This window comes from Ceratocystis lukuohia (genome assembly GCF_044167205.1).
Source record: "Ceratocystis lukuohia strain C4212 chromosome Unknown Supercontig7_pilon, whole genome shotgun sequence".
NCBI lineage: Eukaryota > Fungi > Ascomycota > Sordariomycetes > Microascales > Ceratocystidaceae > Ceratocystis > Ceratocystis lukuohia.
The window spans coordinates 89837-160870 of NW_027263526.1; the positions used below are offsets into that span (position 1 = coordinate 89837).

Here is a 71034-nt window from a genome sequence, read left to right on the forward strand (position 1 = left end):
GTGCACTATGCTGTGAGCCCTTGGCAGCACCAGAAAGCAGACTACAGATACACCAGATAGAGATGGGGGCAGACGCTGTAGCAGAGGCTTTAAATGCTGTAAATGCAAGTGGCACAGCAGACGACGTAGCAGATGACGTAGCAGACAACGCAGAATTAGAGTGATGGAAGTGCCTGACTTTCAAAACAGCTACTCAGCCGGTCACAAGTAAGAAGTGTGAGCGGTCTGTATTTGAGAAAGTTGGGCCTATGAAAGAGAAAGCTTCAAAATGTAGCAAGTGAAGTGTCATCAGGTTGGCCATACAATGACTTCAAAAGCATGCCCTCTTAGGTATTCAGAGCTATTAAATAAATAATTTCCACTGCATTGCTTGCCTCCATCTGCTGCTACTGTTGCATCTGCTGTATCTGTAGTCTTCTTGCTGGTGCTGCCAAGGGCTCACAGCAAAGTGCACCTAATGGGGCCCTAGCGGCGCAAATACTCAATGAGGGGGCGAATGTACCTGTAGCCCCAAGTTCGACATCTCTTCACAACACTGCATGCCATGTATCTACATTAGGTATTCACACAATGTTATTCCAAGTGGAGCTAGAATCTATACAACATCTTCTCTTGATGTTTAAGAAGTTAAGTTTGATCATTAGGTGACCACGTCAGCGTATTTCGTACTAGGGTTTACCCAGTGTTGATACTAGAGGCAGATTCTCGCAATATAGGGTTAGTTCAATCAGCCCATGGAATTTCGCAATAAGCACTGGCACATAACGCAAGGGCCCAGGATGGCCTAAAGTTAGCATCTTTGGCATTAAGAGTCTTCACTGCTTGTTTTGTCTAGGCAGCTGGTTCCTAGAAGCAACAATAGATTCTAGCCAAAACATCTGCCTTAGCTGATCTAAACATTGTTTAGTAGAACTACTACATAGATCAAGGAACTATGTGTGTATTCCTATGTAGACAAATGTGAAAACTGATAGCTGCTACTACTACCTCGGCTTTTTTTTTTTAGCAAAGGCAATGGCAATACAAACGTAGTGGTCTGTGTCAACGATCCATCTGCTTGAATACGAATGGCCATTTTGTCACACTACTCTACCAAGTGTCATGTTTCTGCATAATCTCCATCCACATCAGTTGTTTATAATTTTGCCATTGAGCGAGGGTCTCAGTGTAGCGTAGCCACCTCTGTCACTGCCTCCTGTTTTGTTTACAGTACCTATGTTCCTGGTTTTGTGCTCTGCCCATCCCCTGTCTCACTTGTCCTTGGCCCTAGGCACCAGGCATATTCCAGTGGTCAGTTTACCCTCACAGCCCCCCATCAGCTGCTGCAGTTAGTGCACTGCAAAAAACCACAGCTACACAAACAATGAGAAAAATGAATCTACTGGCAGGAGGGATCCAACTGGCAGAGGGCCATTGATATGCATGCAAGGGCCTAAATGTCAAAGGGTAGTGGTCAAGGAGGATCGGCATGGCCGAGGGAAGGCATTTGTGGAGCTTGTGGCAACAACAGGCATCATGCAAAGTGTAAGGCTTCACGAGATACAAGAAGATTCAATTGTATAACAGCTCTGTATTTAAGAAGAACTCGATAAGTTCTAAGAGAAACTAAAAGGAGCTATGCTAACAGTGGTGGTCAAGTGGTTTATATGTATGTTGGGAAAGATGCGCTTTGGTAGGGGGACTAGAGGAAGACACTAGGAGGACACTAGGTAGACGCTAGGGAGACGCTAGGAGAAGGGGCTAGAGAGAAAAAGGGGCTTTTGGTGCATCGTATGGGTTCCTGGGTGAGGGCAAGGCCTGAACCATACATGATCCATAGATCATTACACAAAGAAGCTCGTTGGGAAGCTTAAGATCCAAGAGAGGAACATACTGATGAGCCTCAATTAATTGTGTGTTTTGCTGTGTTGTGGTTTATATTGCAATGCAGTTCCCCATCAGGCGCAGCACTATCATTGAGTGGAGAGCCCATCCCCACCACTACCATCAAAGTACAGGAGTTTTTCGGTTTTACTGTACCATGCTAGTCGTCGGGCTTGAGCTTGTGAGTGATCAAAATCTCGCAATAGCCATGCCATAGAACTAACAGGGCTTTGTTCTTTGTGCCAGAATCAAAAACTATGCCTACCTTGAGGTGATGAAGAAGAAGGGACTGGTCGGACCAGCTCACAGTGGCGTGGTATTTGCCATAATGCAAGGACATGTTAAGTAGTTCGAAGTAGCTTGAATGATTTGGAATCCAATTGTTGGCTAAATTATATCGAGTATCTTGGTTAACATTTGTCAATTCATATAACGTAAGTTACAAGTGAGCGCCTAATCCAAGTGAGTGCCTAATTTTTTTACCACCTACATTGTAGATTCTTTTATAAAAACGCAATAAAGCATCTTATCAATTAAAACTAAGTGTTGTTCTCTTCTCTGGATATCTCTGAAGCAATGTGATATGTTCTTGAGTTATGACCAGCTTTACTACAAATTCCACACCGCCTTTCCCTCGCCGGCCCCGACCTTCCCTGACGACCACTTCTGGATGATTCCGTCATCACCTGCGCATCAACATCTTTCTGATCAATTTCATCCCTTCCCTCGCATACAGTGAACTTTCCTCCATTCTGTAGCCGGGTCCTTTTTGCTCTACGCTGCTTACTAACAGTCACATTTGCCTGTCGAAGAATCTGGTTCTCAGACTTCAATAAGGCATTCTCATGCATTATTGCCATTGTTCCCTTTGAAAATGACTTAAGTGCCTCAAGAATTGATGAGGGGGAGCTACTCTGATGTCGTCTCACTCGTCTTTCGAGGTATTCAGATTGTGAACTGGCCTCAAGCACTGTCTTTGGGGTCTTTGAGACCCAAGGGTCAGGGAGGCTGGCCTCCTCTGTAGCCGGTGTTGGAGTCCGTAGTTGCACATCAAGCTTTGATATGACATTTTCTGCATTCATGGGAACAAGTCCAGCTCCTCGAAAACCTCCCTCAATATTACTTCTTGTCATGGCGGCTTCATGGGCGGCGTGAAAAGCTGAGAAGAATTCAGTCTTGGAAACATGGGTTATCGAGCACCTGGTCAGGTGCTCAATTTCTCGGCCATATGCCTTCTTTAGTGGTCCAAAGCACCCAACATCAAGAGGCTGAAGTAGGTGAGACGAATGAGCCGGCATACAAAGTGTAATGATGTGGTTTTGTTCACAATATTTCTCAAAATCAACTGAGTGGTGACTTTCATGCCCATCGAGGATCAAAAGACGATAGTGACCAGTTGATCGGCCCTTAGTATGTCGGTCAAAGTGCCTTAGCCAGTCAAGACCTGTCTTATTATCAGTCCAGCCATTATGGGTCGTCGTAATAGCCCAATCGTCTGGGAGGTTGCTTTCTCGATACCAGCTAGCAAGGTGATATTGGCCTGCAACCACGATGAACGGCGCGATTGCCCAGCCTTCAGCATTAATGGCCTGGATGACTGTAACCCATTCTCGGTTTCCAGGTTGCACTAATTTTGCCTTTCCATGTCTTTCTGCGCTTGTGACAACCATTCCAGTTGCAATGACACCCATCATAAAGCCAGTCTCATCAAAGTTGTAGATATCAGCTAGGCTGATACCATATTTTGCAATTGTGTTCTCCACAAGTGTGAACCAACTGCGAATAATGGCTGGATCTTCACATTTGGCTCTCTTGTAGTCGTATCTACGATTAAAACGCATATCGAGGTCCGGCTGTCGCTTTACAAAGTTAGAAGCCCAGTGCTTGCCAACAGGTAACGCGTCGCGGTCGGCGAGCAGTCGATTGGCCATTTCTTCAACACCATGCAGCCGTGGCGGGAATCCTCGTGAATCCAGGTCTAAAATGAACTGAACAATAATCTGCTCCTCTAGATCGGATAGTCTCCGTGATTTAGGGATGGTATCGCGTCGTGAAGGGGTGCCATTGCATCGGCGTTGTAGAGTACGATAAGAGACCTTATAGATCTCTGATGCGCGATAGGGACTTAATTTAGGGTCTTTCTTGAGCGCCTGAAGGGCAAGATTGATATTTGCCTCATTAATTGATAATGGCATGATTTGTGGTGGAAGAAATTCACTTGAAAGATAGGAAATGGTAGTTTGGAGAAAAATTAGGCACTCACTTGGATTAGGCGCTCACTTGTAACTTACGTTATCAAATGCAACGATAATAATAAGAATGTCGGAATAATCTACTGAATTCAGATATTATCACTTTAGAAGTCACTCGTGATCCTGTACAACCGCACGTGGAACCGTGCTGGTATACAGATTGATCGTTATGGTGAAGCTTGTTTTCTATTCATTCTCTAAAGTGTTAAGTTCTTCCGTCATGGACAACTAAGCTGAAGTATTCGGGCTCGGGTTTACCCAGGGTTAACCCGACCGAAGGCAAATTCCCCACAATACCCATCCTCCATGCAGTTCATCCAACATTTCATCCAACAAAGCACTAGATTTACAGCACCTTCGATTTAACGTATATGATAAGCAAGCGACGCAGATAAGTGAGCGACGCACTTTTATCAACCCTCTGAATTAAATTCGCAATAGAAACACCACAATCTATCTAATCAATTAAAATTCATCACTATACCATTCTCTGTTGACCTCGATTGCCTCCTGACAGATCCTTACATTATGTCCGGTCTTTCTGCAAATACTACACTGCCGAACCTTTGCTCCTTGTGGCCTTCCGCGACTACCTCTCGAGGGTTCACCTGTTTACCTGCACATCAATATCTGTCTGATCAATTGATTGTGATGTTTCCCCTATAGTTAAAGGCTCTTCTTTTTGCATCCTAGTCCTTTTTCCCCTGTGGCGCCGCCCTACTCTCTTATTCTCTTGTTCAAGTTGTCAAACTCTTTCCTGTAGTAAGACCATCTCGTGCATAATAACAGTTGTTGCCCTCTCAAAATGCTTCACAGCTTCAATTATTGACTCGGGGGAGCTGCTCTTATGATTTCTAATCCTTCCTTGCACATAATTAGAATTCGATTGGGCCTCTAGCACTGTCTTTGGGGTCCTTACAGTCCAGGGGTCGATGGTATCGTGACCCCTACAGGAGGCGTTGGAGTCTGTAGCAGCACATCAAGTTTCGACATGACAGAAAGATGAGAAATCATAAGAGCAGCTCCCTGGAGTCAATAAGTGAAGCTGTGAAGCGTTATGAGTAGGGAAAGGCTGTTATTAAGCATGCGATGGTCTTACTACAGGAAAGAGTTCGACAACTTGAACAAGAGAATACGACAGTAGGGCAGCACGAGAGGGTGAAAAGGGCTAAGATATAGAAAGAAGGGCCTTGAAATATGGGGGGAGCATCACAATCAATTGATCAGACAGATATTGATGTGCAGGTAAACAGGTGAACCCTCGAGAGGTAGTCGCGGAAGGCCACAAGGAGCAAAGGTTCGGCAGTGTAGTATTTGCAGAAAGACCGGACATAATGTAAGGATCTGTCAGGAGGCAATCGAGGTCAACAGAGAATGGTATAGTGATGAATTTTAATTGATTAGATAGATTGTGGTGTTTCTATTGCGAATTTAATTCAGAGGGTTGATAAAAGTGCGTCGCTCACTTATCTGCGTCGCTTGCTTATCATATACGTTAACTAATATACATGATTAGGCCAAGAAGATAGCAAGAATATTACGACGTTGTTGGACGAATGGAATCCATCTGCGCCCAGGGTTAGTTAGGGTTTCAGGAAAGCTCTATATAAAGGGAACTTTACAGGCGTTTTGGTATCTGAATACTTTAGTCCAGGTCTACATTCCACTAGATAGAGTATTCATAGGCTGCAAGTCTTGACATGTAGGTGCTCTACTCACTACAAGTAAATATGAAGTAATTCTTAGACCTGGCAGTCATACATTGTCGCCAAGTAGGTGGTCGGACCACAATCCTCTTGATCTGAGCTTACCCTAGCTACCACCTATTTGCTACATGAAATGGCCCATTCTCTGCACAGGCAAACTGACTAATTATACCAACCTTAATAGACCACTGGCGCCAGTATGTTATTCGATATACGGGTAGAGGAAATAGAGGCTAACTGCACATAGACTAGATTGTCTATAAAGTTGATCTAGCCCCAACAGCAAGATGCTACATGGAAAGCGAAGTACTGCTCACTACCTCTTTCATATCTACAACTACCTATCTCCTGGACTTTGAACATCTTTTGTTTTGCCATTCTGCTCATTCCATCCATACTCACTGTATAAAAATGCAGCTTTTGAATCTCTCCCAACTAGCCTTCGTGGCTGCTATGTTCTCCGCCCAAGCCATCGCAGGCGACAAGAAAGTCCCTCCTCCCAGTGATCTTGGTCTTAAAATTTCTGACGGGAAATACTATGGGTGGAAAGACATCACAAGCGATGTGGACTTTTCCGCTTACGTCTACGTCACTAAGGGATTACAATCTATTCAAGTCGAAAAACTAAAAAATCCGGAAAACATTCTCAAGTCCTATGAAGCTGTGCTGAGCATTTGGAAAGACCAAAGCGAGCTCACTCTAGAAGACCTTGATCATATCTCATACAACAATGTCCCTAGCCCCGATTTAGAAATCGTTGACAAAGCCCTCAGGACGAAAGGCCGTGACCCTTTTAAAGAAAATCCGATTTATGGCGTTACTATCTCAAGAGACTCTGAAGCAGACGAGGAGGCCTGGAATCACTTAATTACAGCATCATTTGCAAAGGAGGCTGAGGAAATTTGCGATGAGTATGAAGGGATGAGCAACCGGTACATCAAGTCATTCGTGATTGGTGTAGACTGCGACTATCACAACAGATTTGTTAGTATCTATTTTGGAACTAAGGGTGATCAGGACACTGAAAACACCCTTCCATGATGATGCCCTAGCTTTCCTCGACCTTGGGAATCATGAATGTACATTTTGCAGATAGTCTACAGTGTACTGGGAAGGATGGCAGTATGGGAAAGAAAAAACTATATAGCATAGATAGACACAGGCATTTATGGGCTGTGACTTGCAAAGAGGTCTGGGCGCAACCAAGTCAAGACATTCTTCTCTCTAGAGCTCTCCATAATAAATTTCCTGCATTGCTTCATTGTATCCCATTTAGTATCTCCTTGAGAGCTCTGAGCAAGGATACTTTGTATCTAGAGTAGCGTAGTATAGTCTTAGAGTCATGTGATCAGATGTCTGGATTGTATATCAGCCTAGCCATGATATGAAGCCCTATCTCCAGTGCTGTTAAAATTGGTCCTTGGCTCCTTTTTATGCAAAATCATTTAGATCTGTAGTATCCCTTACTTCTTGCCTTCATAGCAACTCTCCATTTTCTCTGATAAAATGGATTCTGATCAGTTCACCTAAAGCTCATCTGGAATGCTCTCAGGGGTTCTCTCAAGATCACCTCTACTGTGCTGAAGTTCTGGAGCAATGGGTTCTTGTGGCCATGATGCTCCTGGATCATGTATTCCAACTATTGATCTACACCCATGGTTAGTGTTCATGTATGGGGGGGGGGGGGGGGGGGTGTCTGTGAAATGGATATCTAGGGTTCCTGCGCAGATGGATAAGATCTCTGGGTTACTATATGTCATTGAATGCTAATCAGTGCTACCAGTGCATCTGGCCTGGGTTTACTTCTTGTCCTGGCTGAAGAAATACTGATGCTGAGTTTCAGACCTGGTCTCGAGTTATTTCCAAGCCAGGGTAAGCCTCTCAGTGCTCAATGATGTTTGTGGTTGAGCATTAGGCTACAGCTGCCAGCAGGGCTCCTTGAGAGCCAACAGTGTCACACTAGACATGTGGCCAAGGTTCTTTTCCAGTTCAATGTAAGATACCCTGGCCAGCTCAGTAAAGTTTCAGTCTCTGCATTTTGCATTGTCCTAGTACAGCTCAGCACTTTAATATGTTGTGCCCAGAGGTATGGTACTATGGGTCCACCTCCTGTGCATTCGACAGCTGAGCAGATCAAAACGGTCTGTTCTCTGGCCACTCTGACTAACACAGAATCATTAGTGTAGAGTTTTAGCCCATCACTCATCATGTTATAGTAAATGACCTGCTGCCCAGACATGCAAAAAGACATGGGCCTCCCTAGGTCTGCCAATGCTGATGACCCCTGTAAAAGGAGAATCCCACAGTATAGTGATGGTATCTCTCTGAGGCTAAAGATCATCTCTTTTATCTGGAGAATGTGGCCCTTCTGTCCCTAGGCATGAATTGTCATATAAGAAGGCCTCAGACTCGAGAGCTTCATGCTCATAAAGACACTGTATATGCCCTTCCTTAGGAATAGGCAGCATGGCCATGCCAAATTTTCACTTCTGTAGTTTCCTTCCTCCTTCCTGTTAGTGGGACAGATTAATATGGAATAAGGATAGAAGCAGACACTTGAATGTATGTGATAAGTGAGTAGTACAAGGAAGTCAATTCCCTAACTGCTATTACCCTTGAATTGACAAGTCCTCATCACCAGGTATGTCACAATCAGGCAAAGGGAAAAGCATCGCCCTCACCCTTCAGGTCCTGTCAGATTTGTTTTCTGAATTTCGCTGCAAGGATATACAAAGCACTGTCTAGTGTCCCTGACAACTAATGTCTTGTCAACGCTTCTAGAAGCAATACTATCTCTAGCCCATGAATACTACATGACCCAGAAGAGCAGATTGTTGCTCAGTTGATTTGGCAATCTAAATTCACTGGCATTTGCACTTGGATTTGCAGTATGAAGAAAAAAAATAGCCAACTGCTTGTTTGATTACTGTGATGCCTAACCTACAAGTAGATGCTGAGCTTATCGCTTTATCAAGCAGAATCTAAAGCTGAAGATGGATTTTGTAAATGAAATTTTAGAGAGCTGAGGCGAAAGACTCAATGATCATGACTAGCTGGCTGAGGCTTGAATTATAGACAGTGCAGCCATGAGATAAAGAAGTACCTGAGCTGATGTATGTTAGCAAAGTATAATATAACAAGCAACTTTCATATGCATTCTAAGCACAATCATTGCTCTTCGAAGGTAATTCGATATAGGCTCGTAACCGGTTAAAATTGGTCCTTGTTGGATGAACTACCTGGAGGATAAGTATTGTGGGGAATCTGCCTTCAGTCGGATTAACCCTGGGTAAACCCGAGCCTGAGTACTCCAGCTCAGTTGTGCACGATGGAAGAACTTAACATTTTAGAAAAAGAATAGAGAGACAAGCTTCACCAATTCGATCAATCTGTAGACCAGCACGGTTCCACGTGAGGTTGTACGGGATCACGAGTGACTTCATAAGTGATAAAAACTGAATTCAGTAGATTGTTCCGACAGTCCTTGGATTTAATAGATTGAGTTAGGTAAAAAGTTCGTTTACCCCTCTCTTCATTTATCCTCGCCTTTCCGCAGATAAGAACAGAACCTCGTCTTATCTATTTACCCGAACCTTCTCCGGCGCACTCATGGAAGTTTTCTCAACATATTCTGTGATAGCATTGACCGCTAGCTAGTGGAAAGTAGAGTTAATAGAATTATCGGAATTGTACTGTAAACTTGTCACGGTACGCTAGCATCTTCTGCATGACCACCGTATTCACGCTACGCTAGCGTTTCCTGCATGACCACTGTCCTGCTCAATACTGGAGGCTTGCTCACCGCTACCAGCCTCACACCCCACTGTAGCTCTTGTTCACTATAACTCTCGCAGATATATAAACTAGCTAGAATCTCCCTCTGTTGCCTGAATGTTGCTCCCCAAGCAACGTCCTCGTCTCCTGTTCCTGGTATCTTTTACCGTCCTGAATATACTGTTCTTTCTGTCCTCGTCCTTGTCTACCTGTCTTGCCTGTCCTGTCTTTGAGCTGTTAAGTCAGTCTCATAGAGCCTTCCTGCTTGTCCGTGACAAAACTACTGAACAATAATTTCTGGACGAAACTGCCTTCCAAATGTAGGACGGAGAAATGTGGCCCAGACGGCGGCGCCAGAGGCTCAGTTTTGTTGGAGCGGTGCTTGATCTCTCTATCGGCTGAGGTCTGTTTTAGGCAGAGGTAGTGAAAGCTGATAGTTCTGGCTAAACTTCAGCAAAGCCTAGAATGTAGTAGACTCCCCCAAGTAGACGCACAATGGAGAGTTCATCTTCAGAGTGTGAACGCTTCAGTGCTGGAACCCGCTGGTCGAAGTGCACAACTCCATTCTGCCACGGTTGTGATGTGGAGATTAAGTTCTTGCTGAGCCCTTGAACGAGTCGGACATCTTCCAGTGTGAGCAGGACTTTTGTTCCTGCGGACGTTCTAGTGTTTATCGTTATGCTGCCTACACCTTGTGTATACAGCATGCCTCCTGATCCTTCGATGGGCATCCGTTCAATTGGTTTGAAATTGGCGAGAAGGCTCCTGTTTCCCGTCATGTGGAAGGAAGCACAAGAGTTGACGAACCAAAGGTCGGGATGAACGGGATCCCCTTCGATTGAGGATAGGGCGGGGGTGAAGAGAGCAGTTCCAGCTGATCGTCCGATTGTCACAGCCTTTGAAGGTTCGGTTGCTTTCTTTTTATCGGGGTGCTCTCGGCATTCTTCGTCGTCATGAACACCCTTGGGATGATGAGGGTTGTTTCCTTTCTTCTTCTTTTTCTTTTTGTCGTCTTGCTTGGCGGTGGCCATTGCAACGGGAGTGGTATTACGGGTTTCGACAGCATAGGTTGGGCTTCCCAGGTTTCCATTGATGTGCCGTACCATCTCAGGAGGAGTCATCCATTCCGGGTTTCTCTTTCCGATTTTGTTATCCAGTAGCGCAAGGGTGAACTTTGTATCGACGGGTGCTTTCAGGAAAGAGAAGAGCCCAAAAAGATTGGTGAGCCTTCTTGCGAACTCGATGGGTGGAATGGAGTCAGCGGATGACCAAAGTATGTCGAAGCTTTCTGCAGCGTTGAGAAGTTCATCATAACCAGATGTCCCAAAGTATTTATCAAGTTTTTCCAAAATTTGACAGGCGTTGAGCTTGGGGTAGGCTTCGATGTACATGGTCTCGAATTCCTCATGTAGGTAGGCTTGAAAAAATCGCTTGGCTCGAAGTGCCTTCGCAGGACCGTCTGTGAGCAAAAGGTATTGCTCCTCGGTGACAGTCCCAAGAGGAGTGCGCAGGTAGTCTGCGAATCCGTAATCTTCGGCAAACCCCATGGCTGTCTCTTTCCAGCGTGGGTATGTAGCCGTGCTTTCAGGCTCGAGAATGGGCAAAAGACCACAGTGGGCAGAGGGATGTTCAACAGAGTATACATGATGATGAGAGGAGAAGACTGTTGCTGAACTCGGGTTTCTTTCGGTGTATGATAGATCGAAAATGTGTGTTTCGTATGTTGTTGTGGCACCGTGTGAGAGTATTCGAAACGAGACATATTGAGATATATGTAGGAAACACTCTTGTCATGCAGTATTGACAATAGATAGTGTATTTGCATGAGAAAATAACTGAGGGATGGTTTATCTCCATCACTTGGAAATGGCCCTTTATGTCTGATACCTACTCTAACGTTTAGCTGAGCTTGACCAGGCTGTCAGAAATTCTGGTAATCTTGACTTAGGTTACTGGCGGAAGTTCCTGAAGAAATAGAAAAAAAGAGAAAGGCGATTCAAGAAATCTCAAGACGTGGAACCCTGAATACAGCACGCTCTTACTCGAATATCATGAACTGGCTGACAATGCAAGGGGCTAATCACTGTGTGGATGTTTTGATGGCGAGAACAAATATTTTCTGATGAGGAAGAAGAGAGCTAAACTAAACTATGGTCTATCTTGCTGTCACTCTTTATATGGTCAAAACTGCAATTGAGGCATGACCACATGTCCTCTGCTTGAGTGCATAGTTGATTCTCTTGGTGCAATAGACAACAGGCTCAGCTGGGCTTTCCAACCCCTAACAGAAGAACACTCGGCTTTGATGCTGAAATGCTCATGCTAACCAATAGATCGGAATCCCGTGGCTGTGATGTGGCCAAAGCCAGTGCTTAGCCAACTCTTGCGTGCGCTACTGCTGATAGTAAAAGATGATAAGGATGATACAATGGTGACAGCCAAAGTACCCTTTGCTGGTGCTCCATAGCCTGGACACCATCAATTGTTGCTGAGATTGTACCTGTATAACCTTGAATGAAAAAAAAAGTCCTGGCCAATTGGCTAGTAATGCTGATTCTGTAACAGCCCATTATTTGAGAACATGTCTGATGTTGTCTGGTGGCATCAGCTCTCAAGAGTCTGCAGGCGCACTCCAAGTTGTATACTGGATCTTGACAGGCTTGTCGTCTGACCCTAACGCCAGTCGCTGATCATCATTTGAGCACACCACTGATGTCGTCGGCCAACGATGGCCCCCAAGCTTCTGCAGCAACATACTCGAAGTTATGTCCTATCTTGTCTTCCGAACCTTGCAACAGTAGGTGCTCATCATTTGACAACACCACTGATGGTACACAACCACGACTACCCCCAATAGTCTGCAGACATGCACCAGAGGTTAAATTTCAGACCCCGACGGTCTGATTTTCTGACCCTGGTGTCAGTTGCTTTCCATCATTTGAGAACGCCACTGTTACACCGCTTTAAGATGGCTCTCAAGAGTCCGTAGAAAAGCGTCCCAATTTGCTTTAACCCTTGGCTTTAACTCAATTCAGCCTGGTTCTCCAAGACTGAAATCTTTGTTGATGTTTGAAGGAGCTTGGGATGGCTATATTGTTCACTTTTTGGTGAATGGCGGTGTAAAGCGACGGCTGACGTTTAAGTGGTAGAGTGTGGTTTGCTGCTAGGCTCCAGGACCCATACTAGGGCCTCATAAGACTTGTTGAACACCCTATCCTGAGGGCTTTGTTAATATCTTCCGAAGAGTAATAGCTTGCCATGTAGGCAGAGCTTTTTCCCGTGATTCGCCTGTAATATGGCTTAATGTACAGTGGAGAAATCCTCCTTCTCCGCTATCGTTCTTGCAGTCAAAAGGTAGTGTTTCCTAGGGATGGAACATTAGTGGCTGCTAGCTTCCAGCCCCAAAATTTCATTAAAGGCCGGTAAATGTGCTAAATTTTCATGCGTCTGATGTAGCTTCGTTTTGTTTTTGGTTGCGATTGTTGATTACCGTCGCTTAAAAAGGGCAAAATGGAATAGAATAAACGATGTAAGAATGCGTAATGATGTCACAGGTTTTCTGTAAAGCATGGACAGGTGTCGATCATGTGACTGAAATCGCGAAAACGAAAATAACGGTGCTCTCCGAATCGATTGTTGAGTTCTTCGGGCGACACACATTTGACTCTCCCCGTTCCATCAGAAGCAGACGTCGCCCTTGTTGCTGTCCAATCCATGGATTCAGGCAAGTCTAATTGTGCATGGGCGATTTTTACTTGGTCCTCCCAATCATGACCCCCGGTTAGTCGTAGATGACACGTAGGGCCTCCCAGTAGTTCGTCTTCTTGTAGAACTTGTCCATGTGTTTGGACATGCATGCCCGGGCCAATCCAGCGAGACGAAGCGTAGCCGAAGAGTCCCTTGTCGCCAGCATGGGCCTAGCTATCAGTATAGTACTTTTCGCGAAGGCCGGCCAACAAGATTGGGAACTCTGTCAAATCTTTCCGATCGAAGTTTTCGGTGTTTGCCAGGATGGGGCATGGGATCTTGGAGGCATTACTGGGGGGGGAGGGGGGGGAGGGGATAAGAGTTTTCGATTTTCGTTTTTCGCCTGTAACACGGCAATGACTGTCTGGAGCTCATGATTGTTCATTTTCGTTCATCCGTTTGTTCGTCCGTTCTTTCATCGGTTCGCTCGCTCGCTCGTTCGTTCGTTCGTTTGTTCGTTGGTTTGTTTGTTGTTTTCAAGAAATGTAGTTTGATGTCACAGTCCCACTGTAGTCGTTCTTATAGTAAGCCTGGAAATTGTCGGAGATACTGCGCTGAGGGGAAATAAACGCGATCTAGCCAACGAAGTTTACGATGTAGGCAGGTGTAAATAGCACGAAGATGAGTCTTCTCTTGTGTAACCAGTATCAAGGCTCAGACCCCCAACGGCTGGCGAAGGCGAGACCCGAGCTATACACGATCTATACATCGTTACACTCACGTAGCCCTGAACAGTCTTTCTTCTTCTCCTCTTTGCTGTAAAATCCCTGATTATCTCCGAACATTGCTTGTAAGACGTGTCTACAATGAACCCATGACAACAGGCATGGAGAGAGGGATCCAGGAGGGGAAGGCGGCGTGGTATCCCCCCTCCCCCTTCAAGGGATAGTGTAGAGCAGGCTAGGGGGAAACTCTTGGTATGTCTCAGCGTTATTCCGAGTTCCCATTTCCCAAAGGATTTTGTCCGTGGGGGCATTGCGGGGAAAGGCAATCATCAGGGCATCATGCCATGTTTGTCCACCAAACTCTACAATAAGCTGGTCGAATTCGGCCAGGAAACCTGGTACACACAGCTTTCCTAACTTGAGATTGGACAGGCGACTTACAACCCGAATTTTGACACTGCCATCGATGAAGCGGTCTTCAAGGAATAGAAAGAGTTTTCTTAGCTCATCAGCTGGGGACGTGGCGTTAAAGCGCTCATACATGGGTTGATGCAGCACGAAGCCCTGGTAATGAGGCGACTAAAGGATAGCCAAGGAACCTTTGATTCTCTTCATGGACTGTGCCATACTAGCAGCATTTAGTGTGAATCTCGATGAGAAATGGAGAGAATAGTGTAGAGCAGGTCCTTGTCATCGAACTAATCGGCGCCAGGGAGCATTGGATGATGTGGGGAGTTGTTTGCCGTGAGAGCACAAAGGTTATCCATCTCCGCCGCGCGGTCTGCAAGTTGCGGCATGTGCTATTCTCGCACCAAGCCGCTTTCTGATGTCGTTTCGGGGTAGTAGAAAAAGAAGGATAAGCTGTAAAGCGAAACTTTGTTCAGTGTGTCTACCGCTCGATATTGGTGGTTCGATGATTTTTTTTTTCAGCACCAAGAAGTATGATGGAAAAAATGACAAGCAAGAAAAGAATAGAAAGGAGAGAAAAAAAAAAGGAGAGAGAGGGGGTAAAATGTTGTTATATGGTCATGGTAGATGCATCTTGAAGGCAAGATTTAGAAACAATCAAAGATTCTACATTGAAAAGAAAAGGAAGAAAGCTCATCGGAAACTATGAGTGGGTTTATGGAATGGAAAAGTTGATGGGGCTGTGTTGTGGGGCTCACGCACAGCCCTAACACTTAAATCCTTTGTCATCTCTGAACCTATGACATCAAGGCCAGGTAAGAAACGATATCTTAGAAGATGTGAAACACCCATAACCTGTGGTAGGTGACTCTTGGTGGATGCAGCTAGCCTATTGTCTCAGTAGGCGATTAACTTTGGGGAGCGGGGTAGTCCATTTGTGCGAATGGAGGACGGAATACGAGAAAGGCGTGATGGACACATCACACGTAAGGAGGGCTCGCAGTTAATAATAGTACCAAGCCAAAAGTTTCGAGATAAGGAACAAACAAATATTACTAGGGTGAAAAGTATAGTACAGGTCTAAGTGTTCATCCATTGTTTTTTCCTTCCGGCCGGCCCTTATCACCTGTGATTTTAACAACTAGACATGGTATACAATCCTTAGGGTTATCTATTCAGACAGGGGTCACATGCCCCATGGAAGATATGCTTGCTGACTAAAAAGTACCGAAGCGCTAAGCTAGCATGGGTATGTTGGGGGAAGAGAAGTTGTGCAGGCTGAGACAACAGGAGTCGATCCAAGCTATGGTAAGACCAATGGCAGTTGAGCTTCAAGGCGTCGTGCTCTTTATGTGGGGACAATGCATGTACTTTTCTTGATCATCTGAGAGTAAAACTGTTTCCGATGTCAGAAAGTAACAAAGCTGGCATACAAGCAACAGCCGGAGTCCACAGTCTCACATTCTGTAAAGAAGGCCAGGTACAATAATGCGCCTTCTGATATGCCTTGCCACTGCTTGCGTCATGCCATATTCGCTGAACTGAATCTAATGGGTACAGATGCTACTGCAATGTGCTTCAAAGAATGGGTCCATGGGTCCATGGGTCCAATGATGGGGGGTAAGTAAATGGGGCTGTCACCCGGCGCCAGATGACAGCCTAGGCAGAATCTGGCAAAAGGCAGGGGTGGATTGGGCCACGTTTACCATTTCATTTTGATGCACCAGGCAGTCTTCCAAGAAAAGAATTAGCCACCACCAATTTGTCTTGCTTGATCCTAGTAAACACTGCAAACAAGGAATTAGCCCTTCCAGTGCTGTAGGCTACAAGCTTCATACAGGGCGGAGCGAGCCGTCAGGATCCACCGCGCCAAGGAATCGCAATACTAGGAATGGTGAGACGGAGTGGCTAAGAAATGGGTCTCGGAGTTCTAGTATGGTTCTCAGCAAGATGGCGGTGTAGGAGCTTGGGCTTGTAGCAGTCTCAGTCTCATAACTTTCTTCAAGTATAAGCAGACAAGCGGTGAGGGGTTGAGAGCTGTTACAGCTTTCCTTTGTCCGTATATCATTTTGCTGTGTGCTTGGCGGCTTCCGAGGTAGCTTGCGCGAAAGCCCGTTGGCCTTTCCAGCCCCAATTTCGATAAAAGTGATGTGGATGTAAATGCTAGAGGTAATGTGGGTGAGATCTTGGGAATGTTCTTGTTGGGGTCACGGACAACGGGTTACACAAGCCTATCATCTAGGCTAGCTTGTGAAATGACACAATGGCCTTACAGAGCTACATGTAGGATAGCGTAGACTATAAACATCAACATGGATGTGTGCATTGTTATTGTTGGGAAAATAAGTTCGAGGTGGCTCCCTAGCCAGAGTCCATCTATCTCGATACTGTCTTTGGTCTTGATCTCGCTCTGTCTCACCGCCCTCCATCCCGTGCCACGTTGTTGCGCCCCCTCTTTTGCTGCATTGCTCATAGTTTGATTGCTATACGTGCTATATGTTTCTAGACTATTGTTTCCTCGTTGCACAGATAAGGAATACGGCTGCTTGATGTGTGACGAAAAGTTGGTCTCGGGAATGGTATTCATCTCGGTAAATGATCAGAGACTTGTTGGCTTTCTGGGAAAGGGCTCTGCTATTCGGCGGCCATCATTAATGGTAGCAGTGGATGTAGCGGCCGGCAGGATAGTCTCTGGCACCAAAACTAAAGGGGAGTATATTCTTGCGTACCTGAAGCTTGAATCAAAGCTTACCTGTCTCTAGTCGTCGTCATCAACTTCTGGGCTACCTGACTGGCCCATAATCTCAAGTCTCACACACAGATACGTCCCTAAACTTCCTATGTCCCATACCCATTTCTAGACCTACAACAGTATGTGACAGTATACTCCCTAAAATAGACAAAACGAAGCTCTACCAAGGATAGCTAGTACAATACATGCGTTCTCGTCTAGATTGATTGAGTCTACCTCTTTATTTATGAAGATAGCTATATAGTTGTCAAAGCCGACGCGCCGCTGTCGTCTCCGATCTGGTCCTGATTATTCTTCTTCTCATCCCTGTAATTATCCTCCTCATCCTCACTCCCATCATCATTGCTTCTTTTGCTGTAATAAACCTGAATCTAGTCCTTTTTGTCGCCCTCATCGCCGCTCTCGTCGCCGCTATCATTGTCGCTTTCGCCGTCACTCTCATCTCCGTCACGTCTCTTGACCTTGCCTTGGTCCTCATTATCGCTCTCATCATCGCTATCATTGTCGCTTTCGTCGTCACTCTCATCTCCGTCGCGTCTCTTGACCTTGCCTTGGCCCTCATTATCGCTCTCATCATCGCTCTCATCATCGCTCTCATCATCGCTCTCATCATCGCTCTCATCATCGCTCTCATCATCGCTCTCATCATCGCTCTGGTCGTCGCTTTCATCGTCGTCACGTCTCTTGACCTTGTTTTGACCTTCATCTTCGCTCTCGTCGTCACCGTTCCTCTTGGCCTTGTAACGGCCCTGGATCCGGTTCTTGTGGTAAGCCCTAGGCTGCCTCTCGGATACACATTTGCTGCAATCAGCACCCTCAACGATGCCATTGCCACAGACGGTGCTGCAGTCATCAAGGTTACGAATGTACTTCACATCAGAAGACCTGGCGATGCTGGAAGGAGTCAAGCGGGATTCCCCGCCCAAAGGAGCGGCCGTAGTAGCCTTGGAAGCGGCAACAGCTGCAATAATGGCGTGGATGAGCTGCATTGTGGCGGATTTAATAAAGAGAAAGTCTTTGTTACTTGGTGGGTCGTGTTGTATGTAGTTGTATGTATAGGTGTTGGTGGATGCCGTAAGGATAAAAACAATGGAACAAGGAAGTGAATGTAGATGTAGATACGGAAGAGTAAACGGATTATGTAAATGAAGAAGAGCAAGGATAAGATGAAGATGAAACAAGATAAAGAAGGGGAAGAGAAGATGCAAGTGCAGAGAAGCAAAGAAAAGATGCAGAAGTGAGTGGTGGTGAGCAGAACGGGAGATAGATAGCTTCGACAGAGCAGACATAGCCACCATTATATACAAGAAGAACAGCAGTTAAAGAAACGATTTTAGGTTACCCTTGATTCAAGTAGCAAGACAATGGGACCCTTCTATGATACATTGCAAGACTTTTTCGGCAGTCAAGAGTAATAAGGCACAGAGTTCTTCATAGTCAGGATGGAATGTGCCACATGAGGCTAGATCTTGTCGTTTCACCTCGATATACCCCTAACTTCCGAGTGGTTTGCTATTTTGGTTCATTGGTCTAGTAGCATCTGTGCTATCAATTGTCCAACCGCAACCGATGAAGAGAGCAGTCAACTCCTATTGGTTGTCTATAGGAAGTCAAGTGCTATCATAGCAGGAGAGTTTGCTCAACCATAAGACGAGCAGTAGAAGAAGGACCTGGTTATCAAGGAGGTGAGCAGGCCTACCATGTATGCAGAGAAAGCCGTGAAATACACTATTCTATATCAAGAGGTAGACAGGACAGGGGACAGCTAAAAGAATACCTTCCACAGAAACGTTCGGCCGAACAGAGCACTTGATCTCAATGCTTCTAGAGAGCGCTAAAATATTCCCCGGCAATTCTGAGCCCCGCCCGTAATAGTCTAGTAATCCGGGGCGTTCGCTCTCCGGTTGAAGCTACTTTGAGTTGAGCGTTGGTTACTTTGCAGTATCGTGGGTGTCATCCTACGACCTCACAGTCGCTGCATTGCTATTGGAGATTTGGAAGTTCTAATAATGTAATGGAAGACAAAGGGCTGGCGGTGTTGTGAGAGGTGTTGGCGGAGGAAAGCAGGACTTGGGACCAGGTGGAAGTCTGCAGTTAGCATATGTATTATTACAAAGCAGACAGAGTTATGCGGGTTGGGTATGTAGAGATGCGCAGTCTCAGCCACACTGTGGCACTGCCACATGACCGACCCACTTCACACATTTATACCTAGTCCTAGAATTCTCTGTAGATAGATTAAAGTGAATATATTCTCTATGCAAAATCGTCACAACAGTGTACCGCACGATTACTGTTGCGTGGCGCGGTATACATGTTAAGTGGCGTCCCATACGTGCCCCACTTATCCGAACCTATTGTGGCTGGTCACGTGACATGATTGACACCACAATACAAAAGGAATAGTTCCAGGACGTAGCATAGACTTAAACCCTTTAATAAACCAACTGATTCAACATTTAAGATCTATTCTACAATTACCAATGTTAAGCTAGTCCCCTCCGCGTACTAGCACCTTCGGCTGATTCGGCCGAAGTTCTTCTATTTTGCTCTCGGAGTTTAGCTTTTTTGTTCAAGGTTTCTTCCATATCTTAGGCCTATTAGTGGCATTTACTACCTCTAGCATCCAGCGATATACTGTGAGCTGACTAAATAAGACCGTATTAGCTATGAACCAAGTTGAATCAAGTAAAAGCATCTTTGCAGCACTCATCTACTGCGTACCCTGCCCCTGTCCACCCTGTCCACATTTCTACAGTGAGCATACGGATCCCTATGATTTGATTTGCTACTATGCAGCAGACACATATTTCGTGCTCTATGCGCATATATGTATTCTATCTGCATTCCACAGATACTTGCCGGCACAGGACTGGGTCGATGTACATTGTGGACATGATTATGTGCCTATAAACCTATGCAACCCCAGGCATACAATCTCCTCTATCGCTGTTATGGGAGACTGGCTTGCTTGCTATTTCGTTCGGTGTTCGTGTGCCGTATCGCCCATACAAACGCCTTTAGCTCTAATCATATGGAAGCAGCTGGTGGTATGAATATTGTTATTTCCGAGCTGTAGAGTGCATTTCTATATCTTGGCATTATTACTTACCACATGGGAGAAATGTATAACGTACAGGATAAGCATGCGGACCAAACAAGTATGCACACCAAAAATCAAACAACTTTACTTTCTTCCATTTGATCAATCAATTCTCAACCATTAAATATGCCCCAACCAAATAACGAGGGTGATATAATTCTTGCTCTTCAAGCCCCTCAAAATGACCAAAAATTAAGTCTCTGACAGGCTGCAAAGACTATAAGTTACGTCGCCGGCACCATGGTATTGAATCTCGGCATGACTGGATCCCCAAATCGCGAAAACTCTCTGACCTAGAAGAGGAGACTATTGTACAGTTCATTATCGACCTGGATTCGCGAGGACTTCCTGCGCGCCTTCGTGGTGTTGAAGAAATGGCTAATTAACTGCTCGCCGACACCTGTTGCTAAGTGCTGGGCTTCCAACTTCGTCAAGCGACAACCAGACCTCAAGACGCGATTTAATCGTAGATACGACTATCAAAGAGCCAAATGCGAAGATCCTACTATTATTCACGATTGGTTCAGGCTCGTGGAGGACACAATCGCCAAGTATGGCATTACCCTTGTGGATATTTACAACTTTGATGAGACTGGGTTTATGATGGGCCTCATTGCGAGTGGAATGGTTGTCACAGGCACAGAAAGACGTGGAACGGCAAAGTCAGTGCAGCCTGGAAACCAGGAATGCGTTACTGCCATTCAGGCGATCAATGCCGAAGGCTGGGCGATCGCGCCGTTTATCGTAGTTGCGGGCCGATATCACCTTGCCAGCTGGTACCAAGAAAGCACCCTTCCATGGGATTTGGCTATCGCGACAACCCAAAATGGCTGGACTGATAGTTAGACAGGCCTTGAGTGGCCTAAGCACTTTGATCGGCATACAAAGGCACGATCTAGTGGTCGCTATCGCCTTCTGATCTTCGACGGTCATGAAAGCCACCACTCAGTTGACTTTGAGGAACACCGCAAGGACAACAACATTATCGCACTTTGTCTGCCATCTCATTCATCTCATATACTCCAGCCTCTCGACATTAGCTGCTTTGGACCTCTCAAGAAGGCATATGGTCAAGAAATTGAGCATCTGATCAGGTGTTAGATAACCCACGGTTCCAAGACTGACTTCTTTGCTGCATTTTATGCTGCCCATCAAGCCACTATGACAGAAGGGAATATCAGGGGAGAATTTATAGGAGCTGTAATTGTTCCTTGAGATCTTGAAAGTGTAATTTCTAAACTTGATTTGTGGCTATGGACCCCAACACTGCTCAAGGAGGAGGACAGCCTTCCTGACCCATGGGTTCCCAAGACACCAAAGACAGTACTTGAGGCCACTTCTCAACCTGACTACTGTGAAGGACAAATCAGGCAGGACCAAAGTAGCTCTCCAGCATCTATTCTTGAGGTGCTCAAGTCATTTTCCAAGGGAACAACGGCAATAATGCATCAAATGACATTATTGAAGTCTGAGAACCAGACGCTTTGACAGTCAAACGAGGCCCTTGGCAAGCACCGCACAGCAAAAAGAAGGCGGCTACAGAATACAGGAACAATGACTATAGATGATGGTAGGCAGGCGATTGATCAAAAGGACATTGGCACACAGATAGAGGGGGAGTTATCGAGAAGTGGTGGTCGAGGAGGGTCGGGGCTAGTGAATGAAAAGCACTGTAGGACATGTGACAGAACTGGTCACAATGCAAGAACATGCCAGATAGTTTCTACAATGTCTGTAGAAGAACATAGCACTCAGTTCCAATTGTTTAGATGCTTTGTTGTGTTTTTATGCCATGTTCTGTCTTGAGTGTTTATTTCTTTGGTGCGCATGCTTATCGTGCATGTTACGTCATTATGCTTCGCTAAATTCAGTAGGTGTTGGATGAAATGTTGGATGAACTGCATGGAGGATGGGTATTGTGGGGAATTTGCCTTCGGTCGGGTTAACCCTGGGTAAACCCGAGCCTGAATACTTCAGCTTAGTTGTCCATGATGGAAGAACTTAACACCGTAGAGAATGAATAGAAAAGAAGCTTCACCATAACGATCAATCTGTATACTAGCACAGTTCCACATGCGGTTGTACAGGCTCACGAGTGACTTCTAAAGTGATAAAATCTGAATTCAGTAGATTGTTCCGACAGTAGGATTGGGCATGGCGCTAAAAAAATACTGTGCTACAATCCGTCATTGCATCATGGTGCTTAGTGAAAATACTACGCTACGTACGTAGTTGGCCACCAAAAGCTGCACATTGAGCCAATAATCGCCAACAACATCCTCACCTTTGCATATGTAATAAACCGGGCGAGTGGTTGTCCTTCCCCTCACTTGATGGTATGCTTCCCATTCCCCTGTTTCTCTTGTTTTTCCTGTTTCTCCTCCTTTGTCGTTTTTTCTACCAAGCTATTTACCACGAGATTCATTCATAGTACAGCCATTCCGTACATCCAGATCGTTTTCTTCACCCAGCTCTTTTTGTTACATCTATCCTCTATCCTGATTACAGGCTCCCATTTTTCCAGCTTTGCAGTATGAACCAGACAGTCATGGATTCATCTACGAGACAAGCTACTGGGCCGCCAAAAAGAATCCTCTCTATCGGTATGCCCCTTTATTCGTGTAAAACTCGCGTGCTTTCATGTCGCTGATTTGTATAGATGGCGGTGGTGTCCGTGGGCTTTCGAGCTTACTGATTTTGGAAAAGATCATGGAACGCATCAAGCATTTAGAGAATCTACCTGAAGTTCCAAAACCCTGTGACAGGTTTGATCTCATTGGTGGTACAGGCACCGGAGGGTATGGCTTTTACCAGGTCCAAGTTCTACCTTTATCTTATGGGTAATTTGCTAACAAGACTATCGCAGCATCATCGCTATTATGCTTGGGCGGCTAAAAATGAATGTTGACGAATCGATTAAAGCATATAAGAAACTTTCCGAGACTGGCTTCTGCGAGAAGCGCACAATATTCAAGCGGTCGAACTATGCCTTCTCAGACAAGAAGCTGGAAGCTGCTATCAGAGTAGCAATTCGGAATAACTGCTGTGAGGCATCATGTGTCGAACAGCGCAGAGAAAGAACAACCTCTACACCCAGTAATTGTACGCATGGCGACTTGTGCTTCTACGAAGAAAACTGTGTTAAGACGTAAGTTTGAGCCTTATCTAGCCAGAAGATCTCACATCCAACATCTCACATTTATTTCATAGCGCTGTGCTGGCCGTAACTAAGAACAATGTTGAAACATTGCCGACTATCTTCACAACATATCCTCCACTTACTACAAGCCTTAGCACATGTACGGTTTGGGAGATTGCAAGGGCGACATCCGCAGCTGTAGCCTTTTTCAAGCCTTTCAAACTTGGCCGAGATGGCATTGAATTCATCGATGCAGCTTTTGGCAACAATAATCCGTGTGAGACCCTCATCAAGGAGGCCAAAAAGCTTTTTCCACGCCACGAGACGATAGCCGTGAGCCTCGGCACAGGCCTTGGCGATGTCGTTGAAATTAAGAATTTGCGAAGCTCTATAACCTCGGCATTTGAAAAGATGGCGTCAAGCTCCAAGGGCGCTCACCAACGCCTGAAAGATAGATATGGGGGCACAAAGAATTATCACCGACTCGACGTTATAAGTGGTCTCATGGATGTCACTCTACTTGATTCCAGTGCATTGAGCAAGATCGCAGCACTTACGCAAAACTATCTCAAGGAGAATGATGACCTTGTTGCTAAATGTGTCAAGGCTTTGGCTGCAAATGGTATTACTCGACCTTTGTTACAAATTCGTGTAGTTATTGAGCTAATACTCTTGTGGCAGGAAATGATCATACAGAAGGTCAACACTACGATATGGACGAAAACGACAAGCGATGCCTTTCTGATCTCTACGTCGCTGATCCCTGCACAGATAAGAAAGCTATTGAAAGCACAAAGGGCGGTTTACTGAAAGACTCCTATAAATGGATCATTAGCCACAACAGCTTCGAACAGTTCCGAAAAGGAAGCGAATCAAAAATCCTCTGGATCAAAGGAGATCCCGGCAAGGGCAAAACAATGCTGCTTTGTGGCATCATCGATGAGTTGACGCTGGAAAGTTCATCGACTCTGTCCTACTTCTTTTGCCAAGCTACAAGCAATCAGCACAATACAGCTACCTCTGTAGTGCGAGGCCTCATCTATCATCTAGCACGCTGCAATCCACGGCTCATTAAACATGTGCGAGACAAGTATGATTGCAAGAGGGGGCTTTTCAAAACTGAAACGCCTTGGCACGATCTTTGCGACATACTAACCGCGATGGTGAACGACCCGAGTCTCAAGAAGGTCATTTTGGTTGTTGATGGCCTAGATGAGTGCAGTGTAGATCGACCAAAGCTGCTCGAATTCATCACCGAGCCCTCGCAGGCCAAATGGATTGTGTCGAGCCGCAATTGGCTAGATATTCAAGACGCCCTAGAAAATGCGAAGCATAAGGTCAAAATACACCTTGAAATAAACCAAGATTCAGTCTCTGCGGCAGTCGATTCGTTTATCGAGTTCAAGGTGGATCAACTTATGCGCACAAAAAAATGCGATGAGGCGAAGAAGGCGGCCATACTCGAATACTTGAAGACGAATTCAAACGGTACTTTCCTCTGGGTAGCCCTGGTTTGCCACGAGCTTTCCAACTCACAAGTCAGAAACCGGCACATGCTGGATACGATGAAGTCCCTCCCACCTGGGCTTGATCCACTGTACCAGCGAATGATGATGAACATCTCCGAGTCCAAGGATGCACAGCTCTGTAAAGATATTGTTGCTTATGTCTTGATTGTGTACCGACCTCTCACTTTGGACGAGCTGCGTGTCCTTGTCGAAGGACTTGAACACGAGCGAACAATAGAAGTGGAAGAACTCATCGCCTCGTGCGGGTCTTTCTTGACAATTCATAACAATGTTGTGTCCTTTGTGCACCAGTCAGCGAAGGACTATTTTCATGATAAGGCATTGCAAGAGATCCTACCTTTCGGAATTCCACACCAGCACCACAAGGTCCTCTTACGATCACTTGATATCCTGCACGAAAAGCTTCAGCGTGACATTTACGGATTGAAGACACCCGGGTGCCTGATTGATGAGGTTTCAGTCCCTGAGAGTAATCCACTAGCTCCTATTCACTACTTCTGCATCTTCTGGGTTGATCATCTTTGCGAGTCTGCAGCAGATGATGGAGTCAATGTGAATAATGGGATCTTAGCCTTCTTTAACGAAAAATACCTTCAGTGGTTAGAGGCAATCAGCCTTCTACACAGCATTTCTAGTGCTGCAAGAATAATGGAAAAGCTGACGACCTTTTTGGTAAGTATCTTTGCCATATCGAGAGGGGCTGTGATGAAACATTGATTAACAACCTGTAGCAGGAGAAAGCATCACAAGATCTACGAGAAATTGTCAAAGACGCTCAAAGATTCCTCTTCACTCATGGGGGAGTTATTGAAATTGCACCACTGCAGGTTTATGTCTCAGCTCTCATATTCAGCCCCACAAATAGCTTGACAAGGCAAATATACAGTCATGAAGAGCCAGACTGGATTGAGCCGAAGCCACGGGTGGAAGAAAACTGGGATGTCTGCCTACGGACTCTTGAGGGCCATGATGATTGTGTGAATTCAGTGGTCTTCTCAAATGATGGACAGCGACTGGCATCAGGGTCTTCTGACTCCACAGTCAAGATCTGGGATGCGACTTCTGGTGCGTGTCTGGGCACTCTTGAGGGCCATGGTGATGCTGTGAGTTCAGTGGTCTTCTCAAATGATGGACAGCGACTGGCATCAGGGTCTTGGGACTTCAAAGTCAAGATCTGGGATGCGACTTCTGGTGCGTGTCTGCAGACCCTTGAGGGCCATAGTGGTTCTGTGTATTCAGTGGCCTTCTCAAATGATGGACAGCGACTGGCATCAGGGTCAGAAGACTCCACAGTCAAGATCTGGGATGCGACTTCTGGTGCGTGTCTGCAGACCCTTGAGGGCCATAGTGGTTCTGTGTATTCAGTGGCCTTCTCAAATGATGGACAGCGACTGGTATCAAGGTCTTCTGACTCCACAGTCAATATCTGGGATGCGACTTCTGGTGCGTGTCTGCAGACCCTTGAGGGCCATAGTTATTCTGTGAATTCAGTGGTCTTCTCAAATGATGGACAACGACTGGCATCAGGGTCTTCGGACTTCACAATCAAGATCTGGGATGCGACTTCTGGTGCGTGTCTGCAGACCCTTGAGGGCCATAGTGATTCTGTGTATTCAGTGGTCTTCACAAGTGATGGACAGCGACTGGTATCAAGGTCTTCTGACTCCACAGTCAATATCTGGGATGCGACTTCTGGTGCGTGTCTGCAGACCCTTAAGGGCCGTCATGGCATAGTGGACCAATCAGTGTTCTTGAATACTGAACAATCATTTTTGCCCCTTGTTGTCGACAAGCCATCCTCGTTTCCCTCTCGATCTCACAGCTATAGTATTAGCCAGGATGATGTCTGGATTATGCAAGATCAGCAACGGGTGCTTTGGCTGCCACCATCATATCGTCCTAAGAGATCGGCATTCTTATCTAACACTTTTGTGCTAGTCTCCGCCTCTCATCACGTCACAGTCATTGGATTCAAGCCCATCTCTCATCATTAGAATTTTAGCATCAAAGCGACCCGCTCCCACTTTTTCCATAACATGGCAGATTCCATCCTTCATTAGATTTTATTTATCGGTCGGTTTTTTTCATAAATCTAGTTCTTCGTTTTAATCATCAGTTCACAAAAGTCAGAACTAATAGGACAAATTGGTCGGACATACTGAATATCCCAAAAATGACAAGAAGAAGGGATGTGTGATTTGTGGTTGTTTCTCGTCTAACGTTCGCGATAAGCATGCGCACCAAAAATCAACCAACTTTACTTTCTTCCATTTGATCAATCAATTCTCAACTATTAAATATGCCTCAACCAAATAACGAGCGTGATATACTTCTTGCTCTTCAAGCCCTTGAAAATGACCGAAGATTAAGTCTCCGACAGGCTGCAAAGACATACAAAGTGGGCTATTATAAGTTACGTCGCCGGCACAATGGTAATCAATCTCGGCATCACTGGACCCCCAAATCACGAAAGCCATCTGATCTAGAAGAGCAAACTATTGTACAGTTTATCATCGACCTGGATTCGCGAGGACTTCCTCCGCGACTTCGTGGTGTTGAAGAAATGGCCAATCAACTGCTCGCCGACACCTGTTGCTAAGTGCTGGGCTTCCAACTTCGTCAAGCGACAACCAGACCTCAAGACGCGATTTAATCGCAGATACCACTGTGTCGGAACAATCTACTGAATTCAGATTTTATCACTTTAGAAGTCACTCGTGATCCTGTACAACCGCACGTGGAACCGTGCTGGTATACAGATTGATCGTTATGGTGAAGCTTGTTTTTCTATTCATTCTCTCAGGTGTCAAGTTCTTCCATCATGGTGTAGGTTTTAGGGTTCAGGGTCACATGACAATCGGACCCTGACCCCGCTCTGAGATAGACTTACGAAGCGCCAGCTTCGGAAGTCTGTCACAGAGTTTGCTTCCTTCTTCATCAAGCTTTTAGAATCAGAGAATCGACGTACATTTTAGGATAGCTATTCTTCCGAGACTCACGTATTTATATGCATCAACGTGAGTGATTATAGCGCCTGTTTACTGTGGTCAATAGTCGCAGGGTTACAACTGCCGTATCATAGACGCAGGCGTAACACCCACAATGGACAACTAAGCTGAAGTATTCGGGCTCGGGTTTACCCAGGGTTAACCCGACCGAAGGCAAATTCCCCACAATACCCATCCTCCATGTAGTTTATGCAACATTCATCCAACACACTATCAAAGAGCCAAATGCGAAGATCCTACTATTATTCGCAATTGGTTCAGGCTCGTGGAGGACACAATCGCCAAGTATGGCATTACCCTTGTGGATATTTACAACTTTGATGAGACTCGGTTTATGATGGGCCTAATTGCGAGTGGAATGGTTGCCACAGGCACAGAAAGACGTGGAAAGGCAAAGTCAGTGCAGCCTGGAAACCGGGAATGCGTTACTGCCATTCAGGCGATCAATGCCGAAGGCTGGTCGATCGCGCCGTTTATCGTAGTTGCGGGCCGATATCACCTTGCCAGCTGGTACCTAGAAAGCAACCTTCCAGTGGATTTGGCTATCGCGACAACCCACAATGGCTGGACTAATGATGAGACAGGCCTTGAGTGGCCTAAGCACTTTGATCGGCATACAAAGGCACGATCTAGTGGTCGCTATCGCCTTCTGATCTTCGACGGTCATGAAAGCCACTACTCAGTTGACTTTGAGAAACACTGCAAGGACAACAACATTATCGCACTTTGTCTGCCATCTCATTCATCTCATATACTCCAGCCTCTTGATATTGGCTGCTTTGGACCTCTCAAGAAGGCATATGGTCAAGAAATCGAGCATCTGATCAGGTGTTCGATAACCCACGTTTCCAAGACTGACTTCTTTGCAGCATTTTATGCTGGCCATCAAGCCACTATGACAGAAAGAAATATCAAGGGGGGATTTAGAGGAGCTGGACTTCTTCCTTTAGATTCTGAAAGTGTCATTTCTAAGCTTGATGTGTGGCTATAGACCCCAACATCACTCGAGGATGAGGCCAGTCTTCCCGACCCATGGGTTCCCAAGACACCAAAGACAGTACTTGAGGCCACTTCTCAATCCGAATACCTTTAAAGACGAATCAGGAAGCATCAAAGTAGCTCTCCAGCATCTATTCTTGAGGCGCTGAAGTCATTTTCCAAGGCAACAAAGGCAATAATGCATCAAATGACATTATTGAAGTCTGAGAACCAGACGCTTCGACAGTCAAACGAGACCCTTGGCAAGCAACACACAGCAAAAAGAAGGCGGCTACAGAATACAGAAACAATGACTATAGAAGATGGTAGGCAGGCGATTGATCAAAAGGACATTAGCACACAGATACAGGGGGAATTATCGAGAAGTGGTGGTCAAGCAGGGTCGGGGCTAGTGAATGAAAGGCACTGTAGGACATGTGGTAGAACTGGTCATAATGCAAGAACATGTCAAATAGTTCCTACAATGTCTGCAGAAGAACATAGCACTCAGCCTTAATTGTAGATGCTTTGTTGTGTTTTTATGCCACTTTCTGTCTTGAGTGTTGATTTTTTTGGTGTGCATACTTGTTTGGTGCGCATGCTTATCGTGTACGTTAAAGCTCACGTCTTCTCAGGGTTAGACATTCTAGGGTTATTATTGCGACAACGCCATACACAATAAAGCTGCGGCTTCTGAGGAGCAGAAAGTTTGCACTAGTCAGTGGCTAGGGCGGCTACAAAGAGTGAGGACTGTGCTTTTCAAGTTAAAGCGTGGCAGCTATCCATGCAAGTATACAACCACGACCATTCGGTCCATTTTGTCTTGGCAGACAGAGCACAGTCCAAGGCAAGATTTCTAGGTTTACTAGAAAGTCCTGCCAATGTTTTAGGCCTCCATGCTTTGGCAATGATTACGAGGCCGCCATTGCTGTTGCATGCTGCTTTCTAGTAGGTTAGGGGAAGACATTGGATCTCTAGCTTTGCGCCCCATAGAGCCCTCAAGTACCTGTAATCGATACTATCATATCTGCCAGGTAAGTGCATCGTTGGTGCTCTGACTACAAGACCAGCTGTTCAACGCCCTTGAGATCTCCACCCAACTGCGTCCTGGTATGCCGTTATCAACGACAGCATGGCGGCTTTATGCGATCTCTATCTTGGTGGACTAACTAGTGCTTCTTGCTGCGGCGAACCACAGTCTATTACCGCTTAATGGGTTGGTTGAAGCTCCTTTGACCCCCCATCTTTTTGTTCGTCCCATCATTTGCTTCTAATTCCTGTCCACAAAACATGCTTGAGCCACACAAGAAGGCCCTTATGTCTGATAACGTTTGGGCAAACTTGCCAGTAACCCAAGTCAGGGTTACCAGGATTGCTGACCCTGATCCACTTCGCCCAGACGTTAGGGCTAGTATCAGACATCAAGGGTCTTCTTCCAAGGCCCATGTGCTTAATCTAGAGCATGGTAGTGATGGATATATAAACCGGCTAGGTTCCGCGAGGCTTAGTTGAGCTATAGCTAGGCTAGTTAGTCTCAACTAATATACTCTGATCATAGAGTCCCTACGTAATCATGCCACTGGCTGTTTATTCTAAAAGGACTTTGACTCTCTAGTCATAAGAAAAGAAACTCCCAATTATGGATGGTTCCCGTGTACTAGCAATCCCCTAATGCTGATCATTAACCATGGGCTCTTGATCCTGAAGATAAATGCCTCATTAAGCGGACTGCCCTTTTCTGACACAACACTCCAGGATGGGTTTATTACAATTCTTGCATGAAACTAAGAAGATTGAGCAAACCCATTGTTGTAAGCTTGTGATGCCAGGCACCGCCTTTGGTAGTAATGAAGGCAGACACTCGATTCCACACTTTGGGTCATACATCTTGACTAATACATGTGAGGTCAAGTGTTGCAATAACAATTACGTCAAGAAGCTGGCCCAGGGTTCAGGTTACAACTTAGTCCTTGTCTAAGCCAGCCGACGAATGCCACATCCATGTACTTGTATACTAACTAGCATTATCACCCACCCCCAGGTTAGCTCCTTCTTGCCCTCAATGCATGGTGTTTGGCTATGGTCTCTAAGCCTGCACCAAGACGCATCTGCAGTAGGCCTATTGCACCGACGGAGGCCTGGAAACTAGTCGATTCGCCATTGAAATATGCGAAGGCCACAGTCTTGGGTCTACAAAAGAGGTACCGGCCACCCCCGGCCGCAAGAAGCAGGATGCAGTCATCAACATCAGCATGTACTTTGCGCGGGCGGCGTTAGTGAACAACAGAATTCTTAAGCCCACTTGTCATGGGTTAGCTACACAATAGCTATCACAAATATGGTCGCTTTGGAATAAAGTAATAGGTCAATTAATTCCTTTTACTATTAATTTCCACAGTGGGAGCCATAGACGCATAGCTTAAGATGCTTGCATTAACGAAAGCAATAATAGGGACATCGAGGGATGGTGGAGTGGCCGCGGCTCAAAAGCGACTCGGAGGGTCACGCGGACAGCGACTCGGACGACGAGTGCGAAAACGAAGACGAGTAGGGGTTTGTAGTGAGAATCTTTTTGCTGAAAAGTACGAATCTTATGCCTGATCGCCCTATACCCCAGAATTAGCGACTAGACCACAGGCGCCAAGGAGAATAAGGATGCCCTAGAACACTAGACGAGTCGAAGACTTCTGATCCATGCGCGAAAGGATGCAGCTAGTTCGCCCGAGGAACTTCTATCCCTGCCCCAATTGCCCTGCTGTTTGAAAAAAGCAGCATGCAACGACACCTTTTTGGAAAGATTCAGCCTTCTTCTTTCCCTGGGGAGTAAATGAAATACCTATATCAAGCTAGGCTTCGTCCTTACCCCCCGTGCTCCACGGAATAGCGGCTGTGCGCTTGTGCGATGCGGAGGAAGAAAGCGAAAGCCCCCCCCCCCTTGTGGTTTTCAAGTGTCTAGAACAGCAGATATTATTTGCCTCATTATAACACCATTCGTCTATGCAGAAGCTGAGGATGCTTGTGAGATGGTGGTGGTTTGATATCAGGCAATGAATGAGCCTATGGTTTCCCCATTATTGAAAAGTGCCTCATTTTGATGCTCAGATTTGCATTGTTAAATAATGGAACTGGAATTTTTCTAACGCCACGATGTATGGTTTGGTATGGAGTTAGTTGTCATTGCAAAGCACACCCTAAAAGTAAGGGTGGAAATGGTGTTGTAGGCTGCTACTGACATCTAGATACCTTTGTACTACATCATTCATGGCATATGAGCATAGAAAGAGCATGACCTACCACCAAGGGCAAAGCCTATACTACAACCAGCTCGTCTTGAACCTTTCATGCCTTGATTCATGATAACTCAAGTGAGACCTAAATTGGGTTATTATGTAGACTGGCTGGTGATTTGATGCAAAAGTCATCTATAAGCCCGGGCTGTAGGAGCGTGGGGCCACATGAAGTCAGCACACTCTGTGGACCACCCTGGGTTGGTGAGAAGCGCAGTAGCATAGCTCATAGCCCTCGTTGATTTGTAAGAAAAGAATAGTAAGAATTGCCTAGCTCAGTGTTGAATAGTTCATGAAATGCATTTGAGAAATCATTAAAAAGCCAACGTGAGCCGCTCATGTTGAAGTCATAAGTACGGTATCTTCTCTCTACACCAATCTTCCAACCGAATACTTCCCCCTACAATATTTGGACATCTTTCTTTACATCCCCCACAGCATCCCGGCAATGAGATTTCTTTCAGTTTGCTTGCCTTTGGCTCTATCCCTTCTCAAGCTCGCCCAGGCTACGATTCTAGAGGACCATGGCTACCTAGTCATGAGCGCTTCTAATGTTGACTTCGTCCTTTCCCACAATGGAGATAGAAACTACCAGTTGATTAATATCCTCAGCTTCCATCCCTGGATCAACATAGCCACTATCATTACTGCCAACAATGACATGGAGCCCGAACGTGAGAACAAGCTTGGCCTGGATGAGATATATACTGCTCTCTCGGCAAAACATGGCAAAGTTCCCAGCGGTGTCAACTGGGTAATTTCTGAGACTAATAGAGACCTGAAAACGGACACGCTCATTAGCGAGATTCGCAAGAATCGCGGCCTTGATGCTAAAGCCGACGTCACGGTCGTTGCTGGCGATGAAGAGTGGACGACGATTCTGGGCACTAAATACTACAAGGATGCAGCAATGGTTAACCCCAAAAAGCTTGAAAAGGTGGCCATCAAAACAATCCAACGCACTATGTTTAGTACGACTTTCGACGTTGATTGCTTCTACTTTAACTTCCCCGAGAGAAAAGCCACGGAGACAGGGGACCAGGATGGCGGGGCGGTGGATGTGGAGAAGGAGCGGATGAAGGCGTGGGCGGACAAGTGGGAGCGTGAGTGGGAAGGCGGGTGGAATAGCGGGAAAAAGGAGACGCCTATGATGAAGGGCATGTTTATTGAGAATGAGAAGGAGCGAGATGAATCTATGGAGGCTATTTACACTGAGATTAGGAAGTTGATCCTGGACATTGAGGAGAACAAAGACGCTCCGGTTTCCATGATCTAGCTGAAGACCCCATGCTCTCAGAAGCAGTGGTAATGCGGCTGTATGCCAGGGAGAGGAAAGACAAGGGCTATTACACCACCCTCTCCCGCACCCATCATACTTTTATAGATAATATCATTCGATATATTGTAACCTTGTTTAAAAGCCCTAGCTCATCATGATGATGAGATTTACTACTAAACCCACCTTTGACGGATTTCTGACTGCTCGGAAAAGCTTCCTCCTGCCCACTGCGGTATGCTTGCCAGCAAAGACCCAAGGCTCTAGCATCAGTAACCTACAAGCATAAATTCAGCCACTGGAGCCTTCTTGAGTTTGCGGCTGAATGGCACCCCACTCGAGTTGGCAGCCATGGCACTAAAGAGCCATTAGAGAGTCTCAGTTGTCATGGTTCTTAGCCCGCGGCAACAGCGTCCTATCCCTCGATCTAAGCTCTTCCCAAGCCACCCCAGGATGATTGTAGATATGTTGTACAGGCAGGCTCGGGAATAGCGAGGAATTCCACATGGAGGTGGAAAGGGGAGAAACTATTCAAGATACCTGAATGAGTAAGGGTTGGGATAGTATGATGGGACTGACTGCCTTGTGGGGCTCGTGTAGCCTCCACCACAGGCCCAGCCTTAACAACGATCGGCCGCGGTCCATATAATCTTCCACGTTGGCCTTCCACAGTTGCTGGAAGTCCTCAGCAACAAGCTCAGTGTAGTGATGCGTACGTAGTCTCAGCCACACTGTGGCGCTGCTACGTGGCTGACCCACATTACATATTTATATCTAGTCCAAGGATACTCTGTAGATATATTAAGCTGAATATATTCAAGACGCGTCACAGCTGGATGGGCGTGGGCGAATGAGCTCATGCCTGTGGGTTCAGTAACTTGCGGTCGGAGATAAACATCTAGTCTGTTTGTGATACCACAAGCAAGGGATAGAAGTCTGAACAAATGTTGTAAAGATTCTAACTCTAATTAGACCAGCATTAAGCAAGCACGTGGCACATCGCCGAGAACTTGCTCGGTTCAGACGTGTATTTCATCATACGAAGAAATTAAGCCAAGGACCATTAAGCTGTATTCGAATAAATAGGGCTTAAGTAGGCTAAATGGCGGGATCGGTCCGCCGCAAAGGGATACACTTAGTGCGACCAATGGTGCTGTGAATGTAGGCCCTTCGTTCTAGAGAGCCTGCCTATCCTATCCACAACACCATGATAAATTAGTGCGGCATATTCAGACAGGGTGAGCAGGGACACCATCCATGGATATTTTGGTAGAGAACCCAGGGCGATCACAACCTTTCATACTGGAAATTCCAGGGTGTCACAGACCTGGCTCCATTGCTATTTATCCGAGGATCCCCCGGACAGGGACCCCTCACTGCGCTTTTTGCGTGGCGCTCCAGACACATGCTCTGTGGCGTTAAGACTGCTGTGGCTGAAGACTTACGAAGGGTGGGGCAGGTTGCATGGTCGCCAAATATGGAATGTCCCGAGGGAGAAGAGACTAGGCTGTTTCATGAACGATGAGGAATAGTTATTTACATTCCCAGTTATGTCAAGACTTGCTCCAGGCTCTTCATGGGATAGACTCCGTGGATTTGATCGTAGACTTCCCAAAGACGTTCAGTGTCTAGACCGAGGAATAGCATGTCGTTAACATGGATGGGAATGATGCATCATGGCGAAATGAAGGCGCAAAGGTCTGGGTTTCAGAGAGAACCCCAAGTGACAGAAGGTTTTCGAGGGATTCGAATCATCTTTGCGGTGCGTGTCGAAGGCGATCAAGTGCCCTTCGGAGCTTTGCTACAGGCTCATATCCATCATTTGTTTGCTTTCGATATCTGTCAAGGAGACAAACATATATGTCCTCACTACAGTTGGGCTTTCCGTGAAGAAAGGCAGTTGTGACATCAGCCAGTCGAATATGCCATTTATTGATGCTAGCTAAAGCGAGAATCGTTCGGAGTGTGTCAGCTGGCTTTCATGGATCATGTCCACATCACTTGAGATGGTGTCAGTATTTTTTGACGTGACAGTTGGTCTGTAAGGACCCCCAGGTGAGGTCGGAGCTGAAGAGATCCGGGCAGGAGGCCCTAGCGAAACTAGTGGTGACTCTGATGGTCCAGGCACAGAGCCGTGAGGTGGGAGCGGTGGACTGGAGACGGTGCGCTCTTGACCCGGCTTCGATGCATGTGGGGCACTACAGTTGGATACGCTTGGCATGCTTTCATGAAATCTGACTAATTGTGAAGAAATGACCTTGTTCCCCTCAGGTAGCAAATCTAGTAGATTTAAACCCCCTAGTACCCTTCTGACGACGCTGGAGTGATTGGCCCGATCAAGTCCGCGTGGATCTGGTCTCCGAGATGCTTCATACGTGTTTCAGATGCTGATGTGCGAGGCCTTTTAGCCAGAATTACTGTCCAGCATGAAGCGAACTTGTCCCCTGACTGCAAGTCAGCGGCCGATATGTTTAATCCCTTCGTTCGTGGGTTTGTGTTGTGGAATTGCTTGTATTGATCATTTTCTCTCTCCTTCGTCAACCCCTAAGTGATTCGACTCTGAGATGTACATACTTGGGATTACATTTGGGTGTCCTTTCCTGCATGTCTGCTTAGTCATTTTCTGACAGTTTACCTACTAGATGTAAGATGGCGAAACGTGGCCTAGACAACGGTACCAGAGCCCTTGGACAAGTCTGAAATCTTCAAGTGTGGGTAAGACTTTTGTTCCTGTGGACATTCGTGTGTTGATTGTGACGCTGCCTACACCCTGTGTGTAGAGCATCCCTCCGGATCCTTCAATATCGACTGGTTTGTAGTTTGCAAGCAGGCTCCTGTTTCCGGTCATGTGAAAAGAAGCACATGAGTCGACAAGCCAAAGGCCAGGGTGAACGGAGTCCTCTTCGATTGAGGATGGAGTGGAGGTGAAAAGAGCATTTCGAGCTGATCGTCCAATGGTCACGACTTTTGTAGATTCAGCGGCCTTCTTTTGTCTGGGTGCTCCCTGCATTCTTCGTCATCATGAACGCCCCTGGGATGGCGAGGGCAATTTCCTACCTTCTTCTTTTTCTTCTTGCTGTCTTTCTTGACAGTGACTGGTACGACGCCGGGGGTAGTAGAGGGTTCAACAGCACGGACTGGTTTTCCCAGGTTTCCATTGATGTGTCGTACCAACTCATGAGGGGTCATCCACTCATCCGGTTGCTTCTCGTAGAAAAGATTTCGGACTTGGTAAAGCCATTCCGGATTTTTCCTTCCAATTTTATGCCCTAGCAGTGCAAGAGTAAACTTTTTGTCGACAGGGGCTTTCAGATAAGAAAAGAGTCCAAGAATATTGATGAGCTTCCGTGCGAACTCGGTGGGTGGGAGGGAGTCAGCAGATGACCAGAGTGCGTCAAATTCCTCTGCAGCATTAAGGAGTTCGTCGTAACCATATGTGTAAAAATGATTGTCAAGCTTTTCTAAAATTTGACGAGCGTTGAGCTTGACATAGGCTCCGATGTACATGGTCTCGAATTCCTTATGCAGATAGGCCTGGAAAAATTGCTTCGCCCGCAGTGCTTTCGCCAGGCCATTTGGGAGCTTGAGGTATTCCTCCTCACTGGTAGTGTCAAGGGGAGTGTGAAGATAGCCGGCGAAGCCATAGTCTTCGGCAATCTTCATACCTGTCTCTCTCCAGCGTGGGTATGTAGCCATGCTTTGAGGCTCAAGAATGGGCAGAAGCCCCACTGTAGGGAGAGGGATGTTCAATGGTGTAGACATGATGATGATAAGCGGTATTTGATACCGGACTTGGAATTTCTTTCTGTGTGCGGTGTGTAATAGGCCGAGAAGTGTATCTGGATTCAACTTCTGGTGCGGACGCTGAAAACAAGAGGGTTGAGATATATATACATAAGAATCACCTTTTGGCATGGAATATTGACCGAAGGACAAGTTGTATTCATGATACAATGGCCGAGGGGTGGTTTCTCGTGGCGACCGAGGGTTAGTTTGTATTCATGAAACAGTGACCAGGGGATGGTTGGTATTTATGAGACAGCAACCGGGTGGTAGTTTATATTCATGAGATAGTGACTGAGGGATGGTTTGTCTTTGTGTGACAGTGACTGGAGGGTAGTGTGAGGCGCAGTTATGGCGGGGTCATAACTTAATCGTATAAATTGGTAGGACACACTGAATGTCCGTAGAAGGAGAAGAAGAAGAGATCTGTGACTTGTGGTTGTCCCTTGTCCATCTAATTCTCGATTGAAGTGCGGATCTCAACCCATTTCTATATGAGTATTCCTATTCGCACCACAACAATTTCCTACTAGCGTAAATTTAATGCCCCACATATCACCAAGTAATTGAACCAATCACATAACTACCCAATTTGACAATAATCTAGCCAATAAAATAGTCATATATCTTTTTAAAGTGGGGCCAAACTTGAGTAAAGCAGCTAAAAATCATCATCACAGTCTGTAGAATAGATCTTAACTGTTGAATCAGTTGAGGATAAGAACTAACTACTACTATAGTTGGTGCAGAGTTATAGGCTACTATATACTGATGAAGAAGGGACTGCTTCTTCTAAAGGTGTAGACCTCAAAGACCATTTCAGGGGGATTGTGTTTACGCAAGGTCCTTATGAATTGTGGGTCCTCTTTTACGGGTTAAAGATACTAGCGTGTAATAGTGCACACACAACACAATCAAGTGAAACCTAGACCCCACCTTCCAAAGTATACAAACCATAAAGCTGTAGCCCACCCTACTGCATTGTCTACACTTTGTGTACTTGCTGATGATATGAAGCGGTTAATCGAGAACTTGTCAACACATTCGGCAATTCAACCACGAGATATTCCTTCTTCGCTTCGAAGGCAACTTCCTGATGCTGTTTTTATAACCAAAGACATCACCAATTTCCAAGAAAAGCTACAAAGAGACACTCCGAACGGCTATTTATGTTAGGGCCTGCAACCCATAGAGGCTTTGCCTAGGGCCTTTCCCTTAGACGCAATCCCCCTGAGACAGCCTATCGGTTCAGGGCCTGTCTTAGATGCAATCACTGGAAACGGCCTATTCATTAGGACATGTCTCAGACGCAATCACCGGAGACGGCATATTCATTAAGGCCTCTCTCAGACCGTCCCCCCCGGAATGGTCCCGGGGGGTCTAGACCTTCAGCAAGAAGCAGTCCCTCTTTCCATCAGTATAAAGTAGCGTAGAACCCTCCATCATCTGTAGTATCAGTTAGTTCTTTCTTCTTCAACGATTGTTTCTGTTCTTATGCCAATACATCCATTAGTTTGATTCGCTCCCTGACAATTTACCTATACAAAATGTCATTCAGTCTCTTCGTGAAGAAAATATCTTTCGTATGATTAGATTTAAGAATGGCGATGGGACTAGCCCAGTTACTAGCTTGTTTTTTGCTTCCCTCGGCAGCTGAAAATATGGAAACTGTCGGAACAATCTACTGAATTCAGATTTTTATCACTTGGGAAGTCACTCGTGATCCTGTACAACCGCACGTGGAACCGTGCTGGTATACAGATTGATCGTTATGGTGAAGCTTGTTTCTCTATTCTTTCTCTAAAGTGTTAACTTCTTCCATCACGCACACTTAAGCTGGAGTATTCAGGCTAGAGTTTACCCAGGGTTAATCCGACAAAAGGCAGATTCCCCACAATACCCATCCTCCATGTAGTTCATCCAACATTCATCCAACAATGCCGTTATTTACTGGCACTATAGTGAGCAATACCAAGCAAACTAAACCAAAATTCTATGGCTTCATAAGCAATGAGAATGAAGAGACATACAACTGGCTTATTTCCTGTACTGAAGAAGCACGTCAAAAAACCCATATACAGCGACCAAATGTGGTGATCACAGACAATGAGCATGCACTGAAATTGGCACTTTGCAGACGTATGCCATATATCACACAACAGCTCTGCATTCTTCATGTCAGTTCAAATATCGTCTTCCATATAAAGATTAAGTGGAAAAAGTCATCACAACAGCCTAGCGATAGTGATGCTATTTCTATGGATTCAAAAGATCAAATAGAGGCACCAATTCGTCAAATACCATCTATCCCTTCATCTCTTCCTAAAGAAATGCCATGTACACAGCAAGGTCTAAATGACTCATGGAAGTTTATGACTTTTCCATCGTCAGCAGAGCAGTTTTTTGAAGCCTAGGACCGTCTGCAGTGTTACGGTACAAGTCGCAATGCTGTTGAACGTATAGAATCTTTATTAACCGATGGGATGTAAAAGGAGTCTAACTAGAAGGTTGTGATGGTGTGCGGGGTGAACTATCTCTACTTGCTCCACTATGTTCCTGCCCGGCTTCACCGCCTTCTATATTTGGTACTAAACCGCAATATGCAGGCTGAATTCGGAGATCAATCACAGATTGCCTATATAAACGTGAATATTGGCTAGTATGTCAACAATGGGCAGGTTATTTTATCAAGAATATCAGAAACCACGGCCAACGCGCTGCATCTCCGACAGAGTCAGCACATTGTGAGCTGAAAAGCTATTTGGTCAGAGGTACTAGTGACTTGAAGAAGGTTTTTGATATTATTCAAGAGCTTTTGAAAAATAAGCGAGAAGCTTTTGATGCAGAAGTTGTTAAGCAAAAGGAGCGTGTTTGACAAAGTCACACGGCAAATTGGTTGGGCAATATCCCTCGTCAAGTATCACATGCCTGTGTTGATATTCTTGCTAAGCAACACCGCTATATTGCAGGTGTACAGGATTCAGGTCTGCTTACTTGTAAGCCTCTTATAGACTCTTGTTCTGGCCTTTGTAGGAAGCCATATGGGTTACCTTGTGCCCTTGGAATTCTGGCAAAAAAAGACAGAAAGAAGCTATTGTGAAGGTCGAAATTGATTAGTATTAGTGGCTAGACGACAAAATCACTGAGGACAACGATATATTCTTGATTCAGGAGCCAGCAGTTGTTCAACGTGGGCGTGGGCGCCCTGGAAACACTGCAATCTTCAGCGAAGATGAAATAAGTGTCTTTCGGCAAATGACACTGGCGATATCACCAAAGAAGACACCACAAGAGATATCACAGGCGGCAGAGGGAGGGAAGGAGGCTACATACAACACTCGGTGCAAGAGGCCCAGAGTAGACTTTTGTTAATTCAGGGATGTGATTGGTTCAATTACTTGGTGATATGTGGGGCATTAAACTTTTGTGTGCGAGTAGGAAATTGTTATGGTGCGAATAGGAACACTCTTCTATATTACTCACTACGTTTGTACTTGTTCTAGAGTCCCAATACATCTGGAAGCTTATAGGGAGCTTCATTAAACGAGAGTGAATCTAGCTGTACAACTCACACCATCATCAACTTAAGAAGACTAATCCTGCAAGGTCTACTATGGGTAAGCGCCTTAGCACATGAATATGTCCAGCTGGCGCAAACGACCATCATGCTGTTTCTGGTAGAGTACCTTGTAAGTCAAGAGTTGGTGGGGCGGGCCGACAGCTCCTCACTATCTCTAACTCAGTAGAGATTAGCCCTAAGATTCTTAGACCAAAACAATCCCCAAGGATCGAGTTAAAAGATTCTAACAACACCGCAGTAATATTGGTAGGGGAAAGCACCGCAAATAAGTGTGCGGATGAGTGCCCTGGCCAGCCACATCTCTATTGACTATGCCAACATCACGAACACAACGTCACTTGCTACTAGAGTGCAGCTAGAGGGTCTTCAAAGACAAAATCTGGCTGGGTTAACCAATACGCCGCCCCACCCTCGTGACACTAGCATTTAATTCTTAGGCTACACTTGGTATATCTTTCTTCTACTGAATCTAGCCCTTATGATAGACCACGTTTGATCTTGTCATAACCAGATCAGAGGATTGAGGCCGGGGTCTCATCATCACCGGAATCACATGCAAAGAAGCAGAATTCCTCATGCAGTCTCCGTGGCTTCTCTGTGTCACTTTCGTCAGTAATCTAAGTCAGGGTTACCAGGATTGCGGACGCTGATCTAGTTCACCCAACCGTTAGGGTTAGAAACAGGCAATCAGACATAAAAGGTCTTCATCCAAGGCCCATGTGCTTGATCTAAACATGGTAAGGTTGGATATTTAAATCGGCTGAGATCCGTTCTTCAGGCAAGAAATAGATAGACAGGGAACAACTTCAATAATCACTTATTCCTTCTTCTCCTCTTTACAGAACATTCAGTACCTCCTCCTAATATCTACTGTTAATAGTAGATGCAGCAGGCACATGATTCACTGCTATATGCTTCGAAGCCGTTTCGATATACTCCTCTTATCCTTAATCCTCATTGCACGATGAACATTATTAATGTCTAACAGTGCTGCACCATAAATTGGGGAAGATATATCTGGTGAAAGTGTCAATATGAATGCCGAGAACTACGTACTCATTGCGTTAGTTGTAGGGTTCAGTCAAGACACTAAAGATCTGACTACATAGATCATAGTCGGTATGGCCATGGCCCTTTGGAAAGAGAGGGGAGGCTGGACCCCCAGGCGTAGGGTCTCTAGGGGCTTGGATAGCTTGTACCGTAGTGATCCTGAGCGACAACTGTCTAGTCTATTTCAAGCCCAGTGCTTTGGAAAGTTGACCATTGCTAGCAGAGCTAGGATTATAGCCCCGGAAGAAGAACATGAGAGAGCGCTGGGTTAAAATACAGCTAATGAAATGGCTACATATTGGGCAATAGACCAAAGACTGGCAAAGAAATAAGACAGCAGACGGTGTGTTGAAAACTTGGGGAATGGTGTAACATGCAGTAGATTGAGAATTTCGAGTGGCAGAGTGGACAAAGTGTCTCATATGAGCTTGTCTCTAGGGAGTAGAGATTGGTACAAATGTGTGTGTGTGTGTGTGTGTGTGTGTGTGTGTGTGTGTGTGTATAGATCAAACGCCAGTTAATGCCTTATGGTTGTGGCTTTTGCTGTTCTTTGCCCTTTCTTATGAATCCCCAAAGCAAGCTCCAAATCGAGGTTGCCTAGCTAATCTTAATCACACTGTCAATTGAATCATAGACTGACTCGCAGTGCTCTATTAATGGCGAAGAGTGTTGCAAGTGGCATTCAGATCAAGTGTAGCTCGGCAGCCCAAGTGTAAGGCAATGTTATAGGAGTTTGGCATGGGAACTTGAGAAATGGTATCGAATACGTTAAAGCTGGATATGGTCATTTCAGCAACTTGAGTAGGGCGTTTTTCAACCTTACGGTCGATCAACACGTCAAGGGATGTTTACTTGTGCTTTGCATATATTCTCACCACTCTATAGAGCCATGGTAACATAAAGGGGAATATGGCTAGTTAACCAACACATTGCCAATAAATGCCAAGGGTTGGTGCATAATTGACTAGAAATTGAACTACAGAAGCATTAATGAGCCAGAAAAAGTACATCAATCTTTTCACCACAACATCCCCAAGCTATCTGCTGTACTGAGAATTATACCATGTACTCGGTTCATACCGCAGAGCTTGCTAAGTGCACTCCATGGCTAGTACCATGGCAAACTTTCTCGAGTCAGTATCATCTCCTGGTCATAGGGGAGTTGGTTATAGAAGATCTCATTCTCTGTCTGAATTTATAAGCATTCCCTCTTGGATGGGCGGCGTGGGAGAAATATCTATCCGAATGCTTGTCGACGCCGATGCGCCACCTGTTAGTAGACGGTGGGCTTGCAACTTTGTCAAGCGCCAACCAAAGCTCGAGATGTGTTTCAATGATAAATACCGTGACCAGAAAGCCACATGCAATGACCTTGCTATGGCTCACGAGTGTCCTAAGCTTGTAGAGAACACACTAGAAATTATAGAGTGTTACTATAGCCGATATCTATGGCTTTGGTCAAAGTGGCTTCACGATGGATGGTACTATTTCAAGGGTAATGGCTGTAACCGGCGTAGAAAGGCATGAAAACGCGAAATGGGTCTAGCCTGACAGCTGAGATTGAGCTGCAGTCATCGTAATGGTCAATGCTGAAGGGGGGGGCGATTGCGCCGTTCATTGCAGTTACAGGTCACAATGACCTTGGCTAGTTCCCACCGAGAAAGCAGGCCCCTAGGGGGATTGGGCTATTTTCATTACTCAAAATGCCCTGACTGACAACGATATTGGCCTTGAGTGATTGCAGCATTTTGACTGACGGTACAGTAGCCAAGTGACTGAGTTAATTTGCTGGGATAGAAAAGGCTTCTCAGAGTCACTTCAAGTGTTTGATTCTCTATGCTACACTGTCTTCCTCTGAAGTACCACGCCCTCCCTCCCGCCTCATTATAGGATTTGACAGTGAATCTTCGACGCCCGCTGGCTTCTCTCTTTCTCCTATGCCTGCTAAACGATAGAGCTAGTATCTAGAGCAGCGCGAAGTAGCCTTGTTTCCCCTCCGCCCCCCAATAGAAGAGTCGCGTTTGTAATACATCACTTCTCAATGTTTGGTAGGTCTCGTTTCGATCTCTATCTCCCACCTTGCAGGTACTTTGTTCTTCGAGGCCTCAACAAAGAAGGGCAATTTTCACCACCTACCCCTACCTACTCGCTCTTCAATCAAGAATTAGATAGACAAGGAACAACCACAAGTCACAGATCCCTCCTTCTTCTCATTCTAAGGACATTCAGTACGTCCTATCAATGTGTACTATTATAAGCTGTGATATATCGCGCCATCGACTACATAGCCATGCAACTTGGCCAATAAGTTGATGCTTCCCGGACTGATTCTACTCCGATGGATAAGGTCAATTTCATTAGAGCCTATGTCAAGGCTCGTGAAGTGGGAATGACTAAGAAGAGCATACTATCTGGCTGGAGAGTTACTGGGAATTGGCCAATTCCTTGATCCAAAGCTCTACGGCATCCAGAAATACAAGAGGATAAGCCGAATGACAGTTCGAAGACAACTCCAGAACCGGCGACATATTTCGGGTCACATGATACACCAAAATCTAGCCGCCACAATCGTGACCTTGGGCTTAAAGACGCGGAGACGGCATAACGTGATAGCTAAAGGGTTTGAAGCGCAGCATTAGACGTTGACGGCGTATGCTATGAGGATTACCAACTGGCCTGTCTGAAAAGAGGGAAGAAGAGGAAGGCATTACCTAATCCCAATAAGCGTTTCATGGCCCCAAGCGAAGCTCTAGTGGCTGGAGAAAGCCTTTCCAACAAAGAAAGCCAAAAGAAGCTTGTTGTGGTGAATGACAGGTCGTCAAAGTAGTCAGGGCTGCTTCAGTTGTTGAAGTTAGAGAGGAAAGCATACCACCTCAGCGAACCACTAGGTCTGCGACACGAGCCAAAAGACCTAACGCTCAATAGATATATCAATGGCAAACTCAGATGAGGTTAAAATTTGCACACAACCTTTATTTTGGCTTGATTCTATGTAAGTGAAATAGCTGAGTTTTGGTGGTGTAATACTTTTTTTATGCCTGACGAAAGGGTGGGGTTGTCGAAAGGGTGGTGGTGCATGGTACATTACACGCCGTCTGTGTACCCATGTCAAAGCCCCTGTTTCTAAACCCGCTTTGACGAGCTACACGGCTTGCGGGTTAATTTATTGTTCAGTAAGTGTTGCGTGGCGCGGTATATATGTTAAGTGGCGTCCCATACGTGCCCCACTTATCCAAACCTATTGTGGCTGATCACGTGACATGATTGACACTGTTAAAATTGGTCCTTATTTTTTATGTATTAAGTTAGAAAAAATTTCTTTTTCCTGTCTCTAATTATGTAGCACCTTTTTTCCACAGATAAGACCCAGTCTTATCTATTTACCCGAACCTTCTCCGGGGCACTCGTGGACGTTTTCTCAACAGACACCACAATACAAAAGGAATAGTTCCAGGACGTAGCATAGACTTGAACCCTTTAATAAACCAACTGATTCAACATTTAAGATCTATTCCACAGTAAGTTTACAGTACATTCCCAATAATTCCACTAACTCCGCTAAATCCATTTTCCACTTAGCTAGTGGTCAGTGCTATCATAGAACATACAGTATCTGTATGGGTTAAGACATGGATGGCTAGAACCTAGGGGTCATATGTCAACAGTATCCTCTGCGCCACTCATGTCCGTTGCTACTGCCTCGCGACGTTATTTAACAGTACAAATGAAAAGAACGCCCTGAATATCCTGAAAATGAGAGGAAGAAAGAACAAGTGATCATTGTGTTGGTTGCTGTCTATCTAGTTCTTGATCGACGAGCAGATCCCAACTGATTTATATATCATATCCATCGCTGCAGTGTCAGACTAAACACATGGACTTGGAAAGGACCCTTAGTGTCTGATACTAACATTAATGATTGGCTAAGCTTGGTCAGGATCAGCAATCCTGGTCATCCCGACTCTGGTTCCCGACACAATTAAGCTTCAACACCCTTGCTAATGGTGGTGGGTTGTTCTTTTCCCAAAGCTGTGCTGTGCATGAATGAACGTGCCTAGTATAAGAACTCGGTACTTTTACTACACCTTATTAACGTAGTGATCGCAAAGAAGGAGGAAACCACTTACTCATTGAGCCAGTGCCCGAGAAAAGACTATTCCATTCCATACTAAAACAAGCTAGAGCCAGAAATAGCGGGCGAAAGGCAGGCGAGAAGGGCAGAGGACCCCAACGCTTATATGGCAAACATATTTTCTTGCTGATAGACTCTTTACTGTCCCCCAAGCTATTCCATAAGCTTGTGTTACATGCATTCTTCATCTTTTCACACCAGTACCACAATGGGATCATCAATGACTACTAATGTATTGGAGAGTAAATGTAGACAACAACATCCATATATGAGAAAGTTTGCTAGAATGACTACTAATGTATTGGAGAGTAAATTTAGACAACAACATCCATATATGAGAAAGTTTGCTAGTTAGTTCCCTAACGAATATCTAGGAATATATCATAAATGATCTATTCCCTCGTGAGTGGTGGGCATTCATCATCGTCAGCCCGGACTGTTTCGCCATTTTTGATGCAGTAGCAAACAACACCTTTCCACCAGCAGTCCTGTCCATTGACCATAACTCTCGCGCTAAGCTTAGGGTCTTCCTTGGCAGGAGCCACAAAGCCTCCAGTAGCAGCCGCGATGGCATTGCCAGCGAAGGCAAGAAGGATAGTAATAGCCCAAGGCTGCATACTGGCTGAGTGCTGGGTGCCAAATGTTAGAAGCTGTGGCAGTCAACAAGGATAGAGTAAGTGATACACTTACAGAGGGGATGTTGGAATGATAATGCAAAGGAAGGAATAGAAGTGTTGGCGATTGGCTAAAGCTTGAAACAAAGTCTGAGAGGCAGGACTTTGAGAACGAGTGCAGGTAGGTTTCAAGAATCGTGTGTAAGATGCTAGTCAATGTGAGCTTGAAGGAGATAGAAAGCGAACTTCCATCAGCTGAGAGGACAATCAGCCCTTTTGTACATCTCTGGATGGCCTTCGAAGACACATAAAACATGATTAATGACAAGTCTACTACAATGAACGATAGTAGTGTATATCAAGCTAGAATGCCTAGAATAAAACTAAAGCACGCAAAGGCCAATACATCACCGCTTATATCCACTGCTATCAATAATGTAGTCAGTGCCATGGTGCAAGTGAAGACATGAAGGCAGTGCGCATATAACGGCTTTGTTGGAGAATAGAGGGGAGAGGGGGAAACCTCTTCGCAGCAAGATGTGGCTGGCTACTGTTGCGGTGGCCGGGCTTCTCCTTCTCTCACCGACCTCCATGCCCTGATCCTTGGGAGTTTTAGCATAAAGAGGCGTAATGATCAGGCTTCAAGGTGCATGTATTGATACCGAAAAGGTCGTAGGCCTGGCCAACGAGGATTGTAGCCTACCAATATGCCTTCATCCTACGAGACATCTTGGATATCTTGGAGCAGCGCCTCCATGTCAATGCAAATTTGTCTAGCTTGGAGTGGAGAGTAGCACTGAAGATTATAGAATAACTAATGTTCTATTCCACATCAAGGTTTCCTATCATTTGATACAACAATCTTGCTTCGAGTGTTTAGGCTTCAATAGACTGTAGTTTCAACGTCGGCAGTTATTGCTATATAGAACTTTAATATTACACTTACACTACTACATCAACATGATTGACGACCAGATCAGCTCCATTAATCATAATTCTTGTCCCAAGAATAGTCCCTGAGTCTGTCTCATTACCAAATTTACAGTTGAAAAATATAAATATTGCCAAGATAGCACTGGCCAGTTGGGCCCTGCAAATTATTGAAGCACAACGGAGGCTTTTCTCGGGGCGGGCTAACATTTACTTCACTGCCCTGATTCTTCCTTGTCCCCCACTTTAACTTCAGCAGCTCCTTGACCCTAGTTGAACCTAGTTAATCTTAATTATCGTTAGTAGATTTTAGGAGGATGTACTGAATGTCCTGTGAAGAAGAGGAAGAAGGAAATAAGTGATTATTGAAGTTGGTCTGTATCTATCTAAGTCTAGTCCGAGGGACGGATCTCGGCCGGTTTATATATCCATCAGTCCAGTCCTAACTTGGTAGCTCTGTTTGCTAGAATGCAAAACAAACTGTCATGCTGTATACTGTATTCTGGAGCCCGAGTCCTGATACTTGTTTTGCAAGCAAGGGGCCTACACTCACAACCATATCACATACTTGGCAAACTTGACTCTACAGTCTTGGCCGTACCATGCAGTGCACAGACAGACCTAGAGATAAACAACGATGTCGCATGCGACGGAGTTATGGGACAATCCTTGAGAATCTAAAAAGTTTGTTCATCTTTTTTTGAATTGCCGGGCTGTCTTGGCAAAGTTACTCCCTGTCTCCTTACCTTAAGCCAGCACGGTCCTAACATGGGGTTTCCTTCTTCCTTGTATGTTCTGTTTCCTTCTTTTCCTTCTGGTCCTTTTTCCATTATTTCGGGACCTGTCCATTCTTAAGATATTCAGCATGTTTCTACCGGGGCTGCTGTTACCTTTGCTACCTGATCTGGTACTCCAGCTCCCCGTCTCATCCTTTTTTGTCATCGACAATGCTGTGGACTTTCTGCTTTCCTCCTCTACCCTCGATCTCGGCAGGTCCTGGTTAATCATTATCAATATTGTAGAAAAGGGAAGACACTATCAGCTAGAGATCTTGAACTAACTGCATGATACGAGTTAATAGCTGACGAGCCTAGGGCTTCTAGCTTCTGGATGTGGGTATTCACCTTCCGTGTCACTTGACAGTGAGCGCATCTAGCTCGACGTCCTTCTTTTCTTTTTGGCACAGTCTCTCACTAAAGCCAAGTTATTTCCTGTCTATTTTGTAGTGCTTTTGCAGGTTCTAGGCTGGTTGTATCTGGGTAATAGGTGTGGCTCAAGAAGGGGTGGTCAAACTTCAGCTGAGCTACATAGCCCCAAACGTTAGGGTTAGTATCAGACATTAAGGGTCCCATTCCAAGGCCCATGTGCTTCATCTGATGGATATATCAACTGGCTGAGATCCGCTCTTCAGACAAGACTTAGATAGATACAGAACAACTTCAATAATCACTTATTTCCTTCTTCCTCTTATTCACAGGACATTTAGTACGTCCTCCCAATATTTACTGTTACTACATGACAGGTAAACTCAACCATTGACAGGGCCTTCTAAGAGTAAGAAACAAATAAGTGGATGTACAGAAGATCCCTTGATGGACTGGATAGAAGTATGAAAAGTAAGACCGTATCGATGAGTGGTGACTCTCTTTTCTAAATGAACGATAGAGAGGAGGCAATTGAAGAGTTTCTTTGAGATGCTATCTGGCTTGCTGAGCTCATCAGACTCGGGAAGGTGGCTGCTAGGTCAAGCTACCAACTGTAGACTAGTGATAAAGGTTCTTTAACAGTAAATATTAGGAGGGCGTACTGAATGTCCTGTGAAGAAGAAGAAGAAGGAGAATGAGTGATTGTTCATGTTTTCTATTCTGTCTGTCTAAGTCTAGACCGAGGAGCGGATCTCAGCCGGCTTATATATCCATCACTATCTGATACTCACCCTAACGTTTGGGCGAACTGGATCAGGGTCAGAAATCTTGGTAGCCCTGACTTAGGTTATTGACACTCTTGGATACACTTGTTTTATGTTTCCTGATATACGCACATTGGTTTGCTCTGATGTAGATCTGCGTTCGAACATATTTCACTACAAGGTTCAGCGATCCAGGTCCACCCCCCGTGCACTCAAGAACTAAGCGGATTGGGGCGAGCCATCCACCCATAGCTCAATTCATCGTTTTTTATCCAGACTTGCAAATAGCCATGGGTCTTCCAGTACTGGCCTCAAGCCCGTCAATTCCGTGATGGTCCTCGTGAACAGAGCATCCCATAGTGATGGGCTTTTTCTGAGACCAAAGATCGCCTTCTTTATCCGCAGAATGTGATCCTTCTGACCACCAGCATACATACATTTTCATGTAAATGGGCCTTGGGAGCGTCACGTTCGTCAAGGCGTTGGATACATCCCACTAGGTCACACTCATGTTCTTTCTGAGGGCGAGGACTAGCATCATGTGTAATGATACTGAGGACAGTGTGGTGGCATACACCACTGCTGATGGATCTTTCGGTTGTTGATCCCCTCGAATCGTAAATCTTGCCTTGCATGACTTGAAATATGTTCCCGATTCATTTGTCTTGTAGGAGAAGACAAATTTGTTGTCAAGGACTTTGTCGCCTGCAGCCTCTGCCGAGTCAATCTAATCCCAGAGTTCGCCTTGGCATGCGTTTGCAGGTGCGCTTCACGCGCTTCCCTCCATTCATCTGCCATTCAGCAGGTTAGATATTCCTTGTAGTGGGCTGGCGTCGATGGCATTTCTGTCATGACAATCGGATGGGTTTGTCGGCCTCGCCATCTCCCCTTGAGGTTCTCCTCTTCCAGTGTCTTGGGTTTATGGAACGTCCTTCTCTTTGCCATTTTCTTTGCTTTCTACGGGTACTCCTTGACTGCTGCCATAAGCACCCCATGAGCTGCATTCATGTGGATTGGCTGAGGCCCCAGGTACTGCTCTTTGAAGCCTTCCTGTGAGGAGTCTATCATTGGACCAAAGGCTAGAGACCCTGCTTTCACCGCTTTCGCGAGATCATCGTTCGTCGTAGCCTGTCGCAGTAGGGTGTTTGATACTGGCAAAACTTCGTGTCCTGGTGGATGCTCTGCGTACTTGCATGGTTCTGGGGAAAAGTCCGAAAGCTTGCAGAAGAGAGTCCTTTCATCAATGTCAGCGTTCCTCCTCTCCTGGACCGCCCCTGTGTCTGGGTTCCAGACTCGGTAGACCCCTGTGGTCTCTCCATACCCAACTAAGCATCCTACTTCTGCTCTTAGGTTGTCTCACCCCATCCTGCCTACTCTTAGGGTGCATGGTTTCAGCGAGTAGCCTACCGACCCGAGGACTCGCAGATGCCCAATCGAGGGCTTCCTCTTGCAGACTGGCTGGCAGGGCGTGACACCACCTATCGTATCATTTGGTAAGCGGCTATGAATATAGATCGCCGACATCATTTTTTCCATCCATAGGAGAGCAGGGATTCTAGAGTAGATTGATATCGCTCTGTATCTTGTTTTGATTACCGCCGTAACTCGCTCTGCTCTACTGTTCTGGTCTTGAGCATGTGGCGCCGAAATGTGCAACGTGAGGCCATGATTCTTAAAGCTTTCTTCCAGGCCCAAGTTTCTGGTCTCTCCATCGGCCTCCAAGACAGACACCTTGTGTCAATTTGCTACTGTCCCTAACTGGGCTTGCTGAGCCTGCCTGTAACTGGACCATTGGCTCTGCCCCTAACTGGGCCGTTAGCTCTTCTTTCTTATCTAAAGGGCTGTAGGATGGGTATCACATTGTACAGGAACGTTATAGCATAGGCAACATCATGTAGTTCCGGTGCACAGAAGTCACTCCCACGTAATGGGAGACGCACTGTTCCTGCACTTGTGGCAAATACTACATCTCTTCATGTGATGATCTGCGCTTGAATTTCCATTATCATCCCAACAAATGTGTCCTAGAGTTAAAATGTGACAGTCAGCTCCTGAATCTAATGGTACCTACTGATTCCTAGAGGATTTCAACGTGTCTCCCAGCTTCTCCATGTTGATTATGATGGACGCTAGTGCGGTGATATTCATCGCCTTTCCAAATAGCGATACCCCTTCTTCTGCTTCTGTGCCACTTTTGTCCCTGAAGCCTCCTGTGGCTGCCACTTTCCCCGGGTTACACTGCAAGTGGAAGTCCCAGGACAACCATGTACTTCTTGACATATGCCAGGTTTCTTTTCATACATAGGACTTATACTGGCTGTCCATAACCTAGAGCTGACATTTGTTTGGTGCGATGTCTTGCCTTACAAAAGGCGCAGTGGTTTCCTGGGGTTGCTCGGTACATCAGCGATATCAAGATGATCCTGAGCCATCTGCAGTCCATGATTGGAGACATCTGCTTTCCTCCATCTGCTCAGGTTCTCAGCAAGGTAGCCTGCATACCCATATTTGGCATTGATTTGTCTCTGGAGATGAGATGTGTGTTGGATGAAATGTTGGATGAACTACATGGAGGATGGGTATTGTGGGGAATTTGCCTTCGGTCGGGTTAACCCTGGGTAAACCCGAGCCTGAATACTTCAGCTTAGTTGTCCATGATGGAAGAACTTAACACCTTAGAGCAAGCTTCACCATAACGATCAATCTGTATACCAGCACGGTTCCACGTGCGGTTGTACAGGGTCACGAGTGAATTCTAAAGTGATAAAATCTGAATTCAGTAGATTGTTCCGACAATGTGTGTATTAATTCAGAATTGCACTTGTCTCCTGTATTCACGCTGAGCTTGAAATAGGTTTCACGCGACCTTTTACTAGTTGATCTCGGTCATCTATGATTCATGGGCCCCTTGCCTCGTGTGGGTGTTACGTTACGCCTGCGTCTATGATACGGCAGTTGTAACCCTGCAGCTATTGACCACAGTAAACAAGCGCTATAATCACTCACGTTGATGCATATAGATACGTGAGTCTCGTACGTATAGCTATCCTAAAAATGTATGTCGATTCTTGTCATTCTTAATTGCTTGATAAAGAAGGAAGCAAACTCTGTGACAGACTTCCGAAACTGGCGCTTCGTAAGTCTATCTCAGAGCGGGGTCAGGGTCAGATTGTCATGTGACCCTAGACCCTAAAACCTGCACTCGCCGATGCCTGGCGAGGATAGTTGTCACTCGTAACTGGACGTCTTTATTTGAGCGGGTCTAGGCTATGTTTACTCCAGTCTAGAGCGTTGTCATGTTGGCATTTAGTGAAAAGGTCGGCGCTGGTTCTTTTTCTGGTGTGGGCAGCTCTTCTGGCTCCCCAATCAATGCCTTGAGAGCTATGATGAATGTCAGCCAGTCTTTGACTGAGTTTAGCTAGGGGGGAACCTTCCTCAAACTTGTCATTGTGATGACATGTTTAGTGACCATTTTCAGTGACGTGAATCCAGCTAGTTAACCAGCACATTGCCAATAAATGCCAAGGCCTGGCACACAATTCTCTAGGAGTCGAACTATACAACAATCCATGAGCCAGAAAAGGTATGTCAACGTTTACACCACTACATCCCCAAGGTATCTGCTGTACTAAGAATTCGACCATGTACTCGGTTCATACCGCGGAGCTTGCCGAGTGCACTCCATGGCTAGTATCATGGCAAACTTTCCTGAGTCGGTATCATCTCCTGATCATAGGGGAGTTGGTTATAGAAGATCTCATTCTCTGCCTAAAGTTATGAGCATCCCCCCTTGGATGGGCGGCGTGGGAGAAATAGCTAACCGAATGCTCGCCGACGGCGATGCGCCACCTGTTGGTAGACGCTGGGCTAACAGCTTTGTCAAGCGCCAACCAAAGCGCGAGATGTGTTTCAATGATAAATACCATGACCAGAAAGCCACATGCAATGACCTCGCTATGGCTCACGAGTGTTCTAAGCTTGTAGAGAACACACCAGAAATTATATAGCGTTACTATAGCCGATATCTATGGCTTTGGTCAAAGTGGCTTTACGATGGATGGTATTATTTCAAGGGTAATGACTGTAACCGGCGTAGAAAGGCATGAAAACGCGAAATGGGTCTAGCTTGGCAACTGGGATTGAGCTGCAGTCATCGTAATGGTCAATGCTGAAGGGGGGGGGGGGGGGCGATTGCGCCGTTAATTGCAGTTACATGTCGCAATGACCTTGGCTAGTTGGCACCAAGAAAGCAGGCCCCTAGGGGATTGGGCTATTTTCGTTACTCAAAATGCCCTGACTGACAATGATACTGGCCTTGAGTGATTAAAGCATTTTGACCGACCACCAGAGCACGATGATATGGTCGCAACCGCCTTCTTATCCTTGATGGCCAAGAAAACAATCTCTCGACTGACTTTGAGGTATGCTGCTAGGACAACAACATTATCACGCCATGTATGCTACTTGGACTTTGACTGGCCTGGGCCGCTTGAAAGGGAACGTAGCATAGAAATTAAACGGCTGATCTGGTCTCGCGAAACCTGCATCTCTAGGACTGACTTCTTGTTGTTGTTTGCGCCACTCATCAAGCTGCTAAATGCTAAATGGGGAAGCAACATCAATGGGAGCTTTAGAGAGGCTAAGCCTTGTTCTCAAGATAGATGAATGCCATATTAAAACTTATCGTCTCGCTATGGACCTCGGCGCCTTTCACGGAAGAGGCGAGCGTTGTAGGCCCTTACATCTCAAAGAGCCTATAGACTCTCAGTTCAAACATCTCAAACTACGAGCTAGGGGGTGTTAAAGCAAGTATTCAATCACTATTTTAAAAAGCCTAAAGTTATGTTCCAAGGCATTCAAGACAAAATGGCACAGGATTGCATCATTAGAACTTAACAACTAGACTCTTTCTCAGTCGAATGGGGCCCTTGGCAATTGGCGGACAGCGAGAATGAGACGGCTACTCCATAAAGCCAGTATGGGTGCATGGAGGAACTGATTTGGTTGACTGGAAGGACACTGATGACATGCAGGTGATGGCCGATCGCTGTAGAGTTGAGTCGTGGCCAAGAAGTAAGAGTCAGCTCGATCAGAAAGAAAGATATTGTGCAACATGCGGGACTTTCGGCCATGGTTCAAGAACGTGTGGCATCATTTCAGAGATATTTAGTAAAGAATGGAGTAAACAAGGCCGATTCATCAGACACCGTATTGTTGGGCTGTTGCTCATGCTCTGTGATGAGGGTTTTGGTAATCTTTTCTAAGGGGCCTGCTTTTGCAATGTGCCTGTTTTTCTGACCAAACTCATCCATCATATTCATCACATAAAGCACTGGAAAAGCGGGCTGATGGTACAGTAGCCAAGTGACTGAGTTAATTTGCCGGGATAGAAAAGGCTTCTCAGCGTCACTTCAAGTGTTTGATTCTCTATGCTACACTGTCTTCCTCTGAAGGACCAAGCCCTCCCCTCCGCCATATTATAGCATTTCACAGTGAGTATTCGATGCCTGCTGGCTTCTCTCTTTCTCCTATGCCTTCTAAACGATAGAGCCAGTATCTAGAGCAGCGCGAAGTCGCCTTGTTTCCCCTCCGCCCCTCGATTGAAAACCCACATTTGTAATACATCACTTCTCAATGTTTAGTAGGTCTCATTTCGGTCCCTATCTCCCATCTTGCAGGTACTTTGTTCTTCGAGGCCTCAACAAAGAAAGGCAATTTTAGCCACCTGCCCCTACCTACCCGCTCTTCAATCAAGAATTAGATAGACAAGGAACAACCACAAGTCACAGATCCCTCCTTCTTCTCATTCCAAGGACATTCAGTACGTCCTATCAATATGTACTATTATAAGCAGTGATTTATTCGCGTCATTGACTAACATGGCGTGGCTTCCTACAGCATAGCCATGAGGATTCATGGAAACTGCCTGGTGAGTAAGTGTGTGAACCACCACCCATACAAGCAATCAGTTGCTCGTATGGGTATTATGCCAATGTATTAACACTTTTCGCATTTCTAAATTAGCCATAAAGAAAACACTGAAAAAGTCAGACTATTAACCAAATAGCCATAGCCATGCAACTTGGCCAATAGGTTGAAATGTAAGAGTCTGAGCACAGCAAAGCAATCGACTAGGTCGACCCTGGTGTGAGCCCCTGCTCGCTTAAGTAGTCTTTCGCGCTCTACTAAGCGCAGAGAGGCTCCTTTCTTCTTACGTTTATTGCCGTGCTGTCGAATACGAGGAATACTCATGACACAACGAAACGGAAAGGACGCGAAACGCAATGCTAGCGAGACATGAAGCGGTTAACTATATACTGTCTATGCCTAGTTTGACTACCTCCCGTCATCCGTCATTCTCCTTCTTCTTCTTGTCCTCGGTGCTTTCTCCTAGTTCACTACAGAATGCTCACAGGAATCCTTTCGATTTTTTGCAGCCCATTAGTGGTTACTTTAATACCGTGTATTTCTTAAACCAGTTAGAAGATTATTGCTTGAGTTCAATGCTTGTTATTGCATGTTCCATATTGTGCTATAATGCGCCACTTGCATCCTTCCTCCCTTTTGCTCCTTGCTTTGTTTTCTCCTGAGCCTTGCCCAATCTCTTCCTTAACGCGGAGTCTCTGATTGTCTCTAAATCCGCTAGTATACAACACTGCACGTCTTACCTAGAAGCCTAGTTTTGGGTAGCAAAAGCCGTATAGAATCTCCAAGTGAGCACATTAACGCGAGGAGGACCGTTTCCCGAACTATGACTGTGGTAGAAAGAAACAATTGTCTTACCTCGGTATAGCCATATCTGCGACACTAGTAGCGCGCGCTTGCAGCGTATTTATTGCTTGGGTACTTGATACATTACACGCGGTCTGTGTACCCATGTCAAGCCGCCGTTTCAAATGCCGCCTCGCTTTGCCGAGCTAAGCGGTTGGTGGGATAATTTATTGTTCGGTATTTTACAGTATGATTTCGATAATTGTCCTAACGCCACTTTCCACCAGCTAGTGGTCAGTGCTATCACTGAATATACAGCATATGTATGTCACGTAATCTAAGGTTAAGACATGGATGGCTTGGACCTAGTTAATAGTATCCTCTGCGCCACCTATGTCTATTGCTACCGCCACGCGACATCATTTGAAGAATATATCTTAAATGTTGAATCAGTTAATTTATTAAAGGGAATACTTCTACACTACGTCCTTGGACTTCACCCCTTTTATATTGCTCATGAGGATACATGAGGATTCATGATAAGGTGCTAACCCTATAATGGATCTTCAGCCACAAGAGGTATGAATAAGTGGGGCATGCATGGGACGCCACTTAGCCTGTTTAGAGCGCCACACAACATCATTTGGCAGTACAAATGAGAAGAACACACGGAATGTCCTGAGAATGAGAGTAAGAAGAAATAAGTGGTTATTGTGTTGCTTGTGGTCTGTCTAGTTCGTGATGGAAGAGCAGATCTCAACTGATTTATATATCTATCACTGCAGTATCAGACTAAACACATGGCCTTGGAAAGGACCCTTAGTCTGATACTAATTCTAATAATTGGCCGAACTTGGTTGTTCAGCAATCCTGGTAATCCCGACTCCGGTTACCAACATAATTAAGCTTTAAAACCCTTGCTATTCGTGGAGGGTTGTTCTTTTCCTAAAGTTGTGCATGAATGAACGTGCGTGCCTAGTTTGAGAACTCGGTAATTTTACCGCACCTTATTAACGTAGTGATTGTAAAGAAGGAGTCAACCACTTGCTCATTGAGCTAGTGCTCCAGAAAGACTATCCCATTCCATACTAAAAGAAGCTAAAGTGAGAAATAGCAGGCGAAAGGCAAGGCAGGTGAGAAGGGCAGAGAACCCCAACGCTTATATGGCAATCATATTGTCTTGCTGATAGACTCTTCACTGTCTTACATACTTCATATCTTCACGCCAGTACCACAATAAGATCATCAATGACTACTAATGTATTAGAGAGTAAATGTGGAAAACAACATCCACATGTGAGAAAGCATGCTAGTTCCCTAACGAATATCTAGGAATATATCATAAAAAAGACTGTTCCTTCGTGACTTATGGGCAATCGTCATCGGAAGACACAACTGTTTTGCCATCTTCTTTACAATAGCAAACATTTTCTTTCCACCAGCAGTCCTTTCCATTGACCAAAACTCTCGCACTAAGCTTAGAGTCTTCCTTGGCAGGAGCCACAAAGCCTCCAGTAGCAGCCGCGATGGCATTGCCAGCGAAGGCAAGAAGGATAGTAATAGCCCAAGGTTGCATATTGGCTGAGTGCTGGGTGCCAAATGTTAGAAGCTGTGGCAGTCAAAAAGGATAGAGTAAGTGATACACTTACAGAGGGAATGTTGGTATGATAATGCAAAGAGAGGAATAGAAGTGCTGGCGATCGGCTAAAACTTGGAACGAAGTCTGAGAGGCAGGGCTTTGAGAAAGAGTGCAGGTAGGTTTCAAGAATCGTGTGTAAGATGCTAGTCAATGTGAGCTTGAAGGAGATATAGAGCGAACTTCCATCAGTTGGGAGGACAATCAGCCCTTTTATACATCTCTAGATGGCCTCCGAAGAAACATAAAATATGATTAATGGCAAATTCTACCACAATGAGCCATGGGAGTGTAGATCAAGCTAGCATGGCTTGAATAACACTAAAGCAAGCTAAGGCCAATATATCACCACTTATATCCACCGCTATAAATAATGTAGTCAATGCCATGGTGCAAGTGAAGACATAAAGGTAGCGCACATATAACGGCTTTGTTGGAGAATAGAGGGGAGACAGGGAAATCTGTTCGCAGCAAGATGTGGCTGGCTACTGTTGGGGTGGCCGGGCTTCTCCTTCTCTCACCGACCTCCATCCCCTGCTTCTGCGCCTTGAGAGTTTTAGCATAAAGAGGCGTAATGATCAGGCTTCAAGGTGCGTGTATTGATACCGAAAAGGTCGTAGGCCTGGCCGACGAGCATTGTAGCCTACCAATATGCCTTCATCCTACAAGACATGTTGGAAATCTTGGAGGAGCGCCTCCATGTCAATGCAAAACTGTTTAGCTTCGAGTGGAGAGTAGTACTGAAGATTATAGAATAACTAATGTTCTATTCCACATCAAGGTTTCCTATCATTTGATACAGCAATCTTGCTTGGAGTGTTTAGGCTTCAATAGACTGTTAGTTTCAACGTCAGCAGTCATAACTACATAGAACTTGAATATTACACTCACACTATCTGGATGTGTTACTACATCAACATGATTAACAACCAGATCTGCTCCAAAGAATAGTCCCTGGGTCTGTCTCATTACCAAATTTACAGTTGAAAAATATAAATGTTGCCAAGATAGCACTGGCCAGTTGGGCCCTACAAATTATTGAAGCGCAACGGAGGCTTCTCTTGGGGCGGGTCAACATTTACTTCCTTGCCCTGATCCTATCCTTCCTTATCCCCACCATAACTTTAGCAGCTCCTTGAACCTAGTTGAACCTAGTTGAACCTTCCGTTAGCACATGGTGCACTTCAACTAGAATCTAATAAGTATCAAGGGACGAGGTATCACTCCAGACGCAATTTGGTGGCTCTGTTTGCTAGAATGCAACACACACTGTATACTGGAGCCCGAGTCCTGTTGTCTTGCAAGCAAGGGGCCTACACTCACAACTGGTAAACTTGACTCTACAGTCTTGGCCGTACCATGGAGTGCACAGACAGACCTAGAGATAAACAACGATACCGCATGCGACGGAGTTATGGGACAATCCTTGAGAATCTCAAAAGTTTGTTCTTCTTTTTTTTGAATTGTCGGGCTGTCTTGGCAAAGTTACTCTCCGTCTCCTTACCTTGACCCAGCACGGTCCTAAATGGGCCTTCCTTCTTCCTTTTGTGTTCCTTTTGCTTCTGGTCCTTCTTCCATGCCTATTTTCAGGATATTCGGCATGTTTCTAAGGGGGCTTGCTGTTACCTTTGCCACCTGATCTTGTACTCCGGCTCCCCGTCTCATTCTTTTTTTTCATCGAGAATCCTGTGGACTTCCTGCTTTCTTCCTCTGTCCTCGATCTCGGCAGGTCCTGGTTAATCATCCTAGGTACTGTAGAAAATGGAAGACACCATCAGCTAGAGATCTCAAACTAACTGCATGATAAGAGTTAATAGCTGGCGAGCCTGGGGCTTCCGGCTTCTGGATGCGGGTATTCACCTTCCGTTTCACTTGGCAGTGAGCGCATCTAGCTACGTAGACGCACTATGTGGACATTGAAATTTAAATTTCTCCAAAGCTTCTGCAGCAAGAATGAAGTGGAGATCTCTATTTAGTATCCATTGTCTATTATCTACTGAGCAATCACTGACTTCAACTTTCAGCCTGTTCCAAGTCCTTTAATCACTTCGCTGGGCTTGACAGGAGGCTCAGTGTCACTTGCTCCAGGCCATTATCGCTGTAGGTCTGTGTGAAGGCTAAGCAAACCTCAACAAGCAGCCCAATCCCACGATCACACGGACCTTGGCGTATCCAGATAACTTAAGATATGCTCTTTCTCTCTTTCCCCCGTTGCAGAATTTCTGAATATCTCCGAAACTTGGTAGTACAGCCTTTTTACTGCCGCCTCATGACGTTGCTGGCGCTTTCTAGTGGTGTTAGAGTTATACCAGACATACAAAAGGTAATGGGCCGTTGTCAGTAACCTAAGTCACGGCTGTCCGGATTACTGACCCTGATGCAGTTCGCCCGAACATTAGGGTTAGTGGCATACATCAAGGGTGTGCTTGATCTAGAACATTGTAGGTTTTAGGGTTCAGGGTCACATGACAATCTGACCCTGACCCCGCTGTGAGATAGACTTACGAAGCGCCAGCTTCGAAAGTCTGTCACAGAGTTTGCTTCCTTCTTCATCAAGCTTTGAGAATTATCATAATCGACATACATTCTTAGGATAGCTATTCATACGAGACTCACGTATCTATATGCATCAACGTGAGTGATTATAGCGCTTGTTTACTGTGGTCAATAGCTGCAGGGTTACAACTACCGTATCATAGACGCAGGCGTAACACCCACAACATGGTAGTGATGTGATGGATATATAAATCGGCTGAGATCCGCTCCTTGGACTAGACTTTGGTAGATACAGAGCAACTTCAATAATCACGTAACCCTTCTTCCTTTTCTTCACAGGACATTCAGAACGCCCTCCTAATATGTTATGTTAGCTGTTCCTATACAGAAAATTAAAAAAGGCTGGTAGGGAAACACATCGCTGAACGCGCAAGAAACGGCATTGCCAATGACCATCCCGGACAGTTTACTTTCCCCATCTCATCAACTTGCAATGGCACTGTCGATCTCAATAGTAAATGCGGATAATTGATGAGTTTGGTAACTCCACAGCTTTATAGGCTTTGATAGCTAGATTCTGGTAGGCTAGGACCTAGAAGCACAGACATAGCTCGAGACCAATACATTAGAAGTGGGCATGCAAGGCGTTCTGAGTCAATACCTTGAAACCAGACATAGATTGATTGTATTCTCCAGGAAAAAGACACTCGCAGAAATGAACTGCTGTGTCCATGTCGAGGAGCTATTGCTATCAGCTGTCAAAGTGTCAAGCATATGAGAAGAAAAGCTACAAGGTGCGGAAGAGTCCACCTTATTGATAGATGATTGAATCCTGCAGCATTTCGTTGAGCTGTGATGAACTAGATAGAGCACTAGCTTCACTCCAATCATTTCAAGAGAATCCAATGGAGTTCATGACATGCCTGCCGGGGAATTTCACAGATTTGCCAGTAGTCACATATAAACTTACAAGCAACGTCATTTTGCTGCCATCACAATACATGAGAGCTTATGAACAGTATTTGAAGCCTACTTATGGCCAAGAATAGGGATGTAAACTGCAATGGGGCTCTACCTTCATTCTTCAGGCAGCTCCCTTTGTCCTACAACACGAGGTTGCTGCTTCCTCTGATACACCTGCAAAGTCCTAGTTCGAATTCCCTGACCGTGACGCTCTACAAACTTGAGTTCTGATTCCAAGGAAATATTTGATACTTCATAGAAACAGCCGTTTGCATCTGATAAACAATTCGCAACTATCTGGACATCTGTTATCATTAAAGTGTCTCATTCTACAGCAGATATTGTCAGTAACCTAAGTCAGGGTTACCAGGATTGCCGACCCTGATCTAGTTCGCCAAGATGTTAGGGTAAGCATCAGACATAAAGGGCCTTCTTCCAAGGCCCATAGTGATGGATGAATAAATCGGTTGAGATCCGCTCTTCAGGCAAGAAACAGATAGAGACGGAACAACTCCAACAATCACTTATTCCCCCTTCCAGGACATTCAGTACGTTCTCCTAATATCTACTGTTAGATCTATCTTCTGCCCATGGCGCGCTACAATCTAATGCCTGGTCAAATTTACTTCTTGCATATCAAGGACTTCAAAAAACCCAAAGCCAGGTCTCCGAGAAGCCGCTGGTATATACGGAATCTCCTCGCCGAAGCCATGTCGCCGGAAGAATGTAATTCAACCCCGATACGCTCAGATCCCCAACCTACATCGTCTAGTGGGCCTTGAAGAAAAAGCCATTTGCCAGTTCATTCTCTATCTAACTTCGAGTGTGTTTCCCCCACAGCTACTTGGTGTTGAAGAATTTGCCACCCGGGTGCTCTCCCTAAGCAACCCCTGGCCTGTCAGAGAAAAACAGCATCAACCTAGCCGACATCTACGATTTGAGCAAGACTGGCTTCATGATGAGCGTCATGGCAAGTTGGACGACTGTCGCAGGTTCCGAAAGACTGCGGGCCAATCAGTGCCCAGAGACCAGCCTCCGGGGTGATTGGCCCTTTGCGACGACCCAAGATGGGTAAGCCGACAATGATACGACCTTTAGTTAGCTCTAACTAACAGTGCAAATGAGAAGGGCGCACTGAATGCCCTTAGAATGAGGAGAAACAGGAATGAGTGATTATTGGTTGTTCGTTTTTCTGTCTAATCCTTGACTGAAAAGCAGATCTCAACCGATGTATATAATCGTCACTGCAGTGTCTAGACCAAGTAAGTGTCCTTGGAAACAGCCGATTATGTCTGACACTCACCCTAATATTTGGCCGAACTTTGTCAAGGCCAACAATCCTGGTGATCCCGACTCAGATTACCGACATCCTGTCTCTACAGTTCGTCTTTGGTATTGAAAGGCGCCGAGCCTCCCTGTAGTGAGTAAAAAATGGCTTATGTATCTATCACACAAAAGTGTGGATTATCGAGACCTGCCAAGGGTAACGGAGGAATAGAAAGAACTAGGCTGCTACAATAGGACCTTGGTAGCTTACATGAAGGGAAGGGGTGATGCAGCTTATTAGAAGGATATTTGCATGAAGGCAATGGGTAGATTGTAAAGGAGTGGTAGTCTTGGAGGCTAACATAACGTAAAAAGAAAGACATTGTGAAAAATACAGAAAGATCATTCAGGATACCAGCTTCTAGAATGACTGGAGAAAAAGGGAGTGGCTGTGGTAACTTAACTTGACAAGGCCCTTTAACTATTGTTCTTGATCTACATTGGAGGTCTAGATGTCAGTAACCTAAGTCAGGGTTACCAGGATTGCTGACCCTAGTCCAGTTCGCCCAAGCGTTAGGGTTATTATCAGACATCAAGGATCTTCTCTCAAGGCCCATGTGCTTGATCTAGAACATGGTAAGTGATGGATGCATATACCGGCTGAGATCTACTCTTCGGACTAGACGTTGATAGATACAGAGCAACTCCAATAATCACTTAATCCTTCTTACTCTTGCTCACAGGACATTCAGTACGTCCTCCTAGTATCTACTGTTACTAGACACCCATTCATTCCAACTCAGTGATCATGTACATTGGCCATATCGAAACTTAATACAGTTGAAAAGAATAAAGACGCAAGGTTTTGCGTGAAAGAAAAAGCCTGCCTTGGAATTTACGTAGCCAAATTCAAGGCATAAATAAGACTGGCACGAACTATGTATATTCTTTAGTGTGGTGATATTGTTATATTAAATAACTGTGATAAAGTTTCAACTATTGAACTAGTTGGGATAGGGGAAAGATGAGTAGATGACCTGATCAAGAGTAGGCTCTTAGCCAGGAATTGAGGCCTTTCAGCCTGTCCTCTTGCAATAATACATTGGCGCAAGATACGGAAGTCCAGAAGGACCGTCGCACACGCAGAGTTCGTGTTCGATGCGACAGTTTGTTACCACCAATCTGGCAACAATGTTACCATCAGTGCTGGCTACATCGACAGCAGGTAATGCAAGAGCAGTGCCAGAAAGGGCCAGGAGGAAGGTAACAGTCCAGGATTGCATTTTTTAGTTTAGTTATTGGTAGGAATGAAGTTGAGAGACTTGTGAAGACAAGAAGATCACAAAGAAGTAGAAACGAAATTTAAAAAGACTGTAGGCAAGGGTAGGTGTGTGAGGTTAGAACGTTGATGGAAATGTGATAAACTAGAAAAAAAGACATATAATGAGTGATTATTGAAGTTGCTCTGTATCTATCTAAGTTTTGTCTAAAGAGCGGATCTCAGCCTGTTTATATATCCATCACTACCATGGTCTAGATTAAGCACATGGGCCTTGGCAGAAGACCCTTTATGTCTGATACTAATCCTAGCGTTTGGACGAACTTGATCAGGGTCAGCAATCCTGGTGACCCTGACTTAGGCTACTGACATGATATTGTCGTATTAAATAACCGTGACAAAGTTTTCAACTATTAAACTAGTTGGGATAGGGGGAAAATAAGTTGATCAAGAGTAGGCTCTTAGCTAGGAATTGAGGCCTATCAGCCTGTTTATGGGCAAAAATGCCTGGGCGCAACATATGGAAGTCCATTTAGACCATCGCACACGCAGTATCCGTCCTCCATGCGGCAGTTCTTCACCGCAAATCTGGCAACAATGTGACCATTAGAGCCAGCTACATCGGCAGCAGGTAGTGCAAGAGCAGTGCCGGCAAGGGCGAGGAGCAAGGTAACAGTCCAGGATTGCATTTTTTAGTTTAGTTATTGGTAGAAATGAAATTGAGAGACTTGTGAAGACAAGAAGATCAGAAAGAAGTATCAAGTAGAAACGAAATTTAAAAAGAATGTAGGTAAAGGTAGGTGTGTGGAGTTAGAAGATTGATGTAGATGTGATAAACTAGAGAAAAAGAGAGATTATCATGGAGGGAGAAGAGGTCTTATATACATGCCTGGATAGATTCTTGAGCAAAACTCAATTGAGTATGTAAAGCTATCAATACTTCTACATCGTGAGAACTATACTGAGCAATAGACTAAAGAGCACGTAAAGGTCTGTGTATAGGTATCTAGGGGTACTTGATCTGAGCTTTCAGTCGTAATATAATACTTGTAGAAGTATTGGATTACTTGCTAGTATAGCTGTCTGTGCTTGGCTCAACCATTCCTTGTAAACTGAAGCTATCTATTTTTGGGATTGATGGCCACCTTTTAGATGGCGGCAGACTCACACTTCATACTACACAGTTGGTCAAGTTTCTAGGTAACAAGATATTAAGAGGACGTACTGAATTTCGTGGAAAAAGGCATAAGTGATTAATCAAGTTGTTCTACGTCGATCTGATTCTTGCCTAAAGAACGGATCTCAACCGATTTATATATCCATTACTACGGACCCTGGAAGAAGGCCCTTGATGTCTGATTCTAACCGTGACGTTTGGGCGAACTAGATCAGGGCCAGCACATCTGGTAATCCTGACTTAGGTTACTGACACCCACATGTGATTTAATGGTAAGATGTTTCTAATATCTTGATGTCTTCAGATATGCAAAGCTACTTGCATGGCTAAGATCACCTCCATACTCTAGCCAGGCAAGTCATATCCTGTAGCACTTGCACAGTTGACTTCACACATGCTTATTTATATCAACCAATAGGTATAAGCCGAGTTCACCTAAAGAGAAGATATCATATATATCAGCAGTGCAGGCACAGTAGATCTTAGACCCGATGAGTAGAAGCCCTGGGAGAGAGATCACTGACATGCATTCCAATGGTCCCAGATGTTGATATAGCACGAGTCGCAGCGTTGGAGAGTAGGGTGGTAGTCATGTATCCTGATTATCAAAGTGCCCATTCTTAGCGCTCATCACTGTATATGACTGATAAAGCCTTACATGCTGACCTGTGCTACGACATAACAAGCATAGACATATCTACATACATTAATTCATGTGCGATAAAGCACTCATACTTGGGCTCATGGAGTCCAATAGGCTATTATTTCTCAGTGATTCAAGGACTTTATTTCTAAAATTATATCTTACATGCTAATCTGGAGTTAACACTTTCGGCAATATCAATCGAACTGCGTATACAAGGGTAGGACCTTGGGGTATACTTACAAGACCCTTACACTGGAAATGTATTATAATGACCACTACGTCCATCGATACTTATCCCAAGGCTATCAGTTACCATCTAGCAGCCTCAGTCTTGCCCTCTAGACTGTAGCATAGTCTTTCAATACAGATTATCATGTTTGAAATTGCAATTAACTACTAACAGTTTCAATCATGTTTTCCCCAACTTCCAGACGATTAAAAGGTTTAGAACTGGATAGATAGACAAACGAATGGACGATGGATGTCGCAATTTTCTACTCTTGTAGTTATCCTGACTAACAAACTATAATGCACGAATTTCCTTAGGCTTTCCTTCAACGTGATAGCTAAAGATGTAGCTATTATCTATCTTAGGGGCACGTACCTTGTTCTTGATGCCTTGCCTTGAGATCAAGGTAATGACAATATGTAAGAAGCAGCACGACATGGCGTTTATGCATGTGGCATTTAAAACTCGCAAAAGCTGGTAGTCCAAGTCGGAGTTACTGAATTGTTGTCCCTAACCAAGTTCGGCCAAAGACTCTCGCTGGTAGTTTGAGAAAGGATAAGAAGGGCGTCTTCCAAAACGTGTTGTTCAGTCGGGTCGTTTAGGTAATGAATCTATTGATCAGTTGAGATTCGCATTTCAATCAAGAAATAGATGGATAAGAAAGAACCAATAAATCACAAACCCCCCTTCTGTCCATCCAGCGACATTCAGTACGACCTCCCAATATATACTATAAACCATCCAACTTAGTCTAGAAGATTTGTAAATTGGACGTGGAATTGTCATCACGGGTAAAGAAAGAGGAGGCGAAAAGCTTAAATCAGTGCGACCCGGAAACCAAGAATAGTTCATATCTATTCAGGCGATTACTGCTGAAGCCTGAGCAGTCGCACAATTCATCATGGTTTCGGGTCATTATCACGTCTCCGGGAAGGTAGCCTCGCAGGGGATAGGGAGAGAGAGGATGTAGAGAAGCAATTCTACAACACTTGTCATGCGCGTTACCGATTTTAAATAGCTGCTTTCGGCTATGAGATGGTGAACAAAGTAAAGAACACTGCTACTGAAAAAGAGAAAAAAAAAGACTGACACAGACACTGTCGAACTTCATAAGAAACCAAAAGATGCTGACTGGCTATGTATCCAAGGTTCTCGATCCATCCGGTACTAGGGTCGTGCCACTGATTAGCGTGAGTTATTCCCGCCCATAAGGTCTGTGCAACAACTCTAAGCAGGATTGGCTTTCCTCCACGCCGTTGCATGTGCAATGTTTGACTATCTCCGGGCTTGAAAGAGAGACACATCTGCATCCATGCCATGTAAGCAGGCTCGGGGATGGCCAAATGCTACGGACCGAGCGGCGAGAAAAAAGAATTAGAACTAGGGTGACCGTGGAGAGAGAGCCCCAACAAATAAGTCATTCATACAATAGCCAAATGTCAAGGTTGCACATAACGTTAGAACATAACCAAGCCGACGCGCAGGTGAAGTGATATAAACCCTCAGCCGCACCACATCTCACAGGCTATATTCAGTCCTAGAAAATAATGTAGATAGACTAAACTGAAGTTCTTTATGCAAAGCTACCACAGTAGGCAGGAACATTTGACTATGTTAAGCTTAAGTACAAAGGCACAAGTAATACGCACTATGTAGCATTATGATTCTGCATTGGGACGTTCGTACAAGCTTTTGGTTCGTCGTATAGAATGTGAGATGAAGAAGCTAGATTCTTCTCTGAACTCCAGCCGGCCGGTAACCTAAGTCGGGGCTACCAGGATTGCTGACCCTGGCCAAGCTCAGCCGAACATCAGGGCTAGTTCGTCTTTGATAGCTTGAAAACCTACCTTCTGGACTTCATTGAAGAGTCTTGGTTCTTTGTCTCTGTTCTTCATTAATTTCCTATTTTAATGGCGCCAATACAAGATTGTTGTCAGTAACCTAAGTCAGGGTTACCAAGATTGCTGACCCTGATCCAGTTCGCCCAAACGTTAGGGTTAGTATCAGATAGTGATGGATAGATAAGCCGGCTGAGATCCGCTCCTCGGGCTAGACTTAGATAGATAGAACATGAACAATCACTCTTTCTCCTTCTTCTTCTTCTTCATAGGACATTCAGTACGTCCTCCTAATATCTACTGTTAATTGTCCTTTCTTGTATTCTACGAAACGTGACACTGCTGTCTTGACACGTTCTCGGGCGACCAAGAATCATGCCACAGGAAATTGTTCCCTGCGATACAAATAGGGTCTTTATTAGGTATGAGGGCTGCTCAATCCACTGAATCTATTTGCTCAGGAAAAAACAGCTATTTCATGGCCAGCCCGGCTTGATGAAAACATCTGGCCAAGTGTGTCTGTCACGGTCAACCTTGCTGTTCCGCATTCACTGAAGCCAGGTCAATGGGGCACTTTCTCTAACTCAGTGTCTACGACAAAAGACACCAACCCTTCAGCGTGGTCAAGTTTTATGTCCTTTTTTTCTGCACGCCAGTCAACATCTATTTGTGTTGATTTCCATCCACAGTCACGGCCCTAACACGCCAAGCGTGATGGAGCAATGTTAGGCTAGGCCACCGGGTGTATTGCACCCTGGACCTATACCTACATCCCCAGACTTTATCTTTTACGTCTGTGGTCGTGAGGGTTTGTGGTCAGGCGTTAACCCTTGATGGGGGATTCAGCCACAGGAGGTGTGGGTCTTGGTTTTGAGAAAGTGGGGCATGACTGGGACGCCACTCGACATTGCAGAGCGCCACACAACACCAACAATGCAAGCTTCTGTCTGTCTGACAATATTTTGTGCAGGCTGATGGCAGCAAATCTTCATTATTAGCACAACAGACTGAAGCTAGGCATCCACACTGAAACATATCAACCATGGCCTGTTTTGTGCATGGGTCCCTCCCTGCTAGTTGTGAGAAACCTTTGCCAACTATGCAGAACACTGGTGTTTCCTACCTATGATGCCCTGTATTTTTGTTTGCATGCTCCATATGCTTCGTGATCCCTCCATGCCCCTAATCACTCACTATTGTACTGTTTATTTACTCCCCCACGATAGTACTTCAATCAAGACCAACAACCCCCAACTCAATAATGGCTGAATTAAGCCCCTGGGAGGCAACTCTCTTTGTCGCTGCAGCAAATGGAGAGACCGCCAAGATACAAGAGGAGTTAGACAAAGGGGAGGATGTAAATTCCGCCGATTTCGAATATGGACGCTCCCCGTTATTCTGGGCCGCCGAGCGGGGACACGACGAAGCCGTGCAGCTTCTCATCAAGAGAGGCGCGAATGTCAATGCTGTGGAGGCCAGCTGCGGTCGGACTCCCCTACTACAGGCTGTTGTTCAGGGCCACGAAGCAGTGATGAGATATTTGCTAGATGCAGATGCCTGTGTCGAAACCTATGATACATCTGGCGAAGGCCCGTTATTATCTGCTACTAGAAAGGGCCGCAGTCATTTAGTCGAGCTTTTGTTGAAAGCAGGAGCTGACCCAGATGTCAGGGACTGGCACTCTGGCCGGACGCCATTGCTCTTGGCAGCAAAAAGGGGGGATGAGGATACTGTGAAAGTGCTGCTCAATAGCAATGCTAGCGTCGATCTGTTAGATGAAAGTGGTCGGTCGCCACTGTCATGGGCTATTGAGCGAAGCCACGATTCTATTGTCAACTTGCTGATGGAACGCTCCACTTTAGAGTGTGGACAAGAGTCAGCCCTGCATTCAGCAGCGACGACTGAAGATGCCACTGTTATTTTACAGGAATTGTTGGAAAAGACAGGAGCGAATCTGGATGCTAGACTTGATAAGAGCCGTACTTTGTTGATGGAGGCTGCATACCACAACTGTGAAGAGCATGTCAGTTTGCTTCTCCAAAGAGGAGCCGAGCCTGGCCTGCGGGATAAGGACGGGAGAGCAGCGCTATCATTTGCTGCTGAGCAGGGACAGCTGACCTCCGTTCGTTTACTGCTAGAAAAAGGCGTTAGCGCTGATCAAATTGATGGGAAAGGTCGAACGCCTCTGTCGTGGGCTGCTGAGGGAGGACACACCGAAGTTGTCAGGCTGCTCATGGAAAAGAACGCAAGCTTAGACCTTGGAGACGAGTGGGGGCGGACACCCCTATCCTGGGCCATAGAAAACGGACATATTGAGCTCGCTCAGCTTCTCTTAGAAAAGGGTGTCAACCCAGATTCTAAGGATGAAGATGGAAGGACACCGCTATCCTGGGCTGCAGAAAAGGAACATGTTGAGCTCGTTCAACTTCTTCTAGAGAAGGGCGTCAACGCAGATTCCCAGGATAATTATGGACGAGCACCACTGTCTTATGCATCTGAAATCGGCCAAGAGGAAATTGTCACCCTGTTGTTAGAGAAGGATGCGGATCCTAACCCTAGAGAAACAGATGGCAATGAGCGGTTTCCCATCTGCTGGGCGGTAGAGGGCAATCATGATGCCGTGGTCCGACTGCTTCTAGGCAAAGGTGCTTCGCTCAATGCATGTCTTGACCATTGCACACCTTTGATGATGGCGTTCGAGAATGATGACTACGATATGGTGAAGCTACTGATTGAAAATGGCGCCGACACTTACAACTATCTCGGCAACGACGGTGTCCTCTGTCTCGCTGCTGAGCGTGGCTTGGAGAAGATGGTGGGCTTATTCTTGAGACAAGATGCTGAGTCAAATGAAGTCAAGACCGATCACATGTGGTCTGCTTTGATATGTGCTGCGTGTGAGGGACATGAGACTATTGTCAAAATGTTGCTTGATCAAGGCAGCTATTACACAGACGGCGGGTATTCTGAGCCATATAGTCAGGCAAAGGACAATGGCCACGACAATGTGGCTCGTCTCTTTGAACCATACCTTGCACAAGACCGGGACGAATAGGTGGACTGTTTGTTTCGCTCTGGATAGGCCTATCACGGTTAGAGAGAAAGATTATCGTTACAGATGGTAGTCCTATATCGAGTTCTTTGGAAAGTTTACGCGAATCACATTAACCCCTGGGCAATGTCACTGCGGTGAACTCTAGCCAAAATTGAACTACATGCTGCGTGGTGTGAAGCACTGTGGTCGACACTGTTGCTCTACAAGTGGTTTGTATTTTGAGAGTTGGGAGAGAAGCTAAACGTGATTTCAA

At 45.4% G+C, this 71034-nt stretch overlaps 11 protein-coding genes across 11 annotated transcripts; 6 read left to right on the top strand and 5 right to left on the bottom strand.

Moving 5' to 3' along the window:
• Positions 1-2023: 2023 nt before the first annotated feature.
• Positions 2024-4058, bottom strand: HOO65_070016 (uncharacterized protein; the record flags this gene model as incomplete). Its single annotated transcript, XM_071004943.1, has 2 exons — positions 2024-2250; positions 2651-4058. The coding sequence occupies 2 exons, from the start codon at positions 4056-4058 to the stop codon at positions 2024-2026; spliced, it is 1635 nt and encodes a 544-aa protein (XP_070856734.1).
• Positions 4059-6232: 2174 nt separating this feature from the next.
• Positions 6233-6862, top strand: HOO65_070017 (uncharacterized protein; the record flags this gene model as incomplete). Its single annotated transcript, XM_071001217.1, has 1 exon — positions 6233-6862. The coding sequence occupies one exon, from the start codon at positions 6233-6235 to the stop codon at positions 6860-6862; it is 630 nt and encodes a 209-aa protein (XP_070856735.1).
• A 3176-nt stretch (positions 6863-10038) lies between these two features.
• Positions 10039-11142, bottom strand: HOO65_070018 (uncharacterized protein; the record flags this gene model as incomplete). Its single annotated transcript, XM_071001218.1, has 1 exon — positions 10039-11142. The coding sequence occupies one exon, from the start codon at positions 11140-11142 to the stop codon at positions 10039-10041; it is 1104 nt and encodes a 367-aa protein (XP_070856736.1).
• Positions 11143-17538: 6396 nt separating this feature from the next.
• Positions 17539-18156, bottom strand: HOO65_070019 (uncharacterized protein; the record flags this gene model as incomplete). Its single annotated transcript, XM_071001219.1, has 1 exon — positions 17539-18156. The coding sequence occupies one exon, from the start codon at positions 18154-18156 to the stop codon at positions 17539-17541; it is 618 nt and encodes a 205-aa protein (XP_070856737.1).
• A 2354-nt stretch (positions 18157-20510) lies between these two features.
• HOO65_070020 (uncharacterized protein) lies at positions 20511-21116 on the top strand (the record flags this gene model as incomplete). Its single annotated transcript, XM_071005178.1, has 2 exons — positions 20511-20513; positions 20568-21116. The coding sequence occupies 2 exons, from the start codon at positions 20511-20513 to the stop codon at positions 21114-21116; spliced, it is 552 nt and encodes a 183-aa protein (XP_070856738.1).
• A 1702-nt stretch (positions 21117-22818) lies between these two features.
• On the top strand, positions 22819-26932 carry HOO65_070021 (Vegetative incompatibility protein HET-E-1; the record flags this gene model as incomplete). The annotated part of the gene is made up of 6 exons (XM_071004808.1): positions 22819-22873; positions 22930-23068; positions 23137-23418; positions 23481-24031; positions 24091-25610; positions 25670-26932. 6 exons carry the CDS (start codon positions 22819-22821, stop codon positions 26930-26932), a joined length of 3810 nt encoding a protein of 1269 aa, XP_070856739.1.
• Positions 26933-27759: 827 nt separating this feature from the next.
• Positions 27760-28937, top strand: HOO65_070022 (uncharacterized protein; the record flags this gene model as incomplete). The annotated part of the gene is made up of 2 exons (XM_071005075.1): positions 27760-27764; positions 28166-28937. The coding sequence occupies 2 exons, from the start codon at positions 27760-27762 to the stop codon at positions 28935-28937; spliced, it is 777 nt and encodes a 258-aa protein (XP_070856740.1).
• Positions 28938-32659: 3722 nt separating this feature from the next.
• Positions 32660-33487, top strand: HOO65_070023 (uncharacterized protein; the record flags this gene model as incomplete). The annotated part of the gene is made up of 1 exon (XM_071001220.1): positions 32660-33487. The coding sequence occupies one exon, from the start codon at positions 32660-32662 to the stop codon at positions 33485-33487; it is 828 nt and encodes a 275-aa protein (XP_070856741.1).
• Positions 33488-36151: 2664 nt separating this feature from the next.
• Positions 36152-37249, bottom strand: HOO65_070024 (uncharacterized protein; the record flags this gene model as incomplete). The annotated part of the gene is made up of 3 exons (XM_071005092.1): positions 36152-36190; positions 36255-36491; positions 36545-37249. The coding sequence occupies 3 exons, from the start codon at positions 37247-37249 to the stop codon at positions 36152-36154; spliced, it is 981 nt and encodes a 326-aa protein (XP_070856742.1).
• A 9175-nt stretch (positions 37250-46424) lies between these two features.
• HOO65_070025 (uncharacterized protein) lies at positions 46425-46962 on the bottom strand (the record flags this gene model as incomplete). The annotated part of the gene is made up of 2 exons (XM_071005185.1): positions 46425-46661; positions 46723-46962. The coding sequence occupies 2 exons, from the start codon at positions 46960-46962 to the stop codon at positions 46425-46427; spliced, it is 477 nt and encodes a 158-aa protein (XP_070856743.1).
• Positions 46963-68987: 22025 nt separating this feature from the next.
• HOO65_070026 (uncharacterized protein) lies at positions 68988-70781 on the top strand (the record flags this gene model as incomplete). Its single annotated transcript, XM_071001221.1, has 1 exon — positions 68988-70781. One exon carries the CDS (start codon positions 68988-68990, stop codon positions 70779-70781), a length of 1794 nt encoding a protein of 597 aa, XP_070856744.1.
• Positions 70782-71034: the final 253 nt, after the last annotated feature.